Source organism: Tachysurus fulvidraco, chromosome 2, assembly GCF_022655615.1.
Source record: "Tachysurus fulvidraco isolate hzauxx_2018 chromosome 2, HZAU_PFXX_2.0, whole genome shotgun sequence".
Lineage (NCBI taxonomy): Eukaryota > Metazoa > Chordata > Actinopteri > Siluriformes > Bagridae > Tachysurus > Tachysurus fulvidraco.
In genome coordinates this window covers 31965848-32026795 of record NC_062519.1, presented here as the reverse complement: position 1 = coordinate 32026795, position 60948 = coordinate 31965848, and the positions used below count along the sequence as shown (strand labels likewise).

Below are 60948 nucleotides of genomic sequence, written 5' to 3'. Positions count from 1 at the left end.
AGCTCAGAGTTTATTGTTTTTCTAATTTCTTGGCTATTTTTATATTATTAGGCTATTTTATATGTCTAGCCATCTGGTTTTAGCTAAGATGACCTTATTTGCTTATGACATGAACTTCATTGTAGATAATGAACACTTCAATTGTTTAATTGAGGTATACTTGTCAGATATTCATCCATTCATATATTTTCATATATTCATATACACACCATACTATAAAATTAAAATTACAAACAGGATATCCAAATATGATCTAACCAAATTTTAAGTATTTAAAGCTAGAGTGATATGCCCTAAGATCACTGTCTATTTCTTGTCTCGATTGCAGTTTCGAATGACATCAAGCCTCAGCCAGTCAGCAGAGGTGTGTGCACAGAGTGTGTCCTGCGTCCTGACTACTCTTTCACATCTATTTCCTCTGTGCACAAAACAACACACTGTCCATTAGTACAGGAGATCAGTTTCATCACATCAGGTTTAGAAATCTCCAGAATGTCAGCATAAGAGTGCTTGTTGATGGCCTCCTGACTTCCCAGACTTACAGAGATGAATAAGAGTGAAGGAACATTACCAAAGTGAGAGCATTGTAGAAACTACTTTCGAGAAAGTGTTTCAAAATCTAAAATAGATGAAGGGAAACATCCTTTAAGTTTCAACTGTAGGATTGCATTATTCAAAATCACACTTCTATAGAAAAATAATCACCGAGTTACTATTATGACCCTAAAGCTGATTTCAAAACTGATAGTTGTACTTCATGGTAATAAACATAAAAATAATTTTTGTTTGTTTGTTTGAAGTTCATGGGTTTTTTTTTATTTACCTCAGTGGCACCACATGTAGAGTATCACAGCATCTTCACATCTTCTGTTTGTTTGTGCGTGCGTGTGTGTGTGTGTGTGTGTGTGTGTGTGTGTGTGTGTGTGTGTGTGTGTGTGTGTGTGTGTGTGTGTGTGTGTGTGTGTGTGTGTGTGTGTGTGTGTGTGTGAGAGTGATGCATGTAGATGCATTCACCAGAAATGTTCTCCAGCATTAGCTCTGTGTTTCCAGGATAGTTTCTGGATTTACCGTGGCCCTGGACTGGAAAAGCTTTTAGGGAAAGTGAATGAATGATTCATCTGCTTCTGGGCAAACAGCTGCTGATTACATATCAGATGTTCAGACACAGAGATCTATATATAATCCATAAACATTACCCTTGGTGATAATTTGCTATTATTATTGGATTTGTCTACACAAGGAACCCAACTGGATTGATTTAAACGTCAACCCCAACTAACAATTCCAGGTAACTGAATTTTATTGTTGTTGTTTACAGTTTCTAACTTGGAGCATTCTGTGAGCATCTTATTACTAAAACTTTACTGTATTATTTGTTTGTTTGCTTGCTTGTTTACCCTAACTATTATTTATGACAACCATAGTATGATTTTTCGATTTTATACCATATAAAAAAAGCAACAGTCTTGTACAAGTCTATAAAATCTCTATAAGTTATATCCCTTACAGCCTTCTATAATGCTGTATGAGTTTTTACTTTTTTTTAACATTGTTGTTGAATTTTCAAGGTCTTAAATAATTTTCTACAACAGCAGCTTTGGCAATAGTGCAGTTGCAAACCATTTGTTTATATTAATATGCTCTATTAATATAACTTTAACCTATAAGAATAAACATGGACCACTATTTCAACTGAGTATGTCGATATGAAATGTTTTGTATTCACTTCCAGGATAATTCATGTAATTCCTGGCTTTGTGTGTCAAAGGAGTGAATGAACATTAGCCTCATAAAAATCCAGACTTGTTCTCACGCACAGAGAACACAGGGTGAGCAGTTGGTTCAGATGACGATAAACACAAACAAATTGCAACAGGTCTGAAATATGTAGCGTGGGCCTGGCAGACAGTGAGCTTGGTGAAAAGGCAAAGGAGTGAAAGTAATTAAACTCCCACAGTGAAGTGTGTGACTGACTGGTGAGAAGAAAGAGCCCATTGACATCAGCAGGCCTGGAGTAGGAAGTGTGCTCTGGGTGACCGACTCATTAATGTGAAGCTCCCTCAAGGGCCGCTTAAGGTCAGCGTTAGGCTCCTGCTCATTACACGCTCTGTATCCACAGACAAGACCTGTAATTCCACAATCAGTACTACTTTGTCAACTTAGAGTGGCAAAATAATATGATGACGCTGTTTCATTACACAAAGCACCCTCTGTTTTCTTGGTAGAATTTGGGATGTTGGTTAATACTGAGTGTAATTACAATGTAATTTTTGTCGCACAAAGTACTTTTTGTCATTTCGGTAAATGTTAACATTTCTGATTGTTTTGTCATGTCTTTATTGTCAGTGTCTTTATTTATATACAGCAACATGCTAAGCAGCTAAATTAGGCTTTAGCTATTATTTGATTATCTACCATGTTTTACTGTTGACGAGCAGCCACATTTTTACAACTTTAACTAGTTTAGTGTACCATGTGTTGTCGATAAACAATCTATTTGTGCTTTGTTTTTTTGATTAATAACATTAGAGATACAGTGAGGCGTAAGTCTGTAGGAGACAACATCAAACTGGCTGTACTACAGCTTTCAAATTCTGGACTGTGATTGGACAGAAAGTGCTGATTACATTTCTATAACAGCAGCAGTAGTGATGCTGTAAACTACAGCTTGTATTAATGTGCTCAATATATTATCATGTCGGCTGTAACAACAGTTCATTCACAGGGACTTCACAGACAGATTTATTTAGTTTTTATTTTAAAAAGAGAAGAAAATGGAACAACACACCAGTAAATGTATGATTTTATACTCATAGTATTAGTAACTTTGAGTAAAACTTACTTATAGTATAAAGCACTTACAGTACATATAATGTATATATAAAAGAGTAAAACAAGTACTGTGTCATTCTTTAATAATTACAAAAATTACATAATTCTAGAAGGATTTTTTATTTTATTTTTTTATTTATTTTGCTATTTTCATTTTTATTTTTCATTGATCATTGATGGTAATGGAAAGGTGTGATTGAATGAGAGCATTGTGATTCGTGCAATTGAAGAAATGTGCAGTGCGAGTCTGTGAATGCTCCTTAATGAAAAACAACTCTCTAATTTTCTCCCTTTGTCTGGTTTTGCTCTGCTGTGTTTCTAAATCTCCAGAGAACATAATCGTCTGCAGCCTTCCATGTTCAGGAGATCTGGTTGAGTCTCAGAAAGAGTTTACATCAGGTCAGACTGTTCCACTGTGGCCGTTTAATTCCTGCCCTACAGTTTTGATTTCTCCTAAAAAAAAAATCAATTTTTAGATTTTACACTCATCTTTTATAGCTTTATCTAACCAAATATTACTTAAAAGGCATCAGATGTAAAATCATATTTAATCTACTGAATTAATAATACACTCATCTGTACTGTCTTGTCATTCAGTATTATTAGTTCAACTGAATTTAATTTCTTTTAAAATTTGAAATCCTGAATCTGTCATGCAGTAAAATCATTTATCCTAGACCTAGTTTGCTGTGAGCATTAACGGTAGTACGTACACATGATTTATGCATATACACATATTTATGCATTGTATATATACACGATTTATACATTGTTGCTGCAACATGATTAGGCAATTGGTTAATAGCATGAATGAGTAGAAATGCAGGTGTCTAGTGTGCTGTAAGTGTATAATGTTGGTTTGGATAAACAATTTCATACTGAATTCTGGATCAGAGATTGCATTCTCATCTATAACAATACAATTCAAGACAAACAAACAGACAATAATGGAGTAAGGGATTTTTAATACCACTCTTGAGATTTTATTGTTTTTCATGCATTTTTCATAAAGTTTTTTCTTTGTTATGAATCCAAGACAGACAGAATGCAAGTGAGGATCTAATTTAGATTCTAATTTGCTTCCAAGGAAATATTTCTCAGGGCAAAAAACTTCTATGTATGTGCCAAAACGTAGACCATTGCTAAGACCATTGAAACCCAAAAATTGCCTCATAGCCTGAGGAACATTCACTCTGAGCTTCTATAAGTCAGTGAATCCAGAGGTTTATTTAATACACCACTGAGACACTCTCTCCACATTAAGTCTGAAGCAACACCAGGCTAGGGTTGGGGTTATTCCTACCATGTAGATCTAAGGCACTATCCGCTAAAATGAGCCTGATTTTGGGCTGACAAACTGAGGAAGTATTTATGCAGGAATGATGCCAGCATCAGGGATTGAGACATAAACTTGTTATAGTAAAATTTGCATGAACAGGAAATGAAGCAACAATTCCGCCCTCAGCAGCGACACATACAACCTCTTTCCCTGAGTGTTTGCGGTACAGATGTGTGTTTCATTTCTGGATTCTGATTTGGATGAAAATAAGTGAAAACAGGAACTAGCTTGTTTCATAGACATTCAATGACCTTAAACAAAACAACAAATTAAAAAAAATTGGTATTCTTCATATGTATTCTTTATATGGATTTGGAATAATTTTTATGTATTATATAAATATAATACATCCAGATCCACAAGGCAACACATCCTGCTTTCTACCTATCAACAAAACAGGAGTACATTTCTGTCCATTTGTCTTCTTTTAAATATTCTGTTTTCTGTTAAAAACTTCCTCTACTGACCTCTTCAGGGTTGCCAGTTCTCAGCAAATCTTTGATTCCAACTAAATCTGACCTGAACATAGTCCAGGAAGGTCAGCCATTAGAAAAAGGAAACACAGATTTTTTCTTTTTCACTGTCTTTGCACGAGAAATGTGGTCACAATATGACCAGCTTCACAGTATTTGCAATACTTTCTAATCATCTTCTGGTCAGGACAGTTTAGTATGGTATGATATGGTATGGTACCCACTACATAATCATACTATCCATCTCACAAACATTGCAGTATATCCAGATGTGAAAAAAATAGTACTTTACACCATTGATACTGTCTGCACTTTACTTTCAGTTTGTCTGCCGTAACCCGTGTTTGCAGAAATTGGATTGAATTTAGATGTTATTCTAATTCTTTGTTTTTTAAACTTGCCCAAAAACATCAGCCATGGATTTGTTTTTCCCATCCGCAACATTATTCCAAAATTAGCCCAATTTGGAAAAAACATGCCTCTTGCAACCCTGGAAATCTCTAGAGTTCTCTGGTCTGATGAGCTGCCTTCAGCTAAATAATTTACATATTAGCCCAATTTGGTGGGAAAAAACATGACTCTGGCAACCCTGGACCTCTCTAGAGTTCTCTGGTCTGACGAACTGCCTTCAGCTAAATAATTTACATAATGCATGTGATTGGAAAATCTGCAACAGAGGATCTGCTTCAGTATTTTTTAATTGCTCTGTGAAATACGCATTTGGGTCTGTGTCTAGACTGCAGTCCCCCAGTTTGACAATCCATGATTTAGGGTCTTCTGCAATTTCATGAGCTCTGATCATTTTGTATGTTACAGGATTGGGGTCTTTGGGGTGACCTTGAGTTTGTTTTAGATTATTCACGAGTGATCTGAGGGTCCACAGATCAGGGGGATCTGGAGATTTTGATGATTTGGGGTAAACTGGGGAAATCTTGAATGCTCTGGATTAGACCAGTCGGGAACAATTTGGTTCTGGGATTCCTGCTGCTCAGAGTTTGCTAAAGCATGCAGTGATTAGAGCTGACTTAGGCTGATCTGATACATCCGAGTTGAGTTGGGGTGATCTGGTGGTTTCAAGCCATGGGGTGACCTGTTCTGATTTACTCTTAGACTGTTCATTTGGAAGGAGTGGCGTTAACAAGCCGTCTTTGTGTTCAGTGTATTACAGTCTTTGATGCAGTGAGGAAGCATGGCAGCCAGATGTGGAACTCCATTTCAGGTCTTAAAACCTAGCGTTTAAATATGTAAAAATACAGAATGTTTATGAATATTCCTCCATACCTTCCATTATGAAATTCCATTATACCACAATGGTGTTGAATTCTCTATATGGATTTGGATTAATTTTCTATAACAGCATCTCTGACAGCAGTTCAGCTGCAAATCACATTAAGGTGCTCATATTTATATCATTTTTTTTGTAACAGTTCATTCACTGAGACAGTATATAATTACTGATATGGTGAGGTTTTCAATAAGGAGATGTTTATGAAAGCAGTTAATAATCTTAATATCACTTAATAATGAAGGAGTCTAGGTTTTGTGAGAAATTAAAGTCTTCAGTTTTTTGGCTTTGTTCAGGAACCAATGAAAATGTACAGCTGACTTTTCGGCATTCAAAATATCTTAATGAAATGATACACAAAACATTTGGACAACTTCTTTTTTTGCTTTGTTATTTTTCAAGTGTTTTAATCTGTATTAAAGGGCAGCTATGACCATCAGAGCCAAAACAGATCATCAGAAATATTTTCACTTACATCAGATCCTGCCTCTTAATCATGACACAGACTGTTATCCTGTTAAAATTTTTAGTTAGAGGACAAACAGCTTTTTTGGGCTGCTAGGCTGGGTTTGTTAACAGAGCAAGTCTGACTGGTGCTGTGTGTGGGCAGCAAGCCTGGGTATCAGCCACATAGCACACAGGCTTCCAGTGGGCAAGGCATGGTCTGTGTGTGTGTGTGTGTGTGTGTGTGTGTGTGTGTGTGTGTGTGTGTGTGTGTGTGTGTGTGTGTGTGTGTGTGTGTGTGTAGTTATAAGTGTGAGTTTGGATTGTAAGCATTCTCCATGCAGTGAAACAGGCATGACATCCCAATGACACAGTCCACATTGAAAGAAACTGGCACCTGGGATGGAAAAATTGCTCAGAGATTCCCACTCAAGAAACTACCCCACTATAAGTATATATGAAACATCTTCATATTTCTGATGAGGCACAAACAAGGTCTCATTCATGTAAAATAAATATATTAATGAATGAATTGATTGATTGATTAATTAATTAATTACTAATAAAAATAGAGAGAGAATTTTTTTTTATCAATTGTACAGTTCAGTTTGTATTATTATTAAAATAAATTAGCTATGGTCCTCCATGGTCCTGCACGCAAGCCTTGGTAAAATATATTATATTGCGATTGGCAGTAAAGACTCTGCTTAGTTCTACATATTTAGATTCTGTTATTACATATAAGGGGAACATTATTTATAGCTTATATGTTAGCACCATTTCCCAGGTTGTAGTTTAATGGTGTTAAAAGTTTTTTGCTTTTTCTTTAGCAGGTTTTAATAAGCGTACTAATCTGGCCAACCAAATGTATTTAAAATTAGTATAAACTGGAAAATTGCCTCAAGGGCTGTAATTAAATTAAAATATTAATACAAAAAACTATCAATAAGTAGTAAAAATATTAACATTGTATATTGTCACATAAAGTGTGGTGATCTTAAAGGGACCAGCTGTGCATCTAACTAGAATGTTTATACAATTTAATATCTACAAAATGACTTGTGGTGTTGATATTAAGTATGAACTGTTGATCAATTTTATACAGAAAAGCAAAAATGGACAAAAGGACAAACAGTCATACCTTCAGTCCATTCCTAATTAAAGCCTAATTAATGTGTGATGTTGTAGCATTTAGCATGTAGCTTGACTAATGCTAAGCTGGTAGCTTTGAATGTCTATAGCTACATTTACAAAATTTAAAATGGTAAACTTCAGATAGGATTTATGTGATACTTATTATGCACAATTCATGACTTTATAACCGTGAGTATATATAGATAGTAGTTTTATAGGCCTACTGATGGAATGATTGCGAGAGAGAGAGAGAGAGAGAGAGAGAGAGAGAGAGAGAGAGAGAGAGAGAGAGAGAGAGAGAGAGATTTTAATCTTCATAATGTGATTGTTCTGAGTATGAGGAGGAGGCATCTGCGGCAGAAGGATTCTTAAAGAATAATGAACACATGCATGATATGGCACATATTGTGTAAGTCATGTGATCATGTTATATTATTATGCTATGAAGCCTGTAAAGTAAAGCACCACACCCATAGAGAGAGAGAGAGAGAGAGAGAGAGAGAGAGAGAGAGAGAGAGAGAGAGAGAGAGAGAGAAAACTATCTGGTTGATAAATAGATTACTGGTCTATTAGGACTGCCAGTCTCTCTCTCCCTCCCTCTCCTTCACTCTCCATCTCTCCCTCCATCTCTCTCTCCCTCTCCCTCTCTAAGGAGCGTGGCTGTCTTTGGACACGCATGTTTTCTTTGCTGCGCGTGAACTTTGTCTTCAAACTTTCACGACACACTGACTTCATGCTGCTGTTTTTTTTTTTTTTGTTTTTGTTTTTTGTTTCGTTAACCGAGTTATTGAAAAGGAAAATTAAAAAGAAACGGACTGAACTCTTGGTTGTCGTTCAGCAGGAAGCGCGCGGAGTTGAGTCAGAGTGCGCTGCTGTTTAGTCACCATACATCCTGATATCAACTCTAAGGTAAGAGAGTCTCTCTCTTTTTCTGTCTGTCTCTTTCTGTCTGTCTGTCTGTCCCTCTCTCTCTCTGTCTGTCTGTCTCTCTCTCTTTCTGTCTCTCTCTCTGTCTTTCTGTCTCTCTCTCTCTGTCTCTCTCTTTCTCTGTCTGTCTGTCTGTCTGTCTGAAATAACATAAAACCACGTGTTGTGGATGTTGTTTTCTCAGTTCAATTCAATTCAGCTGAACAAGCTTTACTTTCACGACAATATGCATGACCATCGTATATCAACCTAAAATGTTCGCCCTTAATAAACAAGGTGACAGTTCTGATCTCCCCATTCAGTCATCACTTTGGGTTTCTGTCTGTGTTTACCATGTTCATGTGGGTTTCTTCATTCTCAGTGTTCCTCCCATCTTTAAAAATCATGTAGGTAGGTGTATTGGCTACTCTACATTGCCCCTAGGTGTTCTCATGGTGCCTGGTAGACTATCAGTTCTCTCACCTTGTGCCCAGTGTTCCTGGGAAAAGATCCAGCTCCACCACAGCCCTGAGCAAGAGAAAGCATTTACTGAAGATGAGTGAATGAAATATTGTATTATTTATGTTTATGATGCTCCTTTAATTTCAATTCAATTCAAGTTGATTTGTATAGCGCCTTTTACAATTTACAATTTAAATTATGAAAACACATAACTCAGCTTTATAGTACAATTCCATATTTATAAGAAATCGATGTATTTTTATATGAAAATAGAAAAGATATTCTGTGAGATATTCTTTCAATACATTTTATTATCAACATTAGATTTGTGATTAGATCAGATGCATTATGGGTAAGGGCAACAACTGTGTACATTTCGGTTGTTTTACTAAAGTATCCCTAATTTTGAATCAAACTCTCAAATGCTAATTAGCTACTCTGATCTATTTTTGCATCTTTACAATATTTTCATTTTGGTTACAAAACAGTCACAATAGTAAATAAAGTAAAGTAATAAAGGGAGTAAAAGGGAGTTTTCAAAAAAATAAAGCTCAAGAAAAAAAACTTTGACTGCTGAAACCATATTTTCTTAATAATGACAAAAATGTAGTCAGTAACAGGAATTGGTTTTGATGCTCCCATTCAAAAACTGTGATTTAAAGGACACGCTTGTCAAACGTTTAAGTTTGGAAATTGTAGTAACTTTAATTTTGATAGCACATAATGGTAGCATGAATTAGAGATGGATAGCATTGTTTACTAGTTAGCTAGTTAGCTTTGATCGGGGATATACAGATACCAGGCTAGCTAAGATTGTTTGAAAATGCTCTCTTTATTTAAACTAATATTTAAAATAATTTTGAATCAGTGTATAGAAGCTGTTAGTTTCAAATGGTCTAGTAGAATGCCTTACAAGCTAGCTGGGGGTTTACAGAATAAGCATTAATGATGCATTAATAAAATTACTGTTGAGATCAATAAGATTTTAGCATGTTAATGTCTGTGATCTACATCCTACAGATCATCATGCCTACATACATGTATTTATGGTTTGAGTCAGCTAAAATAGGTTGCAGAGTCTTGTTTGCTTCCTGTTTGATTCAGGTATAGATTTTCACTCCCTTTTCAGTGAGTATAATCCAACAGACGCAAGCACACAAGCAGCACGCATAAAGAAGTACTCTTTAACTTGGCAGACCTGTACATTTTTACTTTTACAACTAGGCAGTAAACAAGTCCACACCAAAGCTTGGCTGTGTGCGATTAACTCAAGCTCACACATGCACAAAAAGAGAACACACCGGCCCTGAGCAACCCATTTACACACTCAGACAAGGCACCAAGAGTTCTTTACATTCTTTTAGCTAATTTCATTCATTCAGAATACTGTTTAATTTGATCCTTCCTTTCGAAAAAGGAATATGCCAGATGTTATTTAGCAAAAGCAGACATGTTTATAGTGAACATGATTGCACACATTTTTAATCCATTTATGTATATTGTCTGCTGTACAAGTACCTGTGAATGAGGTGGTACTATAGAAATGATAATGTATTAGAATGATACACTAGCGAGAGGACGTCAGTTATAACATTACATGCTATAATGTAAGAACAGTAAAACATATAATAGATTTTTTAATTAGTAAAAAAAACATTTATTACTAGGGTATAAGAGGAATAAAACACTTTAGGATATGACATATGAGTATATTCTGTCAGAAGAGTCCTTGTATCTTGAATCTTGTGATATTGAATTGCTTTCTGCTTTCATTGTATGATTCATACATCACTTGAAGCGTGTATATTATCGGAGCAGAAGGAATTATCAGTAGAAGGAATCCACACCCCTTCCAGCTCACTCTGACCGACACTCAGGACAGAGACCGTAACGCTTTAATGCTGAGCTGTACGGACGTGTGTAGGAGTGAGAGCTGACATTTAAAACATAGATCATCCTATCTTAAGCCCTGAGACTGGAGTATTATCTCATCTATCCCCAGCCTGTCTCTCCTGACCTTTTACTGCCTGATGGTCCGGTGGAACTCAGCTCCTTAGAGCATTCGCTGTTTATTCGCCAAGTTCTCTCGTCTTCCCTTAAGTCACTTATCCAATCTTCTTTTTATTTGTTTATTTACCCAGAAAGTGTTGTCTTGCACAGTATAAGGAATAATGACTGCATTGTGAGGCATTTCTCCACTCTCAAACTATCTTCAGTTTTTATTATAATGATTATTTTTGTTGCTATTGTTAATCAAGATTAAACTGAAACTAAAGTAGAATATATAGAATATAGAATATATATAGAATATAAAGTAGAATAATATATCGAATAGCTCTAAATTTAAAAAAAATAAATAAATAGAAAACAGAGAGAATGAATAAAACATGGCTATCATATCAGAAATTAAACAATATATAAATAAACATATTTTTAAAAATACAGAGAATTGATATAAACATGACTAAAATAATGGAAGCAAAATCATTTAACTAATGTAAAGTATAAATAAATTCATATCTCTCAATTCAAAGTGAAAACGAATATATAAATGTAGAAAATATTTAACTTTGTATAACTTTTTTATACTTTCTATAAAATTACCTAATAATTTGATAATGTACTTGTGCGGAGATACAGTGTAAGGTTTTTATGAGACAGGATGCATACAGTGTGTGATGTGTATGGAAAACCTGAGAGATGGAAAATGTGCTGTAATAAGTCATGTTGTCGTGGAGTTATCAGAGAGAATCAGACAGTTCAGCAGACTGCACGTCATAATCGAGCCATTATGAAGACCAGCGTGAGGGTGGTGCAGGAATGTTCCAGTGGAGGATGGTAGCAATAACACAGAACATTATTCACTCTCCCCTCTTCTTTTATTCATCTAATCATTCAGACCTGTATGTAATGTGTAATGGTGTACTGACTGAGGAACGCATATTTCACACCCGCAGTATTGATAAATTTACACTTCAGATGTGTGAGAACAGAAGAGAAATGTTTGGCATCATCACGGTCTAGAATAAGCATTGAGCAACGCAGTTGTATGGTGCCTGTTCACATCGTAAACTGTCTGAGTCTTTCTGAAACAGGACGAGAAAACAAGCAGTGAGTGTAGAGTGAGCATGAGTGTCTGTTACAGCTGGAGGATATGATCAGTTATTCCATAATACACTTTTCTGACATGTCGTGATATGTTTTTTTTTAATCATTTCAAACTGACTGGAAGCAGCTTAATGTTATACTGTAAATGAAAATATTATTTGTAATACTTTTTTTATGCATTTACCTAGTAATATACAATATATGCTGTTATATTGTTTTTAATGTATATCTTGAGGATTGTGATGTGATATTTTTGTTGTATCGCCCAGCCATAGTGTCTACATACAAAAAATATACAGAGGCATGCATAATCACATCCAGATTTAAATCCATTAAGTTCATGTATGTCCTTTTTTACAGATGATTTATAGAGTTGTAGTTACGATACTACAATCATAAGGAAACAAAGCGGTTCATTTTTGGTCTCTTTTTGGTTTGTGTGTAGTTTTAATAGTTACTACCTAAGTTTTAGAAACCTTGACATTTATCCATTTGATTTTGACATTTTTTCTGTTCATGGTTTAATGTTATTCATTTTAGTTGAGAAGGCTGTTCTGTGCCTAATCTTTAACGAGGAAGCTTAAATTATGTATATTTGGGTATTTCCAGATTCCCTGTCATTTTAGCATTTTACTTAATTTACTTAAACCGGTATTCAAATAAAGCATATTTAGAGCAAGAGCGCTGTATTCTGCTGTGCTTCTATTCAGTACAACAGTAAGATTGCCAGTGTGATGTTGTTTTTATAGGTCAGTACTATAAACATGAAACCTTTATGAAGTAACTGATTGTTCAGACATAGAATGACATATAATTTGGATTATTTTGCTCTGTCCATATGGAAATGCAGCTGTATTATAGTGTTGTCTGTTGCCATGCCAACACACAGGCAGATGGATTGCCCATAGTAAGTGTAATAATAGTTTCAGTGTGTTCAGACTGTTGCTAAAAATGGAATATTTATGTAGTGGACACAGACAGTACAAACAGTAAAATGTACCAGAATGATCTACTAACTTTCAGAGTGCTTGCAACACAGCTTGTCTAAACAAACTAGTGGGCCACAACTAACTGTTGTATAACATTGTTTTTGTAATGTGCAAAAGCAATGTACGGGTTTATAAAATAGCTAAAAATGAACTCTTACTGTCCTCTTATTCGACTTCCTACTATCAAGATGCAGTGTGCATAGTTGGTCTAAAACGTTATCGTTTCTAGAGCAACAGATCATCCACGTGGACGATGGATGTAAATGACTTACACTGTAAAATAATTTATATGGTGATGTTTTCTGTAATGAGATGTTTTATACAAGGAGTCTTTAGTGCCAGGACTATGTAGAGGTGTACAGTCAGAGGTATAGCTGTAACTTTGAGTCTTCCAATATCTTCAGGACAAAGGAGTTTACACTTTGCGGCTTCTCAGTACAGTTTTAACTTAGCTGACAAGCTGGTGAAGGGATGTACATTTTTAGCTGCTATAATGTAAATGAGAACAGACACTATCCTGTTACATGGACTTACGTATTACAACATTAACTGTAATTATAAACAGATAAAAAGTATGATGATATTTTGTAATTAAATAATGTAATAAAATCTTTGTTTTTCTGTGAGGAATTACACTCTTCGGGACATGTCATTAATAATCAACTCCATGGTGGCAACAGTAACTCCATTTCATGACACAACCCTGTTGTTGATAATCTTCGTATAACAGCATGACACGGTGTGTTTAAGTTCTTTGCCAAGGTATAGTTTTTCATTTGTTAACATTAATAAACCAAAAAACCAGTGAATCCAGACATATTTTATGGCCTGAGACAGCTTTGGGTATAAACTCTTCTTTCTCTCTCTCCACAGGGTGAGAATTGGGGCTCTGAGGAACGTGTGGTGTGCAGCTGGTGAAAGCTCTGTGGTGGCAGCCATGCTGTGATGGAGCGGGTTCCTGGCATCGTGATTTGGTGGCCAAACAGAAGTGAAAAATCACATTGCCAGGGATTTCCACTCCTGCACGGCTCACATGGTGCTCAAAATCTGCTATAACTGAACACCAGTGAAATTTCCATATCACTTCAACTTATAGCTGTAAAAAGGAGACAAAAAAGATTTTAAAAAAAATAACAACAACGAGTCAGTGGGTTCATATTGCTGTGTATATACCTCTGACATCACTTGGACAAATTGCTGACATCAGCTATTTGTCAAAATTTCCTTTGATGCTGTGCAAGTTTTTGCATGTTGTGGCGGTGTCTAAGTCAAAAGGTGTTCTGTCAGATCATGTAAGCACAGCGTCTTTTCCAAACTCAGTAAAACACAAGCAGCGAATCACATTTTTGGAAACGCCACATGTTCTCAGATATAACTGAAACTCTTGCATAAATTATTGAATGAATTTCTTGCATGCTAGTCTTGGAAGCCTTCTTGAGCTTTGATGATTAGCTATAGCTCATTTCATATGTTTTTTTGTGATTCATACCGTGTTCAGTGGCTTTTTTCTCCACATGCACTGCCTCGTTGCTTGCTTGAGGCACAGAGCTTAGCTAATTGGTGAGCATTGATCCATTAAATATACTGTTCACAGTGGCTAAGTTCAGCGTCTGCAGTGAGAAAGCTAACAGGATGTTGCAGAGCTCTTCTGGATTTCTACCAGTCATTGTGGTTATACCTAACAGAGCCTAACAGATGGGATAATGAACGAAAGGACAGGTTTGGTCTGCCAGGTAGGCACAGAAGTGTTTGCTCCAAATGTCAAAGCAGTTACGGCTTGGCGGTTTTCATTTAATGCTCCCTCAAAAGCCATTTTGGCTCTGAATAATAGAGTTGACTTACCTCTCAATCCTGCCCTCATATCAGCAGTAGGCATCAGGTCAGTCTCCTATTTGAGTGGAGATTAATGTCAAATTGGGAAGCTCAAATTTTGCATTTCAGTGACTCAAGTATGTCTAACATACTTTATACAAACTGATATACTGTATCTAATAATGTCACCTTTCCTCTTGATTTAAATGACATCTATCATCAGTCACCTTAGTCATATGTCCAAAGTTTATGAATACATTTTGAATGTGGACCTTGATAAATGATGTTTTATTCAATATACATTTCATGTTAGTGTGACACCATTGCGAGGTTCATGAAGACTTGGAATCTCAATGTAATGCTTAAAAAGACTGAGAAATTGAGAGTAAAAAGATGTACAGTAGCATGCTCAGAGGGCCGAGGCCTCCGGTGCCTGCTGAGCTGGTAACAGTGTATTCACAGAGAGCTGGCTCAGCTCAGCAGGAACAGGAGTCCTGCCGCATCCACCATCCATCCACTCCTCTCTCCTCTCATACTGTGGGAATATAAATTGTATATGTATTTGAGGAAAAACTCTATTGGACACGCAAGGCTAGTAGTAAATTTGCTGTATCTCTAATAAGTGCTTATCTATTTATGTTCATTACTTCACCAAAAACAAGATTATTAATTCAGTCATCAGTGAGATCTGACACTAGAAATGTGTGACTTTTTGTCTTTTAACCTAATTCTGCTTGCTTTTCTTGTACTTACAGAAAAAAAACACCCTTTGGTGTTCCTGGGCGTTACAGACGGTCAGGGTGAATTATGGCCAGATCCTTATTTTAGGGCCTTTTTGTCACCTCCATTTACGAGTGAATAATGGTCGTCATATATCTCAGGTGCACCATAGACCTCACCGGGTTTGCATGCATGAGTCTAACTTTAGCTTTCATCCTTTCATGTCTGGACGGAGCCGCTGCTATAAGAGCCGGGTGAGATTTACAGCTGCATGTAAAAGAAGAGCCTAAAGGTCTCAATCGGCTATCAGCTTTCACGATGAAAACTCTATCACTAGTGTTTCTGTGTGATAAACATGCTCTCATTCAGACTTCTCAAACACTGCATGGCTTCTATTAACGGGGATCTCTGTTACACAGAATGGTTTGAGGCTATGTGCAAGGATAATGAATCCAGAAAATAATGGAAGTCTGTCTGATGCTAAAGACTAGTTTCTGTTCTTCAGGTCATGCATAAGTTCCTGATTAGAAGGACAGAGTGTTTATAATAATTAAGTCATTTTTATATGTTATCATTTCTATGCTAACAGCTGTCATAGGGACTTGTATGAAGTTTTTCTATAAAGAATTTATACATTTAAATTAAATATTATTTATTTTTTAAATTTATTTAACATTTATAGAAGGAGGCTCTACTGTCAGTGCTTGTAACAATCCGAGATAAAAACTATACAGTAGCTTTAAGTTTTCTGACATCTTCAGGACAGAGGAGTTTCTACTTTCCATTTTCTCTGTAACATCACAACCTTTTATGTCTGATTAACATCAAGAAGTGAAGGAACAGCTGTTTATAGCTGCTATAATGTATGTGAGCACAGGAGCTAATAAACATTAAAATGTAACAGATAAAAAGTGCAGTGGTGGCCTAAGTAGTTAAAGCTCTGGGTTGTTGATCAGGGTTCAAGCCCCAGCACTGCCAAGCTGTGGGCCCTTGAGCAAAGCCCTTAACCCTCTTTGCTCCAGGGGTCTGTGTCTTGGCTGACCTTGACCTCTGAACCCAACCTCCAAAAGTTGGGATATGCAAAGAAAGAATTTCACTGTGCTGTATGTATATGTGACAAAAATAAAGGTTTCTCTTAAATAAGTTGTAATTATTGCCAGTTTGCTCTGGTATAAAGGAAATAAAACACTTTGGAATATGATGTTGTAGGAAAATAATCTCAAGGTGAAAAAACTCAGGGTGGTAACTTGTATATCATAGTAATCATTGTTGGTTATTTTGCTCTAATAAGACAGTGTTTTATTCTTCAATAAATTCTATTATGATCCTTGTTCAATCCAGATGGCTGAGTTTATAGCATTACTGAATTAAGCTACACAGCAAAGTGTAGTCTGTGTGCAAAAATTTAAGAAGACATCACTGAAGACCAGGGTGTGGCAGATATTTGCACTACAAGAACTGCATTAGTTTTTAGCATTACATTAGAGTAGCCTTGTACAAGCTTAGAAAAAAATGCTTAGAAAAATGTCATGGCTGCGTGGGGCAAAGGGGAAATTCAAGTTTTAATTTCTAACACATTACCCAATAATCTTGCAAATGATAGCTTTGAAATACTAGATGTGTGTTACACAGAATGATTATGGCTATTTGGCTTAAGTGCTATAAATTATAGAGTAGATGTTCTGTCCTACTGTCCACAAAGAGCACAAGGGAGAGAGTGTTTTATTACCAGGTGGGATACAAAGAAATTACAAAAATTAGCTTCTTTTATTATTTAACATTTTTCAATGAAGTCTGATGATCTAGACTGCCACACACAGTGACCAGAGTGTGTACAGAGGGTGTTGAGGTTTCTCAGTGTGTGGGGTGGCGTGGTCGGGTTTCCTAAGATGAAAGCAGCTGCCTCTTATTTCAATTTCATAGCCTTGTCTTAGCCCTTTTATCCTCGCCTCACACACTGACAGCTGGATTTATTTCATGTTGTTTGATATTCATTTAGTTGTTTCCGCTCTGTGTGTGTGTGTGTGTGTGTGTGTGTGTGTGTGTGTGTGTGTGTGTGTGTGTGTGTGTGTGTGTGTGTGTGTGTGTGGTGGGGTTTATAATTGGATTAAGTTGTGCAAGACCAGCTGTGTTAGAAAGCAACTAAGCAGCATGAAAACAAAGGCACTGTGTTGAGGATGCACAGATCATCCCAGGTTACTGCCTGAATAAACACTAACAGGCCACTTTATTAGGAACACCTGTATACATGCTCATTTATTGTATTACACAGTCAGCCAATCATATGGCAGCAGCAAAATGCATAAAAACATGCGGATAACAGATCAAGTGCTTCACCAGAATAGGGAAATGCTAAAAATCTCTGTTACTAGGTTGAGTGTGAAATCTCAAATATAATAGTCTGTAGGGTTTACACAGAGTGGTGTAAGAAACAGAAAGAAGTTCAGTGGAGAGAAAAGCTCTGATGACTTGTTTGAGCCGACAGGTAGTCTATTATATCATAACTCAAATAATTACTCTTCACAACAGTGATAAGCATAAAAAAATCTCAAAAGCATAACACATGGAATTTTGAGGCAACTGGATTTACCACATCAGGTTCCACTCCTGTCAGAAAAGAACAGGCTGCAGTGTGTATAGACAGCCAAACAGAACAGTTACAGATTTTAAAAACATCGCCTGAGCTGATCTGGCTTGAGGTTTGATGATATTTTGAATAACCATTGGCTTCCAGTACTAGTTAACTTTATCTATCTATATAGTTCTACATCTATCTATCTATCTATCTATCTATCTATCTATCTATCTATCTATCTATCTATCTATCTATCTATCTATCTATACTATGCTATGCTATGCTATGCTATATTATATCTGTCTCTTAAACCAAAGCAGTGAGAAAACAAACATGTCCTGATGCTAAGATGACCACAAAACTGTTCAAACCAGTCAGTAAATTTCATGTGTGCAGTAAATGTATGATAACTGAATCTCTCTCTCTCTCTCTCTCTCTCTCTCTCTCTCTCTCTCTCTCTCTCTCTCTCTCTCTCTCTCTCTCTCTCTCTCTCTCTCTCTCTTATTTTATTCCAGACTTATTATTGTTCCATTGTACAATAATAAGCTAGCTTTATTAAACACAACTATTCATAATTTTGCTCTTAATTACAAATAAATGCTGATCATGTACTCTGCAATTTGCCTAATATTATCGTACAGTGTTGTTGAAATCTAGATCTTTTGTGGGGAAACTTTTATTTTACTCTATGGAAGGAGTCTCCAGTTTTAGCACTTTATAAGAGCAAGAGGTAAAGTTGCAGCTTTAAGTTTTTCGAGGAGTAAACAGACATGTTAATACTTTCAGTTTCCTCTGTAATATGACAAGCTGTGTTTTTTCTTTTGTCTCATCAGATTTGAAGTGACTAAATGGATAGAAAGTATGGTGTCTTTTTTTAGGATATAAAAATTGTAATCTTTGGTAACTTGCTGAGGGATAAAACACATGGATGTGCTAGATATTAAGTTATTTCTGTGCATTAACTGGAACACCACATCGTTGTTTATTTTTCAGTAGCAACACACCAGAAGTGTACTCTTCTGAGACTCATTCTATTGTGGCTAAAGACAAGTCCCTCTTGTGCCCTTTAATTTTATCATCTGCAAATCAGAGGGACATGTTGCAACTGCATCCTTTTTACAGATATGATGTCACTATTAGGCAAGTCAGCATGCCGTAGCATCACGCAGGAAAATCAGCTTTAGGGCAGGAACTGAATGTTCAGTGTAAAACACATTAAGAAACACACTTACTGAAGGGTAATTTTGAGGCATGCTGTAACCAGAGCTTTCATGTCACAGTGTCAGGGTCTGAGTGGAAATGTGATCCAGAGCAAATCCTCATAATTCAGTAGTAGTCACTCAGTAAGCAGTAAAAAATGGATGGATGCTCCCACTCAGGCCACAAAATCTTTAGATAAAGGATTTTAAAAAATGATGTGAATCCTGTCAATGAATTAACATCTCTTAATCCTATAATATGGAATATAGTTCTCTGCTACACCTTGTGATTGACACACAGAAACACACCCAGCAGGTGGAGACAGTAGAGCGTTGTGGCCTCACGTGTACTCAGATGCTGGAATGTGTTCAGAAGTTCACACACACACACACACACACACACACACACAGAAATACACACCTGTCTGCTGCACACCCGGGGCCAGGCACTGTGCTGTAATTATGATAGAAGCTCAAGTAACTTTGCACGCAACAAATGTTAACTTTTTGCGTCTTTGCTGACAAAGAGAAAAGACTATGGGCATGATTTACTGCAGTCAGTTAACCTTTATCATTTCAGCTGCAGTGCTGTTATTGATTAAATACTAAGCCATATATCTAGGTGTCAATACATTTTTTAATTAGGTTTATTTCTAACTATTAATGAATTTGCTCTTGTCTGGTAGAATCTTCCATAAATGTTGATAGGGTCAAGAAATCAGTAAAGAGATGTTTAATTTATGGAACGAGTCTCCAGTGTCAGCGCTTTTAAACTTCATTTCTCACCAAGTTGTTACCTTGAACTGAGAAAAAAGGTGAGTATGGTGAAGAAAGGTTGTTAATTTAAACACATGAGAACAGGGACTGTAATTATAAATGAATAAAAAAAATCTGTAATAGTCTAATATTATATAAAAGGCGGAAAACACTTCAGCACTTGTGTTACCAGAAACTAATTAACCTTGTAGCGTTAGCAGTAAATCCACTTAAAACTCACTCCAGCTGAAACACACCATAGGTTTTATTACTTGCTAATACTGATATATAGTAGTTGTGCTATGAACATGAATCCCAGGCTAAACTGTAATAATGATAGTAAACAGGACGGTAATGTATATGACCACAGTAAGGTCTTCAATCATCTTAAAATGAGCAAAAGTAAAAATGGCAAAAGTAAATGCACCTAGACAGATCTAAATTCAGACCAGCAGAGCCGTGGCTGTATTTTGCACTCACTCATCCCTGATCACTGATGTGCTGAGGATCAAGGAGCTGGAAATCGAAAAATAAAACACATTTCAGGTTATGGTGCATTTACACAGACTGATGGGTGCTGCTGCTGAGCTCAGACACCTGCCCCTCTCGCTGTTCTGTTCACTAATGATCCTTCAAACTGTGTGTGACATTTGATACATAATCTGGAAACTTGGCAGGCAAACAGTGACAAATCTTGCATGCTGTTCTCCCTTTTGTAAATGTTATGTCTACTACAGACTGCAGGTCAAATGAGACTCGTGTGGAAACATGCTCCTGAATTTGGATCAACTACTCAAGCATTTCACACTGATTGAAGAAATATGAGGAGAATTACAAGCACAGCTTCCCAAACTAGGGGTTCATGACTTGTGTGATTTCTTTAGTTTTATTTACTTTATTAGGAAATTAATACAAATATCACTCTAACGATGAAGAATGTTTTGTGTGTTTCTGTTTTGTGTTTGAACAAGCAGGGCTTAAATTAAGAGCATGCTGCTTTAATATTTTCACTCTCCTGACATGCTGTGCACGTTTCTCCATCTATCCATTTACTTTCACTAATTACTACTTACAATATCAAGAGTGTCTGATTATTACAGTTTTTTCTCATTTGCTTTGGAGCGTTTCTCGAATCATCCTTAAGATTTGCAAATCAGTAAGTGCATTCTCAAAACAATGTGTACAATTAGCACAATACATTGGATTTCTTGCAAAAGCCTGTCAAAATCCTTAGTACTTTTCTCAAAAGTAAGTATTTGTGTCAGTGAGCATATCATTGCCATCAAAATAACAAGTCCTTTTATCATTGTTTACGTACAAGATAGTCAAAATGTTTAGTCATTTTTTCAATATGGCAATGCTTTATTTTAGTATTTCCTGATGTAAACTATGTTTTGGATTACAAGTATTGAAAATGCACAAGTCTGAATTTTTTCTAAGTGCCAACTATGAATTTCAACAGCACAAATTTACACATTACTGTATGTGGGATATTGATTGTAAGAGACTGGACAGGATTCACACTTTTTTATTTTTCTTTACCTGTGGACTGACAAAAAAATTACAACATAATGACATTGTGATAGAAAATAAAAAGACACAAATTAAAATTCCAAAAGGTAAACATAGGAAACTTCTTAGGCAGAACTGCGCATTCCGCACTATACCCCTGATGTCCCAGTCTGTCGGGCCACAGATTTTCATCCACATTACAACAGATATCATCCCTTGCAATACAGCATGGAAAAAAATCTTCTGGAATGTCTTATCCAGCCTCTGCAGGCTTCTGCTGTGATGTCCTCACATGCTGCATCCATGGCAGCCAATCATAGACCTTCAACCTCCATGCTGAATAGAACTCCTCAATTGGGTTGAGGAATGGGGAATAGGGTGGGAGAAATTGCATCAGCATCCCGTTATGTGTCAGAAACCACTGCCTGATGGTGTTTGAGTGATGGAAACTCACAAGAAGGTGAGGAGATGCTGTGTGATGTATGGGCCTATAAGGGGAATATGACATGGCACACCCTGCTCTGACATAGCAACACACATAGTGATATTTCCTCCCTTCTGGCCTGGCAAATCAAAAGTAGCTCTGTGGCCGAATTCGACCATGTCTTCTGCTTTTGCTCAGATTGAAGCCAGCCTCATCCACATATATAAAGTTGTAAGGTGGTTCACTTGACTCCAATTCCATTATACGCTACAACCCAGAAGATACCCAATTAGTTATGCACATTCATTTCATTTCACTTGTAGACACTTGTACACAATCCATTAAATGATGTACCAAAGCATTCGCAATTTGATCAAAGCAACGAGAAATGTCCTTATGATGAGCACAAATGACTAAATGATGTGGAGGTTGAACAAGTAGTTTTGAGAATTTCATTTCTGATCTGAGAAACGTTCCAAAGCGACTGAGAAAAACTGTAAATCTGAATTTCATTCATTCATTCATTTTCTACCGCTTATCCGAACTATTCTCGGGTCACGGGGAGCCTGTGACTATCTTAGGGCATCAAGGCAGGATACACCCTGGACGGAGTGCCAACCCATCACAGGGCACACACACACTCTCATTCACTCACACAATCACACACTACGAGCAATTTTCCCAGAGATGCCAATCAACCTACCATGCATGTCTTTGGACCGGGGGAGGAAACCGGAGTACCCTGGAGGTGTGAGGCAAACATGCTAACCACTAAGCCTCCGTGCCCCCCTAAATGTGAATTTAAAAGTCCTAAATTAATTGAAGGAACGTAATAGAAATGTTTGGGAACCACTGAATGAGCTAATTGTATTTCCATGTACTTATTCTTGTTTTTCTGTTGAATCCATATATTAAAAATAAAGTATATATTACCCTCAATATCTTCTGTCCAATCAGAATTTAGAATTCAACACCATTTAACAGCTTCCCTAAAGGACCTAATGAACACTTTATAGAAAATTTCTAAATGTCATTATGTGTCACAAATGTGCTGTTAAAGACAAAATGTTTTCCAAAATAAAGTAAAAATAGTGTCATATAAAACATTCTTAAGCAGTAAATTATATACACACACACACACACACACACACACACACACACACACACACACACACACACACACACACACACACACACACACACACACACACACATATGTATTTATGTATATAAAATGTGATACATTGCCAGCATTTTGCAGACACTCTTATCCAAAGCAACAATTGAGGGTTAAGGGCCATGCTTAGGGGCCCAACAGTGGCAGCTTGGTGGACCTGGGCTCAAACTCACAACCTTCCACTAGGTTAACCACTAGGCTACCATATCCCTGATAAGCTATATCATTTCTGTGCACAGGTTTTGCCATAAGCCTTTGAATACCAATGCAGTGCTAATGAATGTGTTATGAATGTTATCAAAAATAAAGTGTTATTGATTGTTTTATGATGCAATATTTTACTAAATTATTAAATATATAGTCTCAGTATGGAGCTGATAGGAGCCAAACATCTGAGAAAAAATAGCTGTATCAGATAAGGTGCCCCGTAACAAATGGAACTGGATTTGAAAGAAACATATTTTTTATGATTATATAAATGATTACATTTAAAGAGACACATTTGTCTTTTATTTATTTATTTATTTTTGGGTTCGTTTTTTTAATGTTGTTAGGATTATTAGATTTTTACTTTATGCTTCTGTTTACAATTTAATTGATATTTGCTAAAAGTTTAAATGTGACTTGCATTAGCTGTTTTTTGTTATTGTTATTTTGGATTTTTAAACATTTCAATTGAACTAGTTCAATTATTTGGGTATTTGCTTTATCAGCTGGAATGATGTAAAATACATGGTTACGTTTAATAAATACCTGTAATAGGAATTGTGTAACAGTCGCCACTTTGTGGCCAGATGGTGTAAGTGACTGTAAGAGCTGGTGTAAGTAAAGCAAGAGCAACAGAAAAAAGGAGCAACTTCAAATACCACTAAATCTTTCTCTTTATTATACATATAGAGCTCTTATATTACAGGACAGCAAAACAAAGTGCAAACATTTTGCTAACATCAATAACAATAATAACATCCAATATGTCCAAAAATATTCATCATCATCAGTTACCTAACAATTATCAAGAAAGTTACTATTCAAGATATAGATGTAAAATGATCATTAAAACATACATTCTTTTAAAATGAAACTGGGAGCATTTGTTCTGCAGAAAAGGTAGGAAAAAGTGCATTTTCTATTCCGAGAGGTGTGATGGTGGCCTTGAGTCAATAACGTTTGCGTGTGTGTGTCTTGTGGGTGCGTGCATGTTTGTGTACGTGGGCGTGTGCATCCGTTGTGGTTTATGTGGGAAACATGTGGTTTAATTGCTCGATGCAGACAGACAGGAGGTGGTGGAGCTCAGCCTGGTCTTCTTCCCACTCCTCTCCTGGCTCTGTGGGCTCGTGCTCAGGTTACGCACCTTGTTGAAGCTGTTGCGCAGGCTGCTATGGCGGCTTACTGATGTGCTCGACGTCTCCTTGGACGAGAAGCCATCTGGGCGGCAGATGCAGCACAGGAGGTTTTTGATGGCCTTGCGCAGATCCTGGCTGCCCAGCGAGTAGATGAGCGGGTTAATGGCTGAATTGAGGACGGCTAGTGCGATGACCCACTGTGGGCTGAAGAGCGCATTGCAGAGGCGTGAGGAACAGAAATAATCCACAAAGAGCAGGATGAACAACGGGCCCCAAAACAGCATAAATGCACCCACGATGGAAATCACAGCCTTGAGGAGCCGCATCGACCGCTTTTTGCACTTCATCAAGCCTGCCACTGTGTTCTTGCGGACGTGCCAGTAGATGGAGAAATAGAGGCCGCCGATGGTCAGAAGGATGATGAAGAAAAGGATCAGTGCAAACAGGATGTAGCTCTTGGAGTACAGAGGCAGGAGAGTTGAGCACGAATTTAGGTCACACATGCAGTTCCAACCAAACAGCGGCAGGAAGCCGATGATAAAAGCCGTGATCCAGCATAGTGCCGCCATGATGTAGATCCGATATGTCTTTTTGCCCCTGTTCTCAGACTCTGATTTCAGCATGGTAGCATAGCGCTCCACAGCGATCAGCAGCAAACTGAACACGGAGGCGGCCAATGCCACAAACAGGAGTCCTTCGCGCAGGAGCCAGAGGAGCGGGCTGAGCTGCAGAGTGTGCCGTCCCGACATGCAGATGTTCACTACATATGCTGCACCTGTCAGCAGATCACTGAGTGCAATGTTGGCAATACAGATGTTCAGCCAGCGGTGGTGCATGCGCACGCGGAACAGCACAGCCAGCAGCACCAGCAGGTTTTCCAATATGATCAGGATGCTGATACAGAGGAGGACGGCTGAACCTGTGCTGATGCTGCTCTTATTTGATGTTCTGTGCTGCAGTCTCCCGGTGTAGTTATAATGTTGCAGGATGATGCTGCCGTTGTTCTGGCTGTACACATCTGGGCAGGGTGCAGAATTACTAAGACTGTGCATGAATTCCATGACTGAAACACAGGTTTGATTTTCTGAGGTTTGGTTCAAATCTCACTGAGAAGACTCTCCTGTCTTTCTCCTCTCTCTCCTGTTGGTTCTGCAGCTCTTACAGGATCCTGGTAGAAGAAAAGTATTAATTTTATTGGTACATAAATACCTATGGAATGAAAGTTGCCTTTGCAAGCACAAATTGCTCCTAAACATTCTAAATTATGCTTTTTATGTATGAAGAAAATCATTCAATGTTGTGCTGTTATAGGAAAATAACAACAGGCTTCTCTGGTGAAGTAATTGCCCATAAGTTGATTACTATCATACAAAAGCTTCTTTGAAATCATTCTACAAATATCTATATTTGGATTTATTTTTTGAAAAAGGTGAAAAACATATCTACGATACCTCCAAATCCTCTATTTAAATAAAGTTTTCATTTTCCTTCTGAGATACAATACTGACACGTGTTTACAATGCATTTAAATATCTGTATTTTCAGTACTACTCTTGTGGTTTATACTGTAGGTGGAGTTTCCTTTACTGGCCGTTTAAAAAGTCTTGCGTGTGTTCTGCAAAGTGGAACACTGGCAGTATTTAAATGCCCTGGTTAAATCTTGAAGGAAAAAAAACCTTGCAGAAATATAAAGCATTAAATTTACTATACATTGCATGCAATACTAATTAAGTTACAGATGGGTTTAAGAGATAAAATTGAAATAAAATTGACCCAATCAGAATCTTTAACACACACACACACACACACACACACACACACGCACACACGCACACACGCACACACAAACTAATACCTTCAGTGAGTCTATTTGTTAGATTTGTGTTTTTTTCTTTTCATCAAACTGAATTAAGCCACACATTATGTTTTTTGGACTGTGCATTAAAAAGAAACAAGCATACGTCGTATGAATATAAAAGGATGAAAGTAGGTTTCTCAGAAAAAAAGCACAATCATTTACAATTTACTATTTGCAATTTACTATTTTTTAAAATAACACTATAAACAGTACTGTTACTTTACATTTTAAGGTTTGTTCAGTTCAGAGGTTTTTTTTTGTTATATGTCTGTGCAAGATGCCTTACCTCATACATGTGATGCTGAAGCATGTGCAGCCATCCTCAACACACACTGAGCGATCATCTTCTACGCACAGCTATAACGAGGAAGGAAGCTTTCTATAGCACATTTTGACACACCCAGTAGAGAAAGGGCTCATGAACTAAACAGTATTTTTTACACATTGTCTTCTAAAAATGGCCTTCAGAATTGTGACAGCTTCCAAGCAAAACTATTCACTTATCACACTGGTTACTTGTTATAAGGACATCGTGCTTGACATCACACCGTGGTATTCCAGGGCACAGCATTAATAAAGAAATATTGAAAATATATTTAAAAATTAAAAAAATCTATAATATACAATTCTTTTATTGTATTATTTATGTATAACAGTCTAAAAACCAAAGAGGACTACATGCCAATCCAATCACCAAAAAAACCCCACACCAAACATTTCTTTCACCTTTTTTGTGAAGAATAAACTTAAATTGCTACCAGCTGATTCAGATTTTTATATCTTTTTTTATGCTATCATGTTTTTTTTCAGCAGCTGTTTGTGTAATCTCTGTTCACGGGTGTTTCTGCAATACTTATACATAGACATCATCAAATAGTGCCCTATATTATGCCACCGCTCTTACAAAAACTCGATCCTGACAAAAGAAAAAAATAGGTTACCCAACATTTTGCAGAAGCAGCCCAGCAAACAGGAACTACCGCTGGGGTGTGTGTCGGCCTCCTCCCTTATTTTCTCACTTCACCTCATCCAGCTGTGAGCAAAAAAAAAAAACTTGCCACTTAAACATGTCACACTTGTGATTCTATTCTATCAGACTCAAACTAAAACAAGGGCTCTGTGAATGTCTAATTTTTCTAAATTTTTCATTTCACTGCTTGAGAGAAGAGAAGAGAAGAGAAGAGAAGAGAAAAGAAGAGAAGAGAAGAGAAGAGAAGAGAAGAGAAGAGAAGAGAAGAGAAGAGAAGAGAAGAGAAGAGAAGAGAGCATCACTTCATGTCAAGACAAAACAGACTGATTATAGACTATGGAGCTACATTTAATAGCAAATGATTCCAAAAACCCTGAATTTAATTGAAACTGAATTTAATGTATATCTCCCTCTTTCCACTTTTTTTTTTTTTTTTTTTTTTTTTACAGTGAACTGAACGAGTTGCTGTTGTTGTTTTTTCTAACTTGATACACTAAACTGTCACTCAATCAGTGGTCTCAGCTGAAAAAACAGGATGACATCAAAGTACCACATCCTTGTGAGTTACACCCTAAACAGTCACCTTCTCACTATTGACAATCAAACCATAGCTGAGATATAGAGGGTGTGAAACGCCCTGTTAATTCAACGCTCTCAAAACCGTCAGACTAAACCAACCTTGCGTTTGTATGCTTCTTAACAGGAAATTACCTTTAAACATTGATTTCTTTTGCATCACACTGTAGGTTGTTTTTCTGATAAAAAAAAACAACCTACTTTCTGATTATTACGGGGAAAATAAAACATTATGAAACCATGAAAAAAATGAAATTGAGTTTATGAACTCAACAAATCTTTATTCAACAGGATCAAATCTTCTTGTAGAGATTAGTGTGTTAAGGTTCTGGTGCTTCTCCAGTGAAAGTTGTGATGCATTTCAAGTGCACAACAACTGATAACATTTATCACAAGCCAGACCCGGTATGTTTCGCCACAGCTACGAACCACCTACTTTCAAAGAAATTTCACATCTTCCTGCTGCATGTCAACAAATATGCAAGATTATTTCATCATCACTAAGTGGTGCATACTTAATATTTAAAAGCATATTTCTGGCTACAAGTCAAGTCAAGTCAAGAAGCTTTTATTGTCATTTTAACCATATATACTGTAGCTGTTGCAGTACACAGTGAAATGAGACAACGTTTCTTCAGGAGCAGGGTGCTACATAAAAACAAAAGACAGAGCTATAAGGACTTAGTAAGTTGGTTTTAGCCACATAAAGTGCATCTGTGCAACCTGGTGCAGGACAAGAAAAAAATACACAATACAAGACAATACAGAAAAGACAATACACAAAAGACAATAAACAGAAACAGTTTAACATTAGTGTAAATACTGTATGTTGAAACAATATTGCGTGTGCAGAAATACTGAATTGAACACATTACTATTATAGCAGCAGTTACCTGAGATATTGTAAAAGATTGTTCAAAACAGCAATCGACCGAAATGTGAGACAGCATGTGCAAAGAGCAAAAAACAGTGTGCAAAACAGCATGTAAAAAGTTTGATGGATATATATTGGAAGTGTGTGTATTTGGTGTAGGTCTGTGCAGTCCATACAGTTGATGTGTGTATGTGTGTGTGTGTGTGTGTGTGTGTGTGTGTGTGTGTGTGTGTGTGTGTGTGTGTGTGTGTGTGTGTGTGTTGTGCTCAGTACAGTTCAGTTCAGTTATTAAGTGAGGGCCCGAATGCTTCGGTAACTTTTTCCAGATGGCAGGAGGGTGAAGAGTGTGTGTGAGGGATGTGTGGGGTCATCCACAATGCTGTTGGCTTTGCGGATGCAGCGTGTGGTGTAAGTGTCCATGATAGAGGGAAGAGAGACTCCAATGATCTTCTCAGCTGTCCTCACAATCTGCTGCAGGGTCTTGCGATCTGAGACGGTGCAGTTCCCAAACCAGACTGTGATGCAGCTGCTCAGAATGCTCTCAATGGTCCCTCTGTAGAACGTAGTCAGGATGTGGGGAGGGAGATGTGCCTTTCTCAGCCTGTATGCCCTGCCACATGCAGCAGGTGTCTCCGCTGTCGGCTTGGGACAGTTTGGCACTTGCTGCTCATAGGGCCTCTCTGTCCCTTGTTCTGAATACTAGGTCTGCACGCACTTTAGCAGTCATCCACGGCTTCTGGTTGGAGCATGTGGTGATGGTCTTGGAGACGGTCACGTCATCAATACACTTGCCGATGTAACTGGTCACTGATGCCATGTACTCCTCCAAGTTGATGGAGTTGCCGTTGGTTGCAGCCTCCCTGAAGATGTTCCAGTCAGTGCAGTCAAAGCAGTCCTGAAGAGCAGAGGTAGCTCCTGCTGGCCATGTTTTCACCTGCTTCAGAACTGGTTTAGTTCATCTGACGAGTGGTTTGTTTGCTGGAATTAGCATAACAGATATGTTTGTGTAAACAAGATCCAATGTGTTTTCCCCGTTTTCCTCGTTGCAAAGTCCACATACTGATGGGATTTAGGGAGCACTGTACTCCTTGTAGCAGTGGTTGGGTGACATATCCTGTTTTGCACATCCACGTTAACTGCTGCTATGTGTACATATGTTATTATTTGTATATTATTTAGTATATATATCCATTTTATGTATTTGTCCTGTAGTGTATTTTATTGGATGTCTATATCTACTTCTACGGTTTGCACTACATTTACATTTACAGCATTTGGCAGACGCCCTTATCCAGAGCGACATACAAAAGTGCTTAAGTCTCTGTCATTGGATACATTAACTCTGGGTCACTAGGTACTATACTTAAGATACCATGGGTCTAAAACATTGTTCAAGTTTTTTTATTTTATATATAAACATACTGTATATGCAACAAACAAGGAAGAAAGTGCTAGTTGAAGTGTTTCATGAATAAGTAGGTCTTCAACCGTTGTTTGAAAATAGCCAGTGACTCAGCTGTCCGGACCTCTAGGGCAGGCGTTCCCAAACTTTTCAGACCACGACCCCCAATATTAGACTGCTGACGACCCGTTTTTTAACATATAAAAAATAAATAAATAAAGTTACTGGAAATCGACCCCTACTTTAAGAACTGCTGCTCTAGGGGAAGTTCATTCCACCACCTTGGTGCCAGAAAAGAGTCTTGTTGTATACTTGCCTCTTACCCCAACAGATGGTGGAACAGTCAAGCAGTGCTGGTAGCTCTGAGGGTGCGAAGTGCAGTGTGAGGAGTAATAAGGGCTTTGAGGTAAGATTCTAAACACTGATGCGTGCAACTACCGGAAGCCAGTGGAGGGATCCCATCAGAGCGGTGGTATGCGAGAAAATAGGCAGGTTGAAAACAAGTTGTGCAGCTGTATTTTGGATCATTTGCAGAGGACAAATTGTGTTCATAGGTAGACCTGCCAGCAGTGGGTTGCGGTAGTCCAATCTTGAAATGACAAGAGTTTGAACAAGTACCTGAGCAGCCTGTGTGGACAAACATGGCCGAATCCTTCTAATGTTGTAGATAAGGAACCGACATGAGCGAGTCACATTAGCAACATTTGATTGACAATTGATTATCCATGGTTACCCCAAGGTTGCGAGCTTGAGCTATGACAAAATGGGAGATCAGATCGTTATGCAGGGATATTGAAAGATCATGACTTGGGGATGAATCACCTGGAATGAACAGAAGTTCAGATTTGCTAGGATTGAGCTTTAACTGATAATCAGTCATCCATGATAATATTTCTGCCAGACATGCTGAGATCCGATCAGAAGCTGTGGTATCTGAAGGTGGGAAAGAGAAGATTAGTTGTGTATCATCAGCATAGCAGTTGCAACACTAGGCACTTTATGTAGATAGGAGTACTACTTTTTAATCCTGTGTTGTTTTATGTAGCATCATGGTCCTATAAAAACATTGTTTCATTTTAGTGTTTACTGCGTCAGCTATATATAGTGGAAACGACAATAAAAGCTTCTTAACTCTTTATTCTTGACTTAGAGGAAACCACAGAGACATATACAGTGAGACAATGCTGCCCAAGCCACCACTATGCCATCCTAAAAAATTCTTTTAAAGCTAAAAATTGATTTCCCTGTTTTGGATTTTACTTAAAAATTTTATTTTGTAACTTGTCTGTTAAGGATCAGGATAGCTAGTTTGCTAAGCTGTTGTGCTAGTGTGCACATTTTATGCTAATCTAAACAGACTGTGCTTTTTAGCTTACTGTATTTTTTATTCACTTGTGTATTAGTCTGGCTAAATCGATTTGGCAAAAACTAAAGGTATGTATTAAGTGTAAATAATTTTCCATGTTTGTCTTTTAGCATTCAGGCTCATATGTTTAACTCTTATGGTTTTCTGCTAGTCATATGTCATTAGTGAACAAGTCACCCCTTTTAACCAGCTTGCATAACGAAGGGCTGAGATGTTGATGAGAATGTTCAGGTTTGAGAAATTACAACAGTTACAACATTACCTACAATTAAAAAATAAGAGAACAAGAGAGAAAAATGAGGGGAAATCCCAGGCTAATATACAATATTTTCACCTTGATGAGTCAAAAAGATGACTACTTTACACTATCACAAGCTCAAGCTTTTCAGGAACCAAAAACTAACACGTGATTTGTAGCATTTAAATTACTACCCTGTAATGACTATCAAGGGTTTTTTGTATGTAAATTACACTACGAATGGAACTGGAAATCCTAGCTACCCATGAAAAAAGCTTACACTGTTTAGTTTCATCTTCAACACGTGTTCCAGGGCAGATGTCTTAGCAAAACCCCTGAGTCATACAGGGATTTCACCCTGACTTCTGCTTCACATATTATAGCTTCATACAATATCTCATCAGTATTGTGTACTATGTGTACTATGTGTACTATGCGAGCTCTTAATATAGAAATTATAACATATTAGAATTATATAGTGCATTAATGTAAACCTGTGTTGACTCCTTCTGTCCAAACACAATCCGGAATTCAGCAGTGCTGTGATATAAACTCGATTGACTATATATATTTTATTTTATTTGTTAAATTATGCATCAATAAAATGTATTTACAGGCCACTTTATTAGCATAGTCATTCAGTTACACAGTCGGCTGAATGCACTGTGGTACCAGTGCAGTGGATAAATCTTTTGAGGATACAAACCGAGAGCCTACGTTAATGTTAACATCACGACCTTGAAAAAGCTATACATGCCTTCATCAGCTCGAGGATTGACTACTGTAATGCTACACTGGACTTAATCAATCACTTCTCAATCGTCTCCGTATGGTACAAAACGCGGCAGCACATCTTCTCTCTAACACCTCCAAACACTCACACATCACCCCTGTCCTCCACTCGCTTCACTGGATTCCGGTGATGTTTAGGGTGGAGTATAAGGTCCTGCTGTTTGTGCTCAAGGCCATCAATGGTCTGGCCCCGGGCTACCTCGCCGAATAAAGGTCTACCAACCAGCCAGAATTCTCCGCTCCTCTGGACATACCTCTCTAGTCACTCCGAAGTATAAATATAAAAAGTTTCTTGGCCGGTCATTTGCCGTCCAGGGACCAAAGCTGTGGAACACACTCCCAGCACACATACGTTGCATCACTGTGCTGAGTGTTTTTAAATTGCAGTTGAAAACTCATTTATTCACACAAGCTTTTAACACGTAGCCCCTGATTCAACTGCTATTTTATGTTCATTGTGTTCTTATATTTTATTGTCTATTGTTGTTTTACTGGAAAGCACCTTGTGCTCCTTTTGGTTGTTGTAAGGTGCTCTATAAATAAAATTTGATTGATTGATTGATTGATCAAACATCTGAATAGGAAAAAAATCTAACACTTTGAGCCTTGGTGTGTTTTTTGGTGCCAGACAAGCAGGTTTATACATTTCAGAAAATGCTGATTTCATTTTTTGAGTGGAAACAGACTAAACTGTACATATGGCTGTCCAGAGTGCAACCTAAAGTGATATTAATGTTCAAAATGTTAAGGTGTACTGAGATCATTTTTATCACTACAGTTGTAAAGAGTGATTATTTGAGTTACCAAAGGCCTCCAGTCTGCTCAAAGCAGTTTGGTCATTCTCCTCTTATCTCTCTCATTAAGTGATTGCAGTTGATATTACTTGCAAAGTGTGCCACCATGTGTTTGTATGTGGTCAGCGCAGTCTTTTATACCTGGAGAATGATCTTACCTGAAACATAAAATGGATTTTTACTCCAGTTTTTGTCACAGTACTTCAATCTGACTCAAATGACTAACAAGCAACCAAGTATCAGGTTTTCTGATTCAAGTTACTTGATTCAGTTTTAAAATTATTCCTAGAATTCTTAATGACTTTTAATGGATACCTGAAATGAGCAGAGATTTCACAGAGAACTGAGACAGCATTGTGCTCTTTGGAAATCATATGAGAACAAATCATAATGGATCCATAGCATCTGGTTAGGTACCAACTACCTTCAAAAGAGCAAGGGTTATTCCCATCCTGAAAATACCTGATCTGGATCAATCAGACATTAGAAACTACAGAACGGTATCACTTCTCTCATTTCTTTCTAGAATTCTTGAACGCATTGTTTATAATCATCTGTCGGTCTATCTCTCGCAGAACAAGATCCCAACCAATATTTTATCTCTCTAACGCACTTGGTTAATTTGGACAATTTAGCTATTTCATCTGGTTTTGATGAGATATATAACTGTATATCGTCAGCATAACAGTGGAAACTAATCCCATGTCTTCTAATAATGTTCCCTAATGGAAGCATGTATATCGAGATAAGCAGAGGTCCTAGGACTGATCCTTGAGGGACCCCATAATGAACTGGCAACAAACTGGAGGATTCACCATTTAATTCTACAAAATGGTATCGATCAGACAGGTAGGATCTAAACCAACTTAAAGCCTGTCAATGAATACCTGTGTAATTTTGTAAGTGATCTAGGAGAATGTTGTGATCTATAGTGTTGAATGCAGCACTAAGGTCATTCTAATAGGGACATACATTCTTGGTTCAAAGCTAAGAACAAGTCATTTGTAACTTTCACAAGTGCAGTTTCTGTTCTATGATGTGGCCTGAAACCTGACTGAAATTCTTCAAAGATATTGTTCTCCTGTAAGAAGGAGCTCAGTTGAACAGACACAACATTTTCTAGTATTTTAGACATAAACAGAAGATGTGAAATAGGTCTGTAATTTGATAGTTCATTAGGATCTAAATTCTATTTCTTAATGAGTGGCCTAATAACTGCCACCTTGAAAGATTTAGGGACGTAATCTTAAGATAGCGAGGAGTTAATAATATTAAGAAGAGGCTCACCAGCTTTATGTAACACTTCTTTCAGTAATTTAATTGGAATGGGGTCTAGTGAACAAGTTGTTGGTTTAGCTGTAGTAATAAGCTTATCTAACTCTTCCTGTCCTGTACTTGTAAAGCGCTGTAGTTGTAGTGAGTGTAGACCTTTAGGTGAGATTGGATCACAAGGTGCTCTCATATGTTGAACATCAACTATTTGTTCCTGATGTTTTCAATTTTATCCGCAAAGAATCTCTTGAAGTCCTCACTACTGAACTGTGATTGAATAGTGTGTTCAGATTTCCGTTTTTTTGTGCTAAATAAAAACCTGGGATTGTTCTGGTTAATTTCTATGAGTTTGCTCAGGTGCTCAGCCCTATCAGTTTTTAGAGCCTGTCAATAGCTGGACATGTCCTTATACGCAATTCTAAAAACCTCTAATTTAGTTTTTCTCCACTTTCGCTAAGGTTACAGGTTTCTCTCTTGAGGGTGTGAGTATGACTATTATACCAAGGTGCAGGTGTTTTATCTCTAACCTTCTTTAATTGGATGGGTGCAACAGTGTCTAATGTGCTAGTGAATATAGCGCCTATGCTTGTTCATTACATCTAGGTCGTTTAAGGGTACAGTAAGATGTTGACACATATCAGGCAGGTTATTTGTGAATCTGTCTTTAGTGGTCAGAATGATAGTTCTACCAAGTCGATAACGTTATGAGACACGGCTAGTCTGTTCTATAGGTAGTGTGTACAGTATGAGGTAATGGTTTATGATGTCATCACTTTGAGGTATGATATCTATATCAGTGACATCTATTCCATGTGATATCATTAAATCTAGCGTACTGTATGATTTAGACGATGAGTTGCTACTAAATGAGTTTAGTAGGTCCATAAATGTGAGTCCTAAAGCATCCTTTGTATTGTCAATGTGAATGTTAAAATCTCCTACAATTAACACTTTAAAATCAAAATTAACCAATAGGTCTGAAAGAAAATCTGCAAATTCTCTAAGAAAATCAGTATAGGGCGCTGGGGGTCTATACACGGTTGCTAGAGCAAGAGACATCAGGGATTTTTTAGGTGTGAATGTGCAAGAGTGCAACATTAAGAACAAGCACTTCAAAGGAATTGGATGTATACCGTGTTCTCTAAGTAACGGTAAGGAAATCACTAAAGATAGTGGCAACACCATCTCCACGACCATCTCCAGGCTCATGCTTATAGATATATCCTGACGGGGTAAACTCATTTAGACCAATGTAATCATTTGGTTTAATCCAAGTTTCAGTAAGGCAGAGTGCAGTAAGGCTATTTTCTGAGATGATTTAATTTAATTTGCTTTGGGTGCAATTGATCTAATGTTCAGAAGCCCAAACTTTAGAAACTGTTTTTGCTTTGTTTCTTTGGCATTTTTCTGGTCTAATTACAGTAAGATTATTTAGAGAACTTCTCATGCATTTACTTTTTGATCTCACTACTCGGGGAACAGACATAGTTTCTATAGGATGAGCTATATGTGCATTTGTATCAATGTGATGATGAGGTGAAGGATGGCTATGGAAATTTAGATTTAAATCATAGTTTACCAGTCAGAAGGTGTGCAGCACCCTGGGGATGTTGTCCGAGAAGATTTCCGTTCCAACTCTGCTGGGGTGAAGGCCATCAGCACTGAATGGCCTATGACGCTCCCAGAAAAATGTATATCTTGGATGGTCAGTGGACAATGGATAAAATGAGAAATGTCATATTCTTGTCCTTTGGGGCAGGAACCATGACATTTTTTTGCTTTTGCTGCTTCCACATGATTGGCTGATTAGATAATTTAATGATTGTGTAGATGTTCCAAATAAGGTAGATGGAGAGTTTATGTACACAGATCAGCCATAACATTAAAAACACTTGCAGGTCCTGACTTTTCTTTTCACAATGGCACCTCTCAAAAGGTCATAAGGCATCAAGTAGAACAGTTAGTTTAAAAGTGACTTTGATAAGGGCTAAGTCCTGAAAAAGATAAAATATTAAGGTATACACAATTAGAATTTTTAGAATGCACACAGTATAACAATGATCGTTTTCCCAAAATATATGCATGCATATAACATTAAAATATATTTTTTATTCTAACAAAAAAAAAAAACGTTATAATAAATCTAAAAACATAATACACACATTTGAATTTCACGTCCAAACGTATTTTTATTACCTGTAATGTACTCTCTATGTGCATATAAAATAAAAAAAAAGAAGAATTTTTATTCTAACAAGAAAACGTTATAATAAATATATAAACATAATACACACATTTGAACTTCACGTCCAAACTCCAGGTAATATTAATTACCTGTAATGTACTCTCTTCCTCCATCCTCGCGGGGGCGCGCACGCTGCGCGAGAGCGCCGTCGCTGCGGTTCCAGCCAACCCCCTTTTCCCCTCAGAAAGCGCGAGACTGGAACGCTCTCATCATCTGGGCTTGAGAAACCCAAAGGAAGTGCGCGCGACACAAGCGCGAACCGAGTTTGAAAGTGATTTAACGGTTGATTCGTTTATTTCTTAATTCGGATGCGAGTAAACAATCAGCCGTTTCCGGGTGTAACGAGAAAGTATTGACTCATGTGTCTGTATCGGCTCCTGTGTCAGCTGTTTTGCTGAAGTAAAATCGTTTTTTTTTTCGGGATAGCACATGAATGACCAAGCTTACGGACGCAAGCTAAGTTGGTTAGCTGATTCGCTAACATTTAACGACATTTAACGACTTTTGGATTGGCATTAAAGCTGAAAATACTTCAGCTCCAAACAAATCTCTCCTTTTTTTGCTGCAAGGACTGTATATTTATATATATATAATATATATATTAATATATATATTTTTTGCGGATATATTTAATCGTTCATGTGTCGCTTCAAAAAGTAGGTTTTCAGACAAGGTAAGTAATTTTCTGTTAAACTAATTATGATTTTGTCTTTACTACGTTTAGCTATGAAGGTAATGTTGACTAAAAGTTAACAAGATTTACACGAAGTGTTAATGATTGCCTGTTGTGTTAAACAAGCCTTTGTATGCTTTGTAACATGTAGCATAGCTGTTAGCTAGGCGGCTAACTATTAGCTATCGTGTGTTCTAGAAATGACTTAATCTGGTGTCTAATCAAATTTTACGTCTGTCCGGTATTCAAGCATAAAAAGGAATGGAATTAAGGATAAAAATAAAACCAAAAGGAGGTAGATAAATAAAAAGTATAAACTATTAGTGAGGAAATTGTAGCTCCAGGTCACAAACTGTAAAGTTTACTCCGTGAACCAACAGAAGCCTTTTCATAAAATGTGTGCCATATTTAATTGTTTGCTAATAACTTCATTTTGTTTATAGCCACTTAATATTTAGGACGCTAAAGTGTAATTGTAGTTTCTTTAACGCTCAAGAATATGCATTCATCGTTTGCCCATAACATTGGTTAAATTTTTGTTGTTGTTTTGTACAAATTGTTGAGTTTTGTATGATATGTTCAGTCATGTTTTATTTCTGCGTTCATATTATCGAGCATCAAGTCAGTGATGTTGATGGCTTGACACTTGTGGCCGTGTAGAAACCTTTCTTGACGTTTCTTATAGAAGTCACCTATGTATCGTTTACATTTCTTGATACCATTATGAGGATTAGGATTCTGCAAAAAACTGGGCACATGTATTTAATCGTGTACCCTCTCCCATGCACATTTAAATCTTGCTTGCTACATTTCTGAGCAATAAGTGAGCCATGGAAAAAACAAATCGCCAAAAAGGAAGCGAGGAAGAAATGCAGACCATGCCCGATGCCTTTATTTCTGTATTTTCCTTTCACATGTTTAAAATAGTTTATGCATCTACCAAGGAGAGCTCTTTAAAATGAGTTAAATTGACTTTAAAGTTGTTCAATGATAAATAAACTTCAGCAAATTAGCATCGAATTCAAATGTCGACGTGCATCATGTTTGTGGAAGTTTAACATGACTGCATGTATGTCTCTTAATACTGGTTAATGATATAAGCTAACACATCATATCATGATCTCGGTATTATAAGGTTCAATCTGGCGTTTTGTTGATGCGTAAATTTGGTACTATAAGGTTCTGTCTGCAGTCTTTCTCGAGGTGTAATCGATATACATGGCCAATCAATATACACTATTTGTGTGTTGATGTAATACAGTGGACTCTCAGATTCAGTATAGTTATACTACATTGGAAAGTCTATAATTTTTGATTGAGCTATTTTCTTTACAGTATTTTTATGGTTTATAAACTTTCTGACATGTTTAAAAGTCCTCATTTAAGCTGAAAGTTAATGTCATTAGATAATAGCAGGTAATATTAAAATACATGCATTCGAAGAAGTGCATGATCATATTGGGCTCCTTTGCTTATTTATAGTTTATTAAATGTTTATTGAGATTGAGCAGCATTATAATAAGTGTTTATGGGAGCTATAAATTAAACAGATTCTTTCTCGAATGCCTCCATGTTAAGGAGGTGGGCTGCGATTCCCAGACTATCTTAAACATACACAAGACCTTCATTGTCACCCGTTGTTTGCTAGTGTGAATGCATACTCCTCTTTATGACAAGTATTTCCTTATCAAACCACACTGCCCACGTTTCATGTGATCATCTTGCTGGTCTTTCCATGGAATAGAAACAGCATGATCAATCATTTTTGTTCCCATGCAGCCTATATTCATTTTCTTAAAGCTGACTTATGTAATCAATTGACCTTTTTATACCACTGGAACTATGGGATTGACCAGTGACATGTTTTACACGTTTACTAGTTTTGACTGGCTATGATTTATGTAATAGTTTTGGAGATAAGGATAACTCCCAAAAAATTTCAGACACAACCCAGTTCTCCATAGTTCCCTATAACCCAAACTGGAAATGACTTCATGTGTATTTTCATGACACAGTAACAAGAATTTGCCATTAGACTGTAAGATACTTATAGCCACAGCCTACTTGGTAAACTTGTAGACTTAGGCTGCAACTAATGTTTATTTAGCTAAGTAATTCATCTTTTGATTATTTTTCAGAGTAACTCATTAGTAGGATGATTTTAAAAGATATATACCAAAAATGAGTATCTGATTTTTCAATTCTGACCAAACAAATCAAAAATAAAAGCAACATAGATATTCACCAGCTTTCTTTTTATTAGGAATACTACAATGCTAAATTCATTTAGCTTGACATTTATGGAGTGTGAAATCAACAGCAATTCTTTGGGATTCATTCATAGGTTTCAGTGCCTGGATTCAGTAAATCAATTCTTAGGGATCAAGTTTGGTGTTCTGCATACAAGTTTGCATTCAAGTTTGGTGTTCTGCATACAGGAACGGCTTCTTGATGAGTTCGTACATGATATTTTGAAATATGTGTGTTTGCGCACCAACAAAAATGTAACAGTGCTCACTACAACATAATGCACACGTTTTGTTGTAATGGTAATGAGTTTCCTTAGGTTTTAATTGACTATTTGGTGATTATTTTTATCAAATATATGTTGGTGGTTTTTTTTTTGTTTTTTTTGTGAATTTAATTAAAATAGCAGTCAAATGACATGCAAATAAAATTCTTTTGATGGAAAAGCCAGTTAGCCGAAGGGAAAAGGATTCATCATCTTAGACACATTTGTGGCACAACAAAATCAAGTGAATTGGTCTCCAGTTTGTGAGATAAAAGTGCATTGGACTGTGTTCTTTTTGGTTGTTATAAAACTGAGGAGCTATTTATTAAGTAGTACTTGAAACCATATTTAATTTTCTTACTGGAAAAATAAATAAACTGTCTTGTCCACTGACATGCACTAGGAATTTCATCAGTGCCCTCTGTCTGCCATGATATTCTTGTTGGTATCTCTGATGGTGCATATCAAAAGTAGTAGTTTGCTCCACAAATCCCCAATGATGTCACAGACCTTGTAAAATGTGCAGTCTATCTAATTAGAATGCAAAGCACTAATGTGATTTTTCTGTGTTTGGATGCGTGTGCACATGCATGATAAAGAGAAGCCTTTAAACCAGTAGTGGCCTGATGCAGTCTGACACGGATGTTGAAGGGTGTGTCTTTTAAAGGGAGAAAAGAGGAGAAAACACTGCTTTCAATCATGTACTAAATGACCAACAGATTTGTGTTGTGTGCATTACATATGATGCACTCATGGTGTGGCGAAAATGTGCATTAAGTAGAAAAATTAAGTTTACAAAGTGAACTCCAAGATGCCATTCTCTAGTTATGACTCCATTTTTGTTCCCCAAGAACCAAGTTTTAAAAATAACCATAATTACAGTGTATGTAATAGAAAAGTGGGTCTGGTCCTTTGAGAATAGTCCTGTATTCTCTCTCTGTGCTGTTTCCACTTTGTCGTACCCACTTTTTTCAACAAATCTGGGCTGCATAATATTTTAATATTCTACAATTTATAGTGAAACATATTTAGCTCATTTTGTGTGAAATAATCTTGCAATTGAACTTGTTTTATCTAATAGTTTGACTGGTAATTTTTGCATCAAAATGAAGGGCACAGCTGCATATTATTGTATGCACATGTTCTTGTAAACTTGCATTTTTTCTTGCATCTGTGTCTTTTGTTTTGTTAACGTTGTTTTCAAGCCTATGAGCAGTCCAGAAATTGATCCCTGATCTGACCCAGAATGGTGATCTGGGATTCTCTGATGGGAATCAGGTGCCTAAGTTATGTGCACTGGTTGCCCAACACTCAGTAACATGATACACATACCACTTGTCATTTTTCTTCCTTTTCTACTTCCTTGTTGGTGCGAATAGTCTGTTATAGTCAGTGCTGTAATTTGCTCAGCACTGTTGATCGCCTTCTTGTTTGCTGGAATTCCTTCACAATTACATGTTTTCAAAAATTGCCTGTCTTTGCCAATTAAGTAGGTGTACCACAATTTATAAATTGATAGGCCCTAGTGTCCACCATTTTGAAAACATGTATGCGCAAAATTGATGTATGGAAACATGCATTGTCGATCTGCAATTTGGAAGCTGTAATCAAACCCACACAGAGCCCAGAATCTACTCTGGGTACAGACTATTCAGGCCTAGTGTGAAAACATCTTAAATTAAGGGCATCAAGAGCATTTTGATCTCAATTTTTTGTCAAAGCTAGTCAATCATACCAGTAAATTTATGACAACATTGCAGATTTGACACTGAACCATTCTTAGGCTGTAAGCAGAAATATGGACTACCCAACTGGGTGTGACTGAAATTCTGGCTGTGGAAATGTCTATTGTAGGCAAGAAACCAACAAGTTTCATTCAACATGTACACAATTTCTGCCGAGTGAAAATTCCAATGATCTGCTTTTCATTTGATTTATTTATGAGGCAATGTAGGCCATTCTCAGATCACTGTGTCATTTTAAGAGACCCACTATAGCCTGAATTAACAAGCAAATACTATTAGTACAGACAAGATTAAATAAGTTTCTTTCACTGAGAGCACTTCTGTCTGCATGCATAAATTGACTAAATTTGCCCAATTGACACCAGAATTAAATTGTTTAAATTTCTGTTTCACTTCATGCAGCAAACGGGCAGTTCCCTGGAATGGCTAGTGTACTCATTTACAACACAGCACTATTGAAATTTCTAGTCTGATAAGTCAGAAAGGTGTTGAATAATTCTCTGTAGAAGCAATTCTGGCTGTTGCATTTATTGATTAAAAAACATAAAACCATTGATATTGATACATTTTCTGTATGTATATGTTTAACATTTATGAAAGGAGTCTCCATTGTAAGTGCTGTATAACAGTCAGAGATTTTTATTTTTTGTTATTCAAGTTTTTTATTCCTTGCTTTGTGAGTAAAGAAGATAAATAGTGCAGCTTGTCTTGGGATGTAAAATAAAGTTGTATAGCTGTGGATAGTGAAGCCCGGCTCCGCTTCCTGTGTAATTAATTTTGTGAGCGGTGATAAAACACTGGATCTTAAGGTTTTAGAGTTGATAAATCATTGCTTTATTGCTTTAAAGTTGTGCCTGATGTCTGACCTCTACAGCATTAGTCAGCACAAACATTTGTCAGCCTTCCCTTGCGTGTTTAGGCCCAGGAAAAGGTTCTGTCAATCTCTGGGTGAATATAGGTAGAGAGTGGTTTCGTAGCATTGTGACTCTGATGACTATGTCCTAACTGTAAAATGCTGTCAGATGCTGAGCTCATACAGGAGTGTTTGTGTGTGTGTGTTTGTGTGTGTGTGAGATCATTAGACAGTGATTTTGAAGTTCTTTCAAGATCTGAGCTCATTCACTTTAATCCTATTGTTAGTTATGTTCACATTGCTATCAGACCACAGGACAATTACTGTGTATTGAAGGAACTTTCAGAAGGCAATGTCTGAATTTACAGTGGTTGTAATCCAATGTTTGAACACTAGGACCAACAACATCAGGAAACATTGCTGACCCCTTAAGAATAGAAACCGAACCCTTAACATCTAGTTTCTCTGGTTTACTCTTCTACCTCTGGCTAGAGGAGGCTGAAAAATGAATAAATATATCATCACTGCTGGAGAGATAGATAACATGTTTTTAGGTTGTTTGAGTGTAGAACAACACACATTTTGCATTGATATGCTCCTGGTGTTCATAGAACTGGTTCAAAAGAACCAAATCCCATATCCTGAAAGTTACATCAGAGTTCAGCTTTAGCATTGTGTCCACTTACTAATCTGCTCTTCTGTGTTTCTGGTACACGAATGACACATTAGCAATTAGGCTAAGTACACTAAACAGTAAAATAAAAAAAAAGAAGAAAGAAAGAAATAGATATGTAACTGACATCTCATGTTTGGCTCATTCACATTATAAAACTTTTGAATCACAAACCTTCTTAGTGTTTCTTTTCATGCTGTTGTGACTTAGCATGAGTGAAAAAGAGAAGCTGTGACCTTGGCCTGTAGAACTCTGACAGAAATATGTGGTCTTGCAGGCATTGTGCAGTTTTGGTTCCCAGAATGCAGAAATTGAGGAAGAGTCAGACTTCTAGCCTAGATAGTTTTTATTTATTTGTTTGTTTGTTTGTTTATTTATGTAATCTTTATAAGACCTTCTGTGTTCATGTCCGCTTTGTAGCTCTTTCTGAAAACAAACAATAGATGTCTAATAACCTGGAAAGTCTTAAATAATGAAACAAAATGGCAGACTTTACAAGGCAGAACATTTTCCAGTTTTTTCAGCGTCTGCCTTTCAGTCGTAGGCGCCCAAGGCTGAGTCCAGAACGGCAAAGCTAAGTCAGAAAGGCGAGGCCACTCTGTGACGTGGGATTCCATTTGGATATGCCAACTAATCCCAGAGCTCTGCACTTTCAGGCAGAGGCAGCAGAATCAACAGCAACAGTTCATCATGCTTTGATTAATGACTGGAGCTATAATGATCTCTGTTTAAAATAGCAAAGAAAGTATCCTAAGACTTGGGAGACTTCACAGAGAGATGTTAACCTACTTGGATAAAGTAGGACAAACTTTCCTGCACACTCTCTGCAACGTGACTATATGGTCAGATGTTAATTATGGTTCTCCTTATTTTGTCCTTCGTCACATCCAAGTGAATTATAGCATCCCACTATACTTAATACTTTCAAGATGTTTTTCGGGCACTGCAGTACACACTCCTGCATGATGCAGAGGCATGCATTCTAGCTCATGTGAGCTAGATAAAGCACTTTTAAGGCACTCCTGAAATACAAAATAGTGGTTTAGTGCTTTTTGCTTCTGTCCATTAGTGTGTTAGACACCAGCAATATACTATTCCATAGTATATCCTTAAAATGTACAAAAGGAAGTTTGGAGATATCATATCCAATATAATATTACATTGTCACTTTTGAGAGCATGATTAAAAATATTTAGCGGTACACATGCTACTGGTTTTGTGTTTATCTAATTATATACTCTCTAGAACATGTGTCTTCCACCCTCTTCCATCTCTTTGACTTCCTGGAAATACATCAATATACAGGATCAAACTTTTAAACCCCTTCATGTAGACTTGAAAGATTTGAGCATGATCACAGTATTCAGTTAATTCATTTAAAAGTTTAGCCCAAAAATTGTTAGTCTAGCTAAAGGAGAAAAGGAAGTGGCAATGTTTGTTTCGCCCTTAAAAGTATTCTTTACTCTTACTTCTCTTTAGTCTCCAGTATTTAGTAAACTTGAATGTGTAGTTTTAGTCTAGTCATGGCTGTATCTTCTGCCTGTTACAGATCTCTACTTTATGATCACCTTGTTAGAACATGTCTGCAGTCTAGCTCCAACTTCCCTTGTAAAGCTTTTGTAACATGCATTATTGTTAACATTGTGTCACGTTGTGAATATAAATGGAAGCTGGATGCAGGTAACCTTGGCAATTTTTGTGTCAGAGGATTTGGGGTATGCGAACCGGCCAAGGGTGCTGTTGCCAGGCTGCAAACCAAAAGCACATTTTTACTTTCTGAAGTTTGTGGAAGTGATTGGAGTGTTTTTTCATGCAGTTGACTTTAATATTCACCCTGGATTGCCTCAAAATGTATGTGCAGCTTGTAGCGATTTAATGAAACCCAAAACACCAGTGGGATCTGATCAAGCTTAGCGCTGAAACTGAGAATAGGACGCAGACTTTGACCAGAGATTGGAATGAAGAATATACATCACTTGGTTTCATTAATTAATAGTAAATGAATAGTATTATGTACAATTAACTGTGTTGTGGATAATTTGTTCTCTGATGCACCCAGCATCACAAAGAATTCTGTTACCTTCACACCTTTATATCTGAGTTGACCAGTGGCTAATGCTGATTGTATATGCGCTGTAATCAAAAGTCAGAATCCTTTTTCTGATGCAGTAAAACCTTTTAGGTAGCTAAAGTCAGACCACATGCATCTCAGCAGGAGACCTCTGCACAGAAAGTCTCAAGCATGATGTTTTAAACGACAAGCAGTGTTTTATTGAGCTTAGCCAAGACTGGTGTCAAATTCTCACAAGAGAGTGGTTTGCGTGATGTGATACTCAATCATCCCAGTAGCGCCAGACCTCTTTTCTCTGGTTTTGTTTGCTTTCGCCCTGTCTGAGAAAATCAGTTACCACAGGGAGAAAAAAGAATATTTAAACACACAAGTTTTCAGAAGTATTCAGAATGCAGTCCAAATACTGCAATGTATATATGAAAATAAAAACCTTTTCTACACGAAAGAAGACATACGTCCAGTATAGATAATAGATTTTTTTTCTGTGCACCGTTTTCCTTCTCTTTTCTGACCCTTCCATCTGCTAAAAGACTTACAGGCCTTAAACTGAGGTAATCTTTAAACAAAAGCTTTATTTCCACCCACGCATTCCTACATGGAGACAGCCTTTTCATTCAGAACAACTCCGGCTGCATCTGGCCTCCATAACGACTCCATGGCTGAATTACTTCAGGACGTGTTTTTTTTTCTTTTTCTTCTTCTTCTTCCTTCTCATTCTTTCTTGTTCTGTTCTTCCAGGATGGCATACCAGCCACATGCTCACAGGTCCAGCCTCTGAGGGAGGGCTAAGTGATGCTTGCATCTACTCATCTGTATTGCAAAAGAATAGCTGATAGAAAGAAGAAGAAAAAAAGAGGGGGGGTACTGAGTGTTCTCTCCAGCTTTAAGCCACAGACAGACACAATGACAGCAGAAGTACATGTATAGAAAGGGAGACATAGAAAGTGGTGTTGAAAAAAGTGAGAGAAGCAATGACACAGTAGATGGAGAGAGAAACATAGACACCCAGGCAGCATTAGGGAAAGACTGTTAGAGAGAGAGAGAGGCCTGAGTCACTAGTTTGCTAATAAAATGGTTTTCGTGGTTCACTGATGACTATGTACTTGAGATTATCACTCGTCTGTCACTCACCACTGACTAGTGAACTGTCTCTCATCTCATCTCTGATCTCACTTACTGTCAGTAGAAACCCACACTTAATCCGAAGATCACATGGCCCAACTGGAGTAAACAACGTAGTTGAGATGTGATTATCTAGAGCACTTCCTTAGTTCTTAGTTAGATTATGATGCTTTCATACTGGTTTGGCTTCACACAGCACACAAACTTTAAAACTCATTGGTCAGAAAAACAGCAGCAGAGAACAGTAAGGAAGCCTTTACCAATTGCACAGGAAAACCACAAACCTCATCTGAGCTCAGAGAACACAGGTCCATTATTTTGAATGTAGCTATCTGAAATGTTCTGAGATGCACAAAAGCTCAGTTCTGTCCTTGTCACAGATTTAGAAATGTATTTAGTTATTTGTATATTTGATTTTACTTGTCAGTAAAGAGGAGGAAGTGAAGCAGGCAGAATTAAAGAAGGCAGCCCACAACTGAGCAAAAGGTTTTTTTTTGTTTTATGGTTGCTTTGCTTTTTGCATTAGTTTAACTGATTCAGGTGAACCAAGCAGAAAAGTTAGATATGCTGTATTTTTAATAGAATACTTTTGTTTAAGAAATGTGATTGGTGCAAATGAATTTAAATTAGCTGCTTGAACTAGTTGGATGAACTTTGTATGAAAGTCATCGTTATGACTATTACAGGTGATAGCTAGTCTATCTCTTGCTTACAAACATGCTAGCTTCATGAGGTATAATAAACAGTATAATAAGTTATTAATTGACGGAGCTTTTCAGTATTATTCATATAGAAAGGATTTTCATCTGTTCAATCAGCTGATTACATATGCCATTACTATTGCTGCTCTTGCTAACAGTAACAGCAAAATGTGCCAAACAAAATCACTGGTAATGGAGTGTTTAAATAAGTTTATCCATTTTCATCTGCGGCGGTCCGACATTTCACTGTCGTCGACTGCTACAAAATTTCATATGGAGAAATGGCACTGGGAGGAGGATCTTTCTACCATTTGTATATTTCAGTGTTGTGTTTTTTTTTTTGTTCCAAAAAGTGGTTATTTGCTTGTGCTCAATATTTTATAAAGCCTTGTATATAAAGCCGTCAGAATGTAATTTCTGACCTTTGTCAAGTTAACAATCTTAAAAACAAAATTCATTTTCTCAAGCCTTTTCAGTAACTTCATTTGGGTCAGTTTGTGCCAGCATTTTGGTTTTGCTCAGCTTTCTGTGCTGTTATACACAAATAATACACACCAGGGTGGTGTGATACTCTGTTACCATGCCAAAGTGTTTTATGTTTGTATAACAGTTAAAACGGTTCTAATTGTGTTGCAAAGTGTTACAGCATGTTACCCAGTAAACTATCCTGTCCTGATGAAGTTGGAAAACATTGGCACTGGAGACTTCTATAAATGTTACTTAAACGGCAAAATAAAACTGACCCCTTCAAAGACCCTTCCTGACCCCCTTTTTAAATCTATTTGTGGCACATCTACAGAAATCCTCTTTGTAATAATGAGCGTAATAGTGCTGTCTGTAGAGTTTTGTGTTTATATTCAATTAATCACCACGTTTAATACGACTACTTAAATTTGAGAACTCAACTGCAATGTGGTATAAGGCACAATATGAAATCTGCTGTTTTGCTGTGTTTGTTAGTGAACCGTGCTTTAATGCAATTGTTTTTTTGAAAGACAGTCCTGATTAAGATGCTTACAGCGATTTTACCACATCTATGTGTACATAAATACTAGCAGAATAGCAGAAGGTGTCAATAATCCCAGTAACTTCAAATGCACAATTTAATTTAAGATTCAGGCCACACCACATATCTGAGACTGATTTTAGTGTAAAGTGACACTAGTTTGTGATTCAGCTTCTTTTTATATCTGTAATGTACTTTTGTGCATGTTCATAGAGAACAATGGCCATACAAAGTTAAAATACAGTTTCGGTGCTTTGTAAAATTCAGAGCTTTCTTTTATCCGATATCTTCAGGACCAAGGAGTTGTGTGGTTGTAACATTAGAAGTGTGTGGTGGTTTTTTGTTTTTGTGAGAGAGCGCACAAAAGATGGCTAGTGAGGGCAGGAACTAACTTATTTCCACATAATTAAATGTAACTATAAATAAATAACATATGACATCATTCTTTAATAAATAATTGTTGGTAACGGAGTAAAACATTCAGGTGGTAACAGTAATTCCACTGAGTCAACCTTAATACAGAATTGTTAGCTCTATAATAAAAAAAAAATTATTCAGCACATTTCTCCTCCTGCACGCTTTTGTTTATAGCTGCCAGTTCTGTGAAACGGGTTACGGTTGCTATGCTGATGTTGACCCTGTTGACACGACAGCTTTGTGGCTTTGCCTTGTGTATTTATAGATATGCAGCATGTCACTGCTGTGGATGAGAAGGCTGATTCACATCAGCATGTTGCCTGCAGCCTTATGACACTCGTCCTGCATTTGCCCTGCACCGGACTATGAGAATTTGGTCTTGTGTAGGGTGGCACAGGCATTGCTAGGGTCAAAAAGCAGGCTTAAACAGCATTCAGAAATTGCTTCATTCTCTCTCATCAGTAATATAGTGATCTGCTGAGGAAGTCATGAATTGGCAGGATTGTACTTGATTTGTTCTGAACCTGCTGCCATTAGTGTGTCTCTCAATCAGAACAGTAGATGAATTTAAGAAAATGAATGGTAAACACAGCTTGGTGATTTATCTAGTTCTGTGAATGGTTACAGTTACTAATTAAAATATATAAAAGATTAAAGTGTATGAAATCAGCAAATCAAAAAGTACATTTAAAATGTCTGATGTGCATAATTCTGGGCACATCTAGCGTTATTGATTTAACATAGAAATTTGGCATGCGGGGATGTGGACAAACTGAGAACTTTAAGCATTGATGGAAAGTTGTTTTTCATTAGGTCTGTATGTTTAAATGTAATGTGCTTGATGAAGAAGTAATGCTTGGTGATATTGCTCAGCCTGCACATTCCAATTCCCACCATCTGCTATACTACCCACAATGACAGAGGCACTTTCTGGCTGAAGGTAAAACGATTTTTGCGAGGTTTATTACACTAAATGTGTAAAAACTTGCTAAAAAAATTGTAAAAGAGGTCCATTGTAACATTTCCTGCTAGCATGCCACAGTAACCTCACAGATAAACATAAGAGAAAATAAGCACACCACCCCATTTCAAATATCTTTTACATGTTGTGTGAGGACAGACCACTCAATACCTCATAGATGAAATGTGCTGCATTCAAAATATTAGAGAATATTAATCAAAAACGTTCACCCCTGCACAAAATTAGCAATATGTGTTGTTATATATGTTACCGTTTTAGGTTAAAAAAAGGGGTAGTCAAGGGTGTTTGAGAAACCAAAACAGGTTTCACTTGCTAATGGATTTCTCAATTACCCACTTCTGAAATATCTTTCTCCCTATATTCTTCTAGCTGACCAACCCTCGTTGTGTTCTGTCTCTGAAAAGTATTTTGGTCAAAGCTGCTTTTTTGGTGAAAACAAAAAAGCAGTATTTTGTATTTATTAAGCAGCATCAAGATGTTTTTGTCCTGGATACCATTCTAGCAGCATTTAGCAGCAAATAAACTGGTCATCTAATATTTTAGAGTTTTTGGGGTTTTATAGTCTGCTTGAAATAAAGGCATGAATGCAAGTCTTGTGTAAACATAGAACATTAGCATTTGGCATCATTTTCGTTGTCTTTATTCAAGTCAAGATGCTTTTATTGTCATTTCAACTGTATCTAGCTGATGAAGTACATAATGAAATGATACATTACTCTAGGACCTATGTAGACGCATGCATCCATCCTCCAATTCACAATTTCCAAATCTGACAAAATAACATCTTTCTTATAAAGCTGACTTTTATTGTCTTGCTTTGACAAGTTTGTGATTGTCCAGACATGTAACTATGAAGGTGGAAAAGTACATTTCCATCATGTAAAGATTGCTGCTGTGCTGCTATGTTTTCCAAACTCATACATGTTCAAGCATGTTACTGTTAAGACATTCTTAGTCCTGATACCATTATTAACATGAATTTTCTTTTGCCCAGATGCTAGATGGTGAGTGGAAAGGCTGTGCGTAATGCTGAAACGACTTATCCAGAGTCACAATGAGTGTCACAGATGGCGAGGGCACAGCTAGCCAAGATGGTCGGGCCTACGTTCTTCAAATCTACCCCCGCCTCACCTTGGAGACGGCACCATGCTGCATAGTCAGAGTGTGCAAAGAGGCCACAGCGGCCACCGTCATTCAAGACGCAGCTGCCACTCTAGGCCTGGATGCCGGCAAGTGCTACGTACTGGCTGAGGTGAAGGAGAGCGGAGGGGAGGAGTGGGTCCTGGAGGCCACAGATCTGCCGGTGCACAGGGTTTTACTGTGGCCCAGGAAAGCCCAAGAGGAGCATTCACAGAGCGAGGGATTCTACTTCATCCTGCAAGAACGCAATCACGATGGCACCATCTGCTATGCTCACCTTCCAACTGTAAGCAGAGAGCAGGATGCTCAGCACCTGGTGGCTCGAGGATTTCTGCCTCCACGCCACGAGGACTTCAACGACCTCTGCAACCTTCCCATTCTCAACGAGGACACTATCTTGGCCAACCTGCACAGCCGTTTCCAGAAGAAGAAGATCTACACATATGCTGGCAGCATCCTTGTTGCCATCAACCCTTTTAAGTTCCTTCCCATCTACAATCCCAAGTACGTCAAGATGTATGAGAACCATCAGCTGGGCAAACTGGAGCCCCACATTTTTGCCATTGCAGATGTCTCGTACTATGCTATGCTGCGCAAGAGAATCAACCAGTGCATTGTTATATCTGGGGAGAGCGGCTCGGGCAAAACGCAAAGCACTAACTTTTTGATCCACTGCCTGACTGCTCTGAGTCAAAAAGGATATGCAAGTGGTGTAGAGAGGACCATCCTGGGAGCGGGGCCTGTCCTGGAGGTAGGATTGACTTATAAAATGATTCAAATCTAACCAAATCTTTACTTTTTATTTTTTCTCCTTGCTCAGTTGTAGTATCTGCTGCTGATCTAAACTAATATAGACTGAAATTAGGTGCTCAGAAACTATGCAGGTTGAGTTAGGTGCCTTTTTTATTTACAGAGGAAGACGTCTATTCTTGTCGAGGCCTAACTTTAAATTGCGAGTACTCTGGATTACATGGCAAAGCTTCATTAGCTAGCCCAACTGGCAGATAAAAGCCTACATTTGACTTTTAAAAAAAAGTCAACAAGTCATGTTATGTTCTGTCTTCTACTTGAGTTGCTAACCAGTAATTTTATTTTCACTAGGCTAGTGCGATAACCAGTCAAACCAACCAAAATATTTAGAATCTTGTATAATTCTATCTTGCAAGTAATTTAGTAAACAGAAATGATCTCAATGTTTAATCTTAATTAGTTTTGTCTGGATTTGGATTTGTTTTGACCCTACAAGGCTGTACTTGCCTGTTCCCTCTGTATATTGATTTGGAAAAACTGGAATGAATTTGATATTCTGCAACGGCAGGTACTGTTTATTTAGCATTAAGTGTAAATTATAGTTCGTTAGAGACTAAATCTAATTGTGACGACAGCGTGCGTCTGTTGCTACATGCGTGTAACGGCTTTGCTTTTTTCTTGCTTTCATTAGTGATCATCCAATGATCAACAGTTCAGCCCAAAACGCACAACCACCATAACCATCATTGCACCTTGCACTTGGTCCTTGATGTGTTTGTTAGACACATGAGCTTTTTCACATGCTACGCACTTGTATGGTGCCATTTTTTAATATGGTCTGGTCTTTATCAGCAATCAAGATTTTTTTTTCCTTGCCGTCGTCGCCTCCTGCTTGCTCATTAGGGATAGGGAAAGATAGATATAAATAAATAAATAATAATATAGTATTAAATATTTTATATAGTACTATATAAAATATAGTATTTTTAATTAATATTTTGAAATTCATTTTAAACTTTAATTGTATATATTCTTTTTTCAAATTTTTTTTTTTTGTAAAGCTGCTTTGAGACAATAGGAATTGTTAAAAGCACTATACAAATCAATTGAATTAGAATTTTCCATGTGCCCCACACCGGGAATGAAAATACACAGTGTATAAAATAATGCTCACTCACAGCAATGTTTAAGAACAAGTCTAAATATATATTTTGAGCTGCACTGTCATCTGTCATCTTCTGTATGAAGTATTTTAGTGCTATGAATTGTGCTAGTTTATCGTAACTTGCAGCTTCAATGATGCCACATCTGAACGTGTTAAAAAGGAAAGCAAGATAGGAATGGGAATGCAAGAAATGTTTTGTGGTTGAAGTCATTCTCAAAAACATCATTCATGGTTCATCAGTCAGTGTCTAGATAAGTAGAACTTTTCAGGGGATTTGATCTTTTTCTGTACTTTTGATCATTGTTCAAAAGGGATATGCAGACTTTGTGAAATGAATATTTTATCACCGTCAGTATGTTTAAATGTTTGATTAGTGTGTGTTTGTTTGTTTTGGAGTTGGTTAGGTTATAATACATTGAAAATCCTTTTCTAAACTCATAATGTAGAATTTGGGTACAAATTGGTCAAAACTATCTAACAGTTGTTACACAAAGTAAGAACAGATGCTCGATTCCCTTCGACTCAAGTTTCTCTTTTCTCTCTTTTGCAATACCACAGTGCATAGTTCCTTTTTAGGATATCCATGTGAAAGACAGACTGTGAGATCCCCTTTAAAGCATCATTCTTTTTTAGGCAGAACTAGACGTCTTTTTCCCTTCTGTCAGCATGGTCATCATCCCTCCACAGGCTTGGGTTAGCTTGCTACTTCCTCCTTGCTTGTTTGCAGTAAAGGCCTGCAAAACTGTTTAGCATTAACAAAACACATCTGTATTTGTAAAAGTCCAATATTAGTTCATCTTTTTGGCTGCCCCAAATATGAAATAGCATGAAACTTAGAGATATCCACATTAAGAAAAGTATTCCACATCATTAAATGGCTGCTGCTGTAATGTACAGTGTAATTTGGACATTTGCAAAGGTACTCAGTTATAAAGTAACAGCATATGTTTGTTTTTTCTCCTTAGTTGTAGATTTAATGCACCCCAAGCCATTTGTAGATATAATCCAGTGCACATCCTCCAACACTGAAATCTAAGTACAGTTAAGGAATATTGTTTCATGTCTGTTCTTAAACACATTTAAAACGCTTTAATCGCATGTGGTCTGCCTATAAACAAATGTGTGTTTCAACTCATGATAACGTAGAAGAGATGGATTTGTGATGCAAAAGGCCTAAGCTTCAGGACACAGTGGAAATATTTGTGAATGTTAGGGAGTATGATGTCAGTCTCTGTTTGCACTGTTAATAAACATGCTATTTAGAAAACTCTTATATTTGTTTCAGAACAGAATCAGGTTGCAACCATAGCAGTTATAAAACAAGGCTGTACACGCAGTCTACTGCAGGAATGAGCCTGTTTAGAGACTTTTAAATTTGATTTAGTGGTTAAATGATAACTGAAGTGTTGGATGCTTATATTATCATGCTATCAGTTATAGTTTATAAATTAGCACTAGTTAAGTACTACACTTTTGAGTGATGTTGAGAGTGTTCGGTTATTTAGTTTGGACACTGATGCAATTCAGTTGGACATAACGGCACTGCTGAAATCCGAAATTGGTCAAAGGTGCTGATTAATGCTTTATAAAAACACATCTCTGACAGTAGTGCATCTTCAAACCACAGGTTTTATATAAATGCTTTGGTTTCTAGAAACAAAAGGTAATAGGCAAACTTGAGGGTGTTATCGGAATCACACCACCTTGTTTGATTACTTCGCTATAATAGCATGATCCTAGTTGTTATTTCTAAACATGTAGAGCCACAGTCATGGGTGGTCAAAGGAATAACGTCTGCAACAGTGCTAAAGGAGCGTTAAAGTCAGTTATATAAAACTCTATAAAGAATATTTGAGTCTTTCTGTAGCCCATCTTTTTCTTTCTGTCTGCAATGACCTTCTGATGTAGCGTGCTAATAAAGCTAGTGACTGCCAAGTCTTTGGCCAATCAGATTTGTGTGGCCATCTGGCTGGGTCTCAAAGTAAGCATTTGTTAAAGGTCAAATCTTGAGAGTTTATTTATGATATATATCAGCGTGCAGTCATATCATCTTTCACCTTTACTTGTTTCTGGTGGAAACTGGACATTGTATCTCAGGATCTCAAGCAATCAGCAAAAAGTTTATTTTGGCTTAAGAAAAATAAGCAAGGAAAAGGGATTTCTTTTTAAATCCCTCTCTCTGCATCCACACAGTTATTGTAAACTCTTGTTCATTAGCACAGGACTTCTATCTGTCAGTTGCAAGTCAGTCATCGTCTGATCACTGTCACCTATGTGTAATTGTTGGTGCTGCAGTTTTTAGGAAACTTTCCAAGCCACCCACAGATCCCAAAGCAGTGCACAGACGGGTCAGACAGGTTTCTCTTTATTCAGTATTTCTCTGCTAAAGGTCTGCTTTTATCATGGTCTCTACATGCCTTACACAACCGTCTGGAGTGGAATAACATCCAGTCCTTTCAACATATATTCATAGCTGAAAGCATTTTTTACTATATATCAGAGCACATGACTAATGCGTTTGTGCCATTTTACGTTTTCCATGAGTCTTACATAAAGATATTATAACAGATATTTATGACCTACTTCTGTAATGCCTTTCAAATGAATGGATCAAGGTGCGCTTTTAAACAGTAAACTAGTGCTTTTTAGTTTCTACCACAGCTCGCCATTTAATGCACACTGATCTTCCTACAGTTCTGAGTCTCAGCCGACAGGAAGCAGAACTCTTTTGTGCAACAGGAAGTGGTTGCTGCTATTCATCTCTCCTTATTGGCTCAAAGATGCATTGTTCCTCAGGAAGTCCCCAGAATCAGACATTTCTTTTTTTTCTTTTCTTTTTTTACCCTCTTCTTCCTTTAATCCATTGTAATAACTGTGGGTTTTCACATATTTGGGTGTGTGTAAGGCATGACCCTGAGTATATGACCATGTGGGAGTATATTCAAAACGCATATTACTGTAGTTATTTTAATTGATTTTTATATGTCTACAAGTTTAGAACACAAAGCTGAAGCAGCTGTGGGTCATGGGTTTTATTTTGCCAACCCCCAAAAAACACTTCAGATAGTCATATAGTTGCTGCTGGACGGTTTGATGATGGGAGAGAAAAAAAAATAGAGGCTAGTAAGGGAGTGTTTACAGCTGCTGTCAGAACTGAAATTAACATGGCTCATGGATGTGCCACATCAGTAAAAGGAAAAAAAAAAATCTGCTATTTTATTTTAGTTAAAGTGTTGGCAAATGTCTCTTGTGTGCACAGAATAAAGCACTTGATGATATGCTGTTAAAGGAAACTGATCAGAGAGGTACTTCATTACGTCACCCAAGTGTATAGAATATTTCAGCATATATCAACAGCTTGAGTGTTTTATGCCTTAATTGTCTGAGCTACCTGTTGCAAGGTGTCCAGGAAAATGTGAAGATATATTTTGAGCCAAAATATTTTAATAAAAGACAAACTCAGAGTAGTATGAGAGTCTATATCTATAGATACGTGCTAGCATCTTTCTCAGCACTAGTGTCTTTCACACGAATCTTTTTGTAGCTACTGCGTCTACTCCTATTTCCTTATGCACTGTATGTATATACAGTAGTTTCAACTGTCGTGTAAATCCAAAATAAAATGTCTTAAGAGAGACAACACAAGATTTTTTTAAACACACTGCATGCCACACTAATATTATAATCTTTCTTTACTAATAATGTTTTTCTGTTTGTTGTTTTTTCCATTTTAGTTTAACTGCTTGTAATTATTATTGGATACCAATACCATTCTCCTAAGCTGTAAGCATGTTAGTCAAGTAGATTAGCAAAGTGTGTAGCCATGTTAGCACACTGCCAGTTTAATTTGTGCCTGTAGTACTAACACTAATTGACTTTGTTCATCACTGAGGCCTCAGAGCTAATGTGGGGGAATTTCTTGAAGTCACACAGGCTGATGAAAATTGTGTGATTGTGGCTGAATTCACAGGCTGAATATAAAAAGAGCTATAGTTAACGATCGTGTGAATTCCTGAGTGTTATTTGCCTGCAGGCTCTCAGCCTATTGCTTCTGTTTTATAATAGGACCTTTGTTACTGCATGTCACTGCATCACATTGTATTTGTGGATCACTGGAGTGGATTTTTAAGTGATATATGAAGGCTATTTGTAGTTTTAGATTATACTCCACCAAACTGGCCTTTCTTTTGACTTGAGCAGTCAGTTGTTCCACTTTATATAGAGCCAGTAATAAGTTTAACTGTGCATGATTCCATAGCCGAAGGCTGTTACAGAGAACCACAGAAGTAAGACAAGAAACCCAAAGCAAATAAAGTACAGGGAAAAAGACACAGACATGCATGTTTAGATGTAAATATTACATTTTCATTTAACATTTCAAGGTTCTGATTAATTGAGGATATTTACAACTAATAAAGGTCCAACACAGAATTAATCAGACCTTTCATTTATTTTGGATCTTTGTCCATCCTTTTTTCCTCTTCATTTCTGTAGATATTCTGAAATGAAGACGAGGTATTCCCCTTCAGGCAATTGCAGCCATTTCCTCATGCCCCTTTGTCTTGCAGACAATAACAGCTAGTCTGTTAGGGCATGTTAGAATCTGAATTATTTCTCTCTGGAGCATTAAGAAGTCTGACCGGACCTGTTGGTTTCAGACAGCTAACAGAATTTACACAAGCTGTAAATGAGAAATTAAATCCAACATGGCTCCAAATGGATGCACATGTCTTATGGAAATTTAGGATTATAAACTGTTTTGCTGTCATAATTTTTCCGCCCACCAGCCAAACGTGCATCTTTCCCAGCATCGTAACATTCTTGGAAGTGTATTTGCCCTCTTCTGTGCTCACAGACACCTGTGATTGGCAAACATCACTATAAGAGACATGCCCTCCCAATGACACTGCCAATTTTGCTCCCTTGGTTCCCAGCCAAAGAAGGCTAAGGCATTGCCAGGATTCAAACACTTGATCTCATGACAAAAGCCTGGGACAACCAGGGAAGCTGTCCCAGGTCCGGGCCAGTAAAGAGGCCTATGAGGGTTTTAGTAATCCACCGATGAGCAGCAGTTAGAAAAAAATGAAGTTGCCCGGTTTCAGCAAGTGATCAGCAAAGTAAACTCATTTTGTTCTGAATCTTCAAAAATTGTTGTTTTTTTATTATATAGAGCATTTTTAAATGTTTTTCCTTAGTGTTAACTAATTTATTTTTGCAATATCAGTCTAATCAAACTCCTCAAATATTTTACCTTTTTGGAACGGTGGCAATTGCAGCATGAGACTCTTATTCAGAAACATCAGGGTATCAGTGAGGCAGTTTATTTAAAAACAAAACAGTATTCAATAATACACTGTACATATTACAGCAAGGGCTTGTGTACATCAATTAAAATTATACACACTTCAGACACAGAATGTCTTTTCTTTGGTTCAAGACACAGATTGAGGAATCTGTGCATGGAATATTAATCAGTATATGTATGGCCTCTAAAATGGCTATCAAAAAAACATCCACATTCGCATTTTGGTTGGTGTATGGAACAAAAGCAGTCCTATTTGGGATGCAACCGGGTCACTTTGTCCTTTTTGCATTTGGTTTCCTGTGCTTGGTAAACAGTGAGCGCTATTCATGCTTTTAAGCCCGCTGGCTGAGGTTGGCATTAACTGGGGGTGTTCTGGAACCAAAAGCCTCGTTAATCACACCCTGACTCTATGTCGCTGCCTGTTGTTACCCCCCTTAAAAAAAAAGCGCACACAAACGCACAGTCCAGTTAAACTGTGGTGCATATTCTGTCTTTTCTTACCACCTCTAGCCTCATAGCTGAGGAAGTGGATGCAAGCATGGCCTGTGCATGTTTAAAAATAAAATAAAAAAATATATATATATATAATCACGACAGAAACTAAATTACCAATTTGTGACAATCAGTCTAATACTAGTTTAGATTCTGTTTATCATATTTTGATGATTGAGTCTGAATTTACATTGAGGACTCTCAAATCTCTGTGCTGGTTGTTACATAAGCATGAACCCCAAGAGGAATCTCTTTTAAAACCATGTTTTATCACATCTGGAAGTTAGGTCATGTTAACTGGACTTCATTGTAGTTAGATCAATATGGTTTGAAATTTTCACAGGATTCCACAAATTTGTATCTTTCTTGGCTAAGAATCCTCGCCTCCATGGATAACCTTGTTTAAAAGAACATGGAGAAAGTGAGAGTGGGAAGGTGGGAGGTGTTAAGAGTAAAGGGGGTTGTTAGGATGCAACCTTAGAGAAGGACAGCAGGGGGAGGTTGTTTAAGTATTGGGGTAACGTGAATGTGCGAGTGAATGTGGGACAGGTGTGGCTTTCCTGGTGGATTTGTGAGGGGGTCTTGATCTTCTTGTGGATAGATGAAAGAGCAGCATTAAAAATAGGAGAGCGGTTGTTCCTCAGACCTCCACCTCTTTTAAGAGAAGAATTTTTCACCTGGACATAGATGGCCCCCTTCACTCCTCTCCCAATCCATCGGTCTTTTCTGTCCAAGATGTGTACCTTATTGTCCTCAAATGTGTGCACTTTGTCCTTCATATGCAGGCGTACAGCTGATTCAGGTCCAGGGTTTTTGCTTCTTCTGTGTTGATATATCAGTCTATGTAGTTGTTTTGTCTCTCCAATGTAGAGCTCTGAACACAACTCACTATACCGGGCCACGTGAATTATATGGCTTTTCTTGTGTTTAGGGTATCTTTGGGGTAGACAAGTCCTTATTGTGTTGGTTGGATTTAAGCGAACATATATATAGTGTTTTCCAAAAAAAAAAAAACGTAGCTTTTTAAGTTATTGTAATGACCTGGTGGGAATCAGTGGGTACCTGTCTGTGTGTGGCTTTTGTGAATGTTTATTTCTAGCTTCCCAGAAATCGCTATGAGAACTGCACAGTTCAGGAATGCTAACCTGCTGTCTTTGGTGTAAACCTGTTGGTGATAATTACATTGATATCATCTGTGAAGGTCTGTACTACTTCTATCGTTTCCCAGGTGTCTTCTACGTATCTGAACCATTGGGTTGGTCCCCTGGAAGGGGTTGTGGATCTATTTCTCCCCATTCTCCATTAGGTTTGAAACAAGGTCTAGGAGAGAGCAGATCTGGTCTGGGTTCTAGCTGGTTCTAGTGCTGAGGGTGTTGTGCTGGTGGGTGGTGGGGACATCTTTTGAAGAGTGATGTAGAACCATTGTTTCTTCGGTGTCCAGTTTCAGTTCCCTGATCTTGGAGACAAAATTTTCAGTATTATGGATATGGTGGTCAGCGTGTCCAACCAGTGGTGCTAGAATGGTAGCAAGATATTTAACAATGTTGTATGTTACTGAGTTAATGCTGCTGATTATTGGTCTGAGACTAATGCCCCTTTTCCACCAAGGCAGTTTGTGTGCTGGTTCAGAGCCTAATTTAAAATCAGTTCTTTCTTTTTTCAACACCCAAAGCACCGGCTCTGAACCAGGAAAAGTGTTTAAGTAGCACCAAAACATTGCTGGTCAGGGGCTGTGGGCGGGGATTTTTAAATCATTTTAAATCAGTATTCTTAGCATTTGGATGCCAATGTATGTTCGCAAAGCCATGAGCAAAGCAACATCCGCCATTGTTGATGTTGTGTTTGTTTGCGCCGCTGCTGCGCTAACGTTGCTGTATAACGTTGTATATAGTGACGTAAGACTTGGCTCTAAGATGGCTCTCTAGCCCATGGAAAGGCAAAACAGTTCTTAGAAGGCTCGCCAGTGGAACCAAATTGGAACCTGAACCAGCACCCGGTTCTTTCTAGTGGAAAGTGGGCATCGGTCTCCTTCTCTGGGCTTGTTACATCCTAATACCCCCTCCCACTCTCTAATATGCCTGTATACCATGCATCTGAACAGTACTTTGAGGCTTTTATTCCTGATGTGTTGCTGACTGATTCAAACTTGAACAGGTGATATTTAATTAGCAGGAAACTCTATAAAACCCAACTAAAATCTTGTGTGAATTTGCTTATCTGCACTTTCTCAGTAGCACAGATCAAGGTTTGATTAGAATGGTGAATGATACTCACTTATCTTTTCGGTTTACTTTTTAAGGTCACAATTGTTCATACTTTATAGGTCTGAGTAGCTTTCATTGTTACTCTTATTTCATTCAAAGAAGCTGTTTTGTTATAGATTTCAGATGTATCTATTGACAGGTGTGTTATGTGTTTGTGGAAAGCTTGAATCTGATTCGTCAAGATGTTCTATAACGTCTAT

At 37.4% G+C, this 60948-nt stretch overlaps 2 protein-coding genes and 1 long non-coding RNA gene across 13 annotated transcripts in view; 2 read left to right on the top strand and 1 right to left on the bottom strand.

Annotated features, from left to right (window-relative positions):
* The first annotated feature begins 906 nt into the window (after positions 1-906).
* On the top strand, positions 907-16644 carry LOC113650468. Its single transcript, XR_003442421.2, has 3 exons — positions 907-1288; positions 8349-8416; positions 13846-16644. It is a non-coding gene; the product is annotated as an uncharacterized LOC113650468 (long non-coding RNA).
* A 7366-nt stretch (positions 16645-24010) lies between these two features.
* s1pr4 (sphingosine-1-phosphate receptor 4) lies at positions 24011-26723 on the bottom strand. Its single transcript, XM_027158663.2, has 2 exons — positions 26635-26723; positions 24011-25658 (listed from the first exon to the last, which is right to left on the bottom strand). The coding sequence occupies exon 2, from the start codon at positions 25549-25551 to the stop codon at positions 24400-24402; it is 1152 nt and encodes a 383-aa protein (XP_027014464.1). The 5' UTR covers positions 25552-25658; positions 26635-26723; the 3' UTR covers positions 24011-24399.
* A 10349-nt stretch (positions 26724-37072) lies between these two features.
* Positions 37073-60948, top strand: part of LOC113650123 (unconventional myosin-IXb) — a 54573-nt gene continuing 30697 nt past the window's right edge. For all 11 annotated transcript variants that reach the window (XM_027158269.2, XM_027158250.2, XM_027158260.2 and 8 more), the window contains exons 1-2: positions 37073-37550; positions 50627-51523. In XM_027158269.2, coding sequence (XP_027014070.2) covers positions 50687-51523 — 837 coding nt within the window. In that variant the 5' untranslated portion in view covers positions 37073-37550; positions 50627-50686. The remainder of the gene's footprint in view (positions 37551-50626; positions 51524-60948) is intronic.

Coding starts and splice junctions, on each gene's coding strand:
- s1pr4 (XM_027158663.2), bottom strand. CDS start 25,551: ATGGAATTCATGCACAGTCTTAGTAATTCTGCACCCTGCCCAGATGTG.